Raw genomic sequence first — 61,544 nt, 5'->3', positions numbered from 1 at the left:
ACCTTAAAAAGTGAGTTCTGGTGGCAAGCCAGACCTGGACTGCCGTCCTCACCCCGAGAGCAGCCCCGCAGCTCAGAGACCACAGCAGATCAGCCCAGGGTGTGCAAAGCCCCAGAGTGCCTCTGTTGTGTTGGCATTAACAATGGCACCTTCTGTTCCCATACTCCTGCCTTCTGTCTTTTGCAGCCAGAAGCACTTTTTTTTTTTTTTTTTTTACTAGGAAGTTCTTCTAAATAGTGTTGGAAGCATCAGAAAAGGAATATTGCTATAAATGGGGAGAATGTGACCTTCTGAAATCTGGTACCAACTCACCTAGAGGGGATTTAGGACTGTAAATGCTGCTTTACATGCTGCCAATTAGCCTGGGTCACCATGGTTTTCAAATATTTCTGTGTGCTCTTGCACAGCAAAACGAAATCACTGGAACAGAAGAGCCATCAGTATTGTCACACAATCCACACATGGGAGGTCACATCCCGCTCTCTGAAGTAGAAGGAACCAAGCAGACGAAGCTACGAGCAGAATTTGGCCGTTTTGTCTGAATATTTGAGAGAAGGAGAATGGCAGTTGGGAGCTAATTCTTACCTCTGCTTAAAAAGCAGAGACCAGCCTGGAAGTTTGCACACAGTGATCTCTTCTGCTGCACTCAGCTTCCTGCACAAATGATGAACATAAATTCTTCTGACCCTTACAAGTAGGCATTAGACAAATTCAAGGATGAGGAAACTGTTCAGAACATTTACAGAAAATTAGGACAGAAAGTCTATTTGTGCTCCATTCTTCCTCTCCACCCCCCCGCCCTCCCCCCATGGTGTGGGAGCTCGCTGAAAATAATCCAGGAGCAAAAGACAAACGCGTCCAAACTATATATATAAAAATAATAATAATAATAATCATAATAATAATAATAGAGATACACCAGTAATACAGGCCTGCCTAAATTGTACCAGTTAAGAAAGGAACCCCCAACATGATTGATACGATTATAAACACCTTGTATGACATAATGGCCTGTACAACAGACCTATAAAATGATAATTAAAAAAGAAAGATATTTAGACCAATAAAACCAAGAAATCCCCTTCCTATGTTTGAACTGATAACCCACCTTAACTTGTCATTGTGACTGCTGGAAATGATAAGTAGTCCTTTCACTTTTTTTGTGTTTTTGTGGTTTTTAGTTTTTTTGTGGATTTTTTTTTTTTTTTTTACATTTTTGGTTAGAAAGTTCTCCGATCCATGAAGCGATCCTGAAAAGACAGTGTTTATTATAAAATTAGGCAAATGTCTGTCCCAGCTTTAAATCCTTCCTGTTTTGCTTTCGTTTTTTTTTTTTTTCTCCTTTTTTTTTTGGGTTTTTTTGGTTTTTTGTTTTTTTAAATATTTTTCCTTCTCTTTCTCTCTCTCTCTCTCTCTCTCTTGTCCCCAGCAACACGGTGAGAGGATGCCCATGGCATTTTCAGTTCATCAACCGGGCTGGCAGCCGATCCCAGCGCACAGTGACCCAGGCTGCTGGAGCAGCCCAGCCCGGCTCACTGTGCCTTGGAGGCAGTAGTGGTGGTGGACGAGGCCCCGCTGGCAGAGGCCACGGTGAGGAGAGAGTTCTGGATGGACTCGGCTGAGGTGGAGGTGGCGTGAAGGCTGGCGACTGGTCCAGAGGCCCCTGCGGAGGCTGCAGCTGCAGAGACCAAGCTAACTGGGTTGCTGGTGAGCAGAGAAAGGTTCTGAGGGTTCAGGAACAGAGGGGCAGTGACGATGTTAGGGGTACCTCCAGCATTGGCAAACACCAAGTTTCCAGTTGCATCCAGTGATGTTATTGGAAGAGAGCCACCAGATGCAAGAGCTAAAAAAAGGGAAAGTCGAGCAGGGAGGAGATAACATTAGCAGCAAGCAACAATGCAAAATGTGTCTAAAAGCAGGGGGTCTCTGCATTTGCCCTTCTCTGATACGTGTGCTCTCTAAATCACTGAGGGCAATTGTCTCATCATAGGCTGTTTTGGTATTTTTTTTTTTTCAAAATAACCATCAGACAAGATCTTGCAGATACTAAAAAGCGTCTTTCATTCGCTGCTAAACTAATTCCACTGTGCCTTTCTTCAGCTCTTTTAGCACAACACTGGTCTGTGTTTCCTGCCACAGAGAGCCTGCACATCCAGGCAACTTGCACTGGGAAGGGTTGAGATGAGGGTTCATGTGAAATGACAGCTATCACAAGATGGAGAAGGTCATGTAACCTTGAGCGTAACATTTTAAATGTTGACATATAACCAACCACTGTTACAACTTACTCTCACGGGTCTACAGCGTTCAGTGTTCAGTCTGCCTTAGATTATGATCTCCTAAATTTATCTGTGACACTTTATGAAATGGTTCTTTCTTGCAACCTAGAAACAAGATTTGTTCAGCTAGTTTAAAGGATATTTGAACACACAGGTTACCTAGCTCTTTAGACACTTGTACCACCCAGTTTCTACAGGTGGCAAACTACGAACTCAGAACAACTCTTGCTTGAAGCCAGTGGTAACTTCTGGCTTTGTGCTATTTCCAAAACAAATAAATATTTTCTCTTCTGAATGTGGATTTATGTATTACAAGTTCTACATAAGGATTTTAGGAGGCAGGATGTTTGCTGTAGGTTCTTTTCAAATACACGTGAAGACAAGAATTCAAGATCAAGACTTGCTCAGAACTGCCCTCCCAAGAGACCTCAGAATGGTGCAAGTCTGCTCAAGCAGACTATAGAAAAGCTATAAAAAGCAAATCTCTAACCTGCTAGAGATACAGGCCAATGAGGCAAGGACAATAAATTCCAGATTATATTCAGTATCTTAAATGCCTCCTTTAAATCACTGTAAGATCATACACAGTTCTGATTCCCTATCTGTAGTTGTACCTGCTCGTATCTCTGTGATCCACAAAACATATTTGCACATTTAATTTTTGTAAAACCTTTACTCCTACACAATTTATGCCCAGTGCAGAGGAGTCAGTGTTCTCTGGTAGACAAAATCAGAGGGCATAAAGTGAAGCTGTGTGACAGAGATGCATTAGAAGGAACACTACTGACCTTGAATAGTTGCCAGTGTACTGTTGCTCATCAGGGCCGGGCTGAGAGCACCACCTAATGTCCCTGGATTGAGACTGAGTAAGGCACCTCTGCAGCAAACAAGGTCATGGAGGAAGTGGAAAAGAGAAAGAGTGTTACTTTTAAGAAAAGGTTGTTGCTGTTCAAAAGTACACCATCATATTTTTTAAAAAGGGGGAAGGGGGGAGGGAGGGCAAGGAAGGAGGAAAGACCAAAGATTAAGGGCTATTTTTTGATTATTTTACTTTTAACTCCATGAGGGGTTCGTAACATGCCTGAAGTACAAGCACTGTAAATACATGACTTGCACTGATCATTGGTGTAAAATATTCTTGTGAAGTATTTTGGGAAAACTGTTAATTGTTAGAGAACTATCATCCTCTCCCAAATGCAGATAAGAAATATGCAAATCAAGAGGAATTAAAGAAACATCTGTCCGGGCAACATTTCTAAAGCTACAACTTGAAAAATACATCATCTTGCATCTTTAAGAACTTGCTCATGATGGAGAAATGAATACAGAGGAGTGAAGTGTGTCTAGACTATCTCTCCATTTTACAATTAATAGGACAGTTTCTATGATTCAGTGGTAAGCTGCAGTCCTTAAGTTGAGCTCTGCAGTGGAGTGAACGATTTATCAAACAACAACATCACTGTAACACAGCTTTTTCACCTTTAAAATGAACACAGCATTTGTGTACTGTGATGGGAATGGTCAATTGCCATCTCTGAGTAAACCTTCAGAATCTGAGATAAATGACAGTGATGCATAAAAGCAATTTATCCCAAGAATTCTCCTTCACTCTTCTGTCACCTCACCTAAAAGGGAGCGCAAAATTGATCCTTACCCAGCTGCAAACTGTGAGGATGCCATCAAGCCTGGGTTTAGTCCTGCTGCAGCAGCCATGGCAGCAAGACTTGCATTTGCAGGCAACTGTGCAGCTCCTTGTAACGCGGCCGCTGCCGCCGTTTGCAACCCTGATGCCGTTACCATCACCTGGCTGGTCCCGAGAGGGGAGGACAAGGGAGTGGAGGTTGTCTGTGTTGTGCTGGTCTCACTGGCACTGGATGCCTCTGAAGTGGAGGCTGAGGCAGAAGGGGAAGGACTCAGGGAGGGTGATGTCACTGCTGAAGAAGCTGGAGGTGCTGTTGAAATCACTGTTGCCGTGTTGTTGGAGGTGGTTTCTGTTGTGCCTGGAAGATTGGTTCTGGTCAGATCAGTACAAAACACAGACACCAGAAACCCCTGCCCACCCAAACTCAACTGCATGTCCAGCTGAAAGGGGCACAACACACACATTTCTGTAGTACCAAGAAGCACAAATAGTTCAAATGAAAAAATGAAATTACACTTCCCAATGGGAGGCTGAGGAGCTCTAGAAGCCAGCAATGAAAAACAGTATCTTTTGTTTCAGCACCACCTGTGATTTTATTCCTGGAAAAGCCAACTCAGTGGTGACAAAAACTGAAGCTTCCTAGTGCAGCAACAAGGAACAACGACAATAATGTCCTGGGATAAGCAGTGACCAACAGTGAATGACTCTTTTAAGAATTCAGAAGGGAAAAGCGGTAGGGGTTGATGTGGTGGCAGCAGAGATCAGCCCTTACCTGTGACTGACAGACTGGTGACAGCAGGACTGGCCAGAGGGAGCACGGGGTTGACAGTCAGGGTTGTAGCTGCACTGCTAGTCACAAGGCTTGGCGTGGTTGCCACCTGGAGGTCAAAAACGAATAAAACTGCTCAGCTGCTCAAAGACAGAGTCACACTCTACACCTGGGTTTCTTTCTTTCCACCCTCAGCTGAGGAAGTTATCAGGGAGAACACTGCATATAAACTAATCTTTTTTGTAACTTGGTTACTTTATCATCCAATGAAACAACCATAGCACCATCTCTAATTACCAGCAATATCTTTATTCCTAATAATTCAGTATTTGAAAGGAGATACACGTCTCAAGACTGCAAGCTAGCCCTCTCTCTGCCACCCCACTAAGACAGCATCTTGTCTTAACAGAGACACTCTTACAGAAAGAGTTACAAAATATATTATTTCTACTTCTTTCTTTTTTGTTTAAACATCTTTTCAGCTCCAAACCTCTTTCTCTGATAAAATTATGTAAATGCCCCAGCATTAACAAAGATATTTAGGGTAATGTGTTTCTATGGAGAAGCAGAATAACATTTCACTTTTATTCAACCAGACTATAAGCTTTACTTTGATAAGTTTCCTTGTGCCAGAGGAAGTACCTCTGAATTTCAAAACATACAAATGGGGTTTTCAATTGTAGATGGCTTATTACAAGAAAGCTAAAATAAACTGAAGACATTACAGATAAACACCAAAGATTTAAGGCTGGAGAAACTAGCTTATGAGGAAAAATGAAATACAAGGAAAGGACTTTTTATGGACAAGAAATGGTGTCCAACAGTAATATGTGAAGGCTGTTATACATCAATGAGAGAAATGAATCCTTTAGAATTGCCCAAGAGAACATAGCCAAGGATATAGGCTAAAAATTCCTCCTTTCCACTCTCTTACCTTAAGTCTATTATCAGAGAAATATCTCTCATGCTACACATCCTCTTAGAGGGAGTCAAATGCTTCACGCATTTTAAACAAGACTGGGGCAACTGGGACAGATCTGAAAGCTTTCTGCCCATCTCAAATAGCGTATGAAATTAAGAGGAGCTGGATACACAGTACACCTCCCACTAATGCAGCCCAGCCACCACATCTGTCATCTGCCCAGCAAGCAGTTAAGGCCAAGGTCACAATCCCTATTCCAGGGCAGAGAATGACCTGGAATTAATACAGCTCACCCCCGTGGTTACAGTGAGTGACTCCAGCCAATGCAAAAGGAGCCTTCCCCTCCAATCCTGCTGCAGAGCCCTCACCCTCGTGCAGCCAGGCTGCAAGTCACAATGGTTATCTAACCATACTGAAAATTCATCATTGTTCCTCACATGGCTAATCTGCAGTCCAACTGCTAAACTAAGCCCAAGCATCCTATGTGGCCACAATCTCCAGAGCTGACACAAGGAATCAACAAAGCACACGGTCAGTGAAGGCTGGGGGCAGCAGGGCTGGAACATCCATTTCAGTAGTAGCAGCACAGTTTTAAGAGAAGCTCAGAATGAGTGAAAACACTAGTGAAACTTCACTGATGAAAGGGAGACTGTGGTTAACACCTCAATTTCTTACATACAATGGTAGATTATAGCAACAGGAAAATTTCTGTAGGAAAGCTCCTTTAAGTTGCAGTCTGAGGGAACTTGCACAGTTACTAAAACACACTATCATAAATCTCACTATATTCTGCTTTGGTAGCAAGGCATGCAACCTTGCTTTGCAACTGGGCAAAAAAACCTCCCACCAAAACAACAACAATCATAAAAAAAGACTAAGTACACTTAACACGGCCCTTCCCCTGAAACAAAAGGTTGCATGCACACACCCTGAGACAAGGATGAGGGGAGAGAGTAACACGTCACCAAAATTAATGGTTTAATGAAGTACTGGAAGATATTAGCTACTACAGTGATGAGGGTGGAATAAATACTACAAAAGGACAGCTACAGGCTACATAAATTCCACCACATTCCTATTAGCATAGCTACTATGAATTCTAATAGCTACTGTTTCTATTTATGAAAACAGACCTCCATGGACATTGGTAGCAAAGGTGCTGAAGGAACCTTGATGCATGTGTTTTGTTACTCTTATTTTCATGAAGTTTGTGTTTACCTGAGGTAAATACAAGTGTGGGAAATTAATTACAAGAGTATTAGCTAAACTGTTCTTTTGTTCCATGTCTTTCTTTTATATAAATCATTTCTGACTAGAAGTAACAACAATGATATCGCTGGATTTGTGTGACTTAAGTCTCCAAGTGATACAGAATCAAAGGATGGGAAAGACTGGAAGGGACCACAGTGGGTCCTTTGGTTCAACTTCCCTGCAGGGTCAGTCCTAGAGCACATGGCACAGAATTGAGTCCAGATGGTTCGTGAGTATCTCCAGTAAGGGAGACTCCACAGCCTCTCTGGGCAACCTGCTCCAGTGCATGATACATTTTACTGCTGCTCATTTACTGACCAGAGATGCTAATATAAGAGGGGAGGGGGAGAGCTACTAAGGACTTTGCAAAAATTACTATTATTTTATTAAAAAAAAAAAAAAAAAAAGAAGGGGATAAAAGAAGGAAAGTCCAGATATAAACTGGTTATTATCTGAAGTAAGGTCAAAGCAACAACCTCAAGTGCAAATTTTGTAGTCAGAATATTTCATCATAAACTGGCTAAACAAAACACCCTCACTGAAGGCCTGACTAGTAAGCATTATCCCTCTTACACAGTTTCCAGGTGGAACACTCAAAATGCCAGTAAAATATAAATATGTGAGAACAAGTCTGCTGCACAAAGAAGGTGCAGCACGTGTAGCTTCCACAGTGAGCACAGCAGAACTACCTCTGCCAGTGATCTTTGTCAACACACTTCCTGACTCTTACCAGTGAGGTTGGACAAGGGAAAATTGCTTTGATGGGCGAGCTGCTGGTTCCACCACTGCTGGGTGGGTTGATCCTTTTCTCCTTCTGGCGCCGGTTACAGAACCAAACGCGGATCACCTCCTTCTCCATGTTTAGCTGGTCAGCTATCATGGCGATCTCATCCGAGGTAGGCTTTTGGTTCTGACAAAAGAAAATGGTATCTGAAAAGCTCTGAAATTACCTCCTGAAGTTTTGCATCATAGCCTCTTCTCCAGTAGGCAGAAATCTGAATTGGTGATTTAGATCCAGAATCTGGTCAGTGGTACAGTAGAGACAAACCACAGTAGATGTTTCTGCCCTCCAGCTAAAAACCTCAAATTATGTGTGCTTAGACTATTGCCCCATTTATCTATCCTCATGAGGGGTAGTGTTTAAACCTATGTCTGAGTATACTGGAATGCAGAATCACAGTCAGTGAACTGCAAGAACCAATGAGTATTTCTGAGGGGGTTTGTGTTTGTTTTTACAGTGAAGCAGATGTTGATGGATGTTTCTTGGCACGGCTTTTGTGTTCCCACTGTTCCCCCTTTCCTAAATAGCACCGTGATGGCTTTACTCTGACACATATAATTGTTAAGTGAAGCTCCTCCATTTGTTCATTGGCTGAGCACAGCACCAGGACCACTGACCTCCAGGAAACTCTTCTCTAAGGCCACACGTATGTTGGTCTCTATGCTGGTGCGTTTCTTCCTCCTACGGTTCAAGCCTTCGATCCCTTGCCCTGGAGAATTCAGGGCACTTGGGCTGGAGAGAGTTGAATCAGATGAGAGGTTTTCTGAAAAAGAAGAAAGTAATACAAATCAGGAGATTTCATCTGAATGCAATGCAGTCTAATGCAAATGTTCTTCATCTATGCAAAGTACGTTAAGACCTGCTCTGTATCTATGCCAAATACATAGAGGGTCATGAAGATCACATGCATTAATCACTATATTTACAAATGACATCATACACCTGAAACTAAAAAAGCTACAAGTAAGCCCAGAGGATTCCTTTTGCTCCTGTATGCTACCACAGTATCCTTTCTACAGTACCTATACAGAGCTTGTCGCCCATATCTCGTTCTACTCCCCACTCACTGCAAGCCCCAGTTTAAAGGAAAAAGGAGTGCTTGATATCCATGAGCCATAGCTAAAAGTCACATGCAGCTATGAAAAAATCTGAGCAGCCTGACATTTCTTTTACCCACTCTACAAAACACTCAAGGAAGAGACGTTCATAAATGGCTGCACAGTGTTCAGTCTCTTCTCTCAGGACATCTTAGCAGATACTCAGTGCTACCAACCACTCTACACAGCGAGCAGCTCCCTTCTACTTCACCAGGGCTCTTAACCCCTAAATCCTGTCTTTCTGGCCTCACAGAGGAGAAAAGAGAGAACATTTAACCCCACTGTGCAGCAGGAAGAGCAATCTAACCAAAAGGCAAGCTCCAGCAGGGAATTTAAACACAGTGATTAACGGTGGCTGGAGTTTGTGGGTGATAAGCAAGTGTCAAAGTTAACAATGCCCACCATTATTCTAATAGATAATATAGACAGATAATGGGCAAGTATTTTCTAGATTTTTTTAATAGTAATGGCACCTGTAAACATGTGGAAACCCTTCCTCAGCCTGAAAACTCCACTGAGAACCAGGTGATTTCCATGGCAATAAATTCTGGAATCACTGGTATGCTTCTCCCGCCTGCTTTTACCTAAAAGTAAAACATTAGTCTCTAAAGCTGCCTGAATCTTCCAAAGATTTTCATGAAACTGAGTCAGAGACAATGGTTTCCCACTTGCAGGATGTGAAGAACCCTGACACTGCTCATAGTCCTTAACTTTACAGACACAAGTATTTCTTCAGGCTAGCAGGAAAAAGTCCCCTATGACACTCCTTGCAGCACTGGATCCATCCAATGCTGCTGAAAGGCTTGGGGCCTGCTGTCCTGTGGACTTAAGCACTCAGTGTGGAGGTATTTATGTTTTCTATCACAGACCTACAACACCTAATGATAACCCCTGCCAGCATGACAGAATGACACTTCCTTTTCTCAACAAAGGACAAATTTTCAACACCGCATGAAATTACTTTCAAAATTTCAGAGACTGCTGCAGGCACCAGCATAAAGCTCTCTCCATTTTGGTAAAAATAGGAAGGCACACACCATCCCTGCCATCTGTTTAACATATCCATCAGTTTTATACTATGTACAGTTGCACACTTGGAAGAAAAAACTGGCTGACAGAACTCTCAAAACACTTCCTATCCTAACACCTAGCACCACCACACAAGCTCCTTTTGCTGGTGGGAGATAAAAAAAAAGAGAACACTACCAGCACTGGCATAGTGAATAACTTGTAACCCAGGAAAAAAATTCATATGGGAGGGAAAAAGCAAAACCTAACCCACGATAAACTTCCTACAGGGAAAAAGATTATTTATCTGAACCCTTGGAGAGAGATAAAAGGAATGCACACAGGGGTATGGAAGGAGATGGATGCAATAAGCTCTGCCTACTGAAACAACAAATCATGCAACCCTCTACTACACATCTGAAAAAGAAAGCTAGAAGAGGATTAGAAGTTATATGCATTAACATACACGAAGGAAGAAAACCATGACACATATTGTACCTCATCCCATGCAATTGTTCAGCTATCTAGAGAACACATTTCTGAAAGTTCATACTGCAACTATTTTGGATGCATATAGGCACATGGAAAGGGAACTACAGACCCTTATTTCTACACCCTCATTTGTCCCATGGGCAGCTACAAAGGCTGATAGCTTCATAAAACCATAAGGGCACAAACGAAGCAGCTTTTCAGAATGCTACTGATTTTGGTGGGCTGGTGAAGAAATACACAGACTCATTCACCTGCATCATTGAGCCACTTTTCCAGAAGTGGCTTTAACTTGCACATGTTCTTAAAGCTGAGGTTCAAGGCTTCAAAGCGAGAGATGGTAGTTTGGCTGAAGTCATTTCCATAGAGTTTGCCCATAGCGAGCCCAACATCACCCTGGACAAAGAAAGAGAAAAAAGGGATTCACTGACACAGGCACTTCCAAAGCAAGGAATCCTGCCACATTCTGGTGTTCTCTTAGAGACTCCACTGCTGTGTGGGATTTCAGTTTCACAGAGGCTTTCTTAGCACTACCAAGATTCATGCTAAAGCAATAATCATAAAGAAATGTCAAACCTCAGTCAGTTTAACCGTGTAACTCTTTCCAGGAAATCCCTGATGCTTTGTCTTCTTAGCATTATCACTGAGCGGCACATTCCACTGAATATTAACTCGTAATTTTTTCTTAGTTCTTTAAAATAAGTAAAGGCCAAGCTCTCCTTAGGAGCAGATTTAAGTTTTTCTGCATATTTCACACCAAAGAAGGAAAGTTCAAATAAGCAGAAATGCAATGAATTCACATTCTCCAATTTGCAGAAAATACTCTAGAAAAGATGTCTGCAAAGATACATCATATTTAAATAGATGCAGAAATATCCTTATCTGAACTGTTAGTATCTTCTGAGGTTCAAATCAAATTTCTCCCCAGCAGATACAAATTTCAGAGCAGACAAGAACTTGAACCATTTCAAATAATGATTAACTGCAGTCTTGACTATCATTACCCATCTGCCACAAACCTGTCCAGGAGATTTACAGGCAGATGATCATCTCCTTACATCTGTTATTGCTTTTTAAACTCACTTTCAGCTAGCTATTCTGCTAGCAGACATTCTGCTTATTCTAATATTTATGTATATATTACATAGCTATGTAGTATACACTTGGAAAGTGGTGTTTAAAAAAAAAATCAATCCATTCTTAACTGTGACCATTAAAAACACCATAACATGTACATGCTTTGTTTTAAAGCTGGAAGGTCCTACCCTTTGAAAAAAATAAAAAAGCACTTATATTTCAAGTATACTATTTGGTCTAAAGTAGCTTTATTTAGATTTTTAAGCACAAAACAAAGCATGAGAAGTCTGGAAGAAGAGGCTGAAAAGCTGGAGCACAGTTAGTGGAGTTTAATTGCAAATGGGTTAGTTGGTTTGGGCATAAAGCTCATTTTTCTCTGAGGTCAGCTCCACAACCACAGCTGGGTATGAGTACACTGACAGCATGCAGAGTGGCCACACACAAGCCAGGAAGAAAACAACCTTCAGGAAGCTTAGTAAATTGTGCAGGTTGAGCAAAGAAAACAATTTCTTTCCTAGAAGAGGACCAGAACAATTGGTTTGTGTGCCCTTCAATCAGAGGAAACACGTGGGAACTCACATTTATGCCTCTACTCATATGCCAGGATTCTGTGCATTTTAAAACTCATAAATCATTCCAAGAGGAGTAACGTGGATGCTCTTCTGGGTTTATGAAGAAGAAAACCTGGCTATGTAAACCATTTTAGAGATAAGTTGATTTATGTCTTGGCAGGAAAGAGTTATGAAATTTGCTCCAGTCCCCCAACTAAATTTAATTCTGGATTTATGTTGTTCTTACAAACATTTGCCATCTGATTTAAAATGAATAGTTAACCATTTCTTTGTCAATGCCAAAAGGTGGCAGCATTTCAGCTGCAGGCGAAGGAATTTACATACTGGGATAAGAATTTTATATATTGGGATGAGAATTTTATATATTGGGATGGCCCACACATAAGATGGAACAGAGTATAAAGGCACTGTATACACATCTGATCTACTCTGTAGGTTGACTGAAGCTCTGGTAATGAACTGAAACTGATTATAAGGTACATCATTGTTGTGTGTACTGGTCTGTTAAGAAGCTCAGATGGTCTAACAGAGGCAATACTTTTCACAGAATAAAAATAACATTGTCTAAAATGTTCACTCACGTCTCTTGAATCTGTACTGAGCAATTAGTCCCAGGCCTGCAATGATGCTAAGGTGCAGTTTGCTCATTGTGTCCCTGTATGTCAAACATGGAGGTATTTTTAAGGAAAATAAACAAAAGGATTTAAATGCATCACCCACATTTCAGGGTGGGAGAAGAGGCAGAACTGCTGAAATTCAAAACCTGCTTTATTGTTCACACGACAGAATGCAGTAAGTGATTAGTTTGCAATGCAAACTAAATCTCACAATTATTTTTGAAAGGCAGGAGTGGCATGAGTCTGAAAAAGCTTACAGTACTGCTGGAAATAAATTTCTTTTATCCTCTGAAAGGCACTCTATTTATCCAACTATAGGAAACCAAAGTAATCAGGGTCTCTAATTATCATCCAATTATGCAATTAGGCTGAAGTTATTAGAACAGCCTAATTACACACATACAAACTCAGAGTAGGATAGGAATGACCAGATGTAATTTTATCACATTCTCAAGATTCCCCTTTTTTAATCTGAAAAGCAAATACTGAAATGTAAGCCTGAGCAGTTGTGTTCATTTTTCCTCACCATGAAAATTCATAACAGGGTCAATAAAGAAAGGTTAACACAGAACTTAAAAAGTCTAGTTGAGCCTTTATAATCATCTCACAGCAGGGCAGATTAAACATAATAATGAGAGATCTACACGAACCTCCTCTGTCAAGCTATAGGGAACCTATTGTATTTTAGCCTATTCTGTGCTGCTCTATTCGAGCTTTTGTGTGTGTCCATCACTTGTATTTCTGTGCCTCCCTCTAGTGGAAAGAAGGGAGGGAAGGAGGCACAAATGCCAGCAAAATGCACTTCATTTGACTAAGAACATTCTGTTCTTGACTTATAATTAAGATGCTGCCAGGAACTTTCATTATGAACTTTGATTTTTCAATTTAGGACTTTGCCAGAAAAATAAATCTGACTTCAGCAGATACTTTCAGCTAGAGTAGATTTACGTATTCTGCTCCATCACATATGTTGGACTGACTGCTCTGAGCTCAGACTTTGAAATACTTTGATTTTTGCATGCTCTTTCTTCTAGTAAAAACATGCTTATGTTAACCACAGACTCCTGCCAAAACTAATTGTTTACCTGGGGAGATATTTTAATTTTGCAGAGGAAAAAAATAATTTTGATATTAATAAGAAAGGACTCTTGGAACCAAGTTCCTTTCAACAGAATAATGGAACATATGAATGCACTTTGTACTTTTAATTGTGGTCTTCATTCAACCACCCTCACTATGTTCAAGATTACTTTTCTCTTCTGCTCTACAGGTATTTCTGAGCTTTTAAACAAACCAAAACAAACCACAACTCCAGTTCACCCTTGTAAGGAGAAAACTTCAAAGGTGACAGTCCTTTCAGGTTTTGTTTAGGAACCTTAGCAAAAGCATTAAATACAGAAATCATTGATGTTTAATAGGAAAATACGCTTGAGAGATAAAAACCTTTTGACATCCAAAGCAACTGCACAGATGTGATACACTTTTTAAACACACGGAGCAGTTAATTGTACTGTATGATTTTTGGAACTTTGTACTTCTGAAGGCAGCTTTAAAGTGCTTTGTCCCATTCATGTCACATCCCATAGAATGAATAGTGCACATGCAATGACATCTGGAGCTGGTAAATGCACGTTTTCCCCTGCTGGGAAAATGGCTATGCTTTAAAACCAACAGGGAAGTAAAAGTAAGATGGATGTATGGCTTTTTCTGTTATGTCTTAGAAATCCCCCACATAAAGGCCAGAGCATAACCCTATTTAAGCAGGTTCTCCTAGGAAATGATGGAATTGTAGTCTCCCCCCAGACTTGAAAGATGAGACCTCAGGTTCCACACTGGCAGGCACTAAGGTACGCAGTCTCACCTGAGTGAATCCAAGTTTGATCCGTCTTTGTTTGAAAGTCTTGGCAAACTGCTCAAGCTCCTCAAGGTCACTGGGCTCCTCCAAGCTGGGAGTGTCGATTCGCTTTGGTGTTGACTGGCTCTGTGGAAGTGGCTGAATGGGGGTCGCTGCTATTGTGCGTGTTGGGGTTGCTGGCTATTGAGACAGCAAGGAAAAGATGAAAATCAGACTTAAGAGGATAATCAACAGAAATTAAATTCCTAAAAGGTATGTGATGGTTTTGTGAGAGAGGTCAGTGAATTGGACATTTCCTTCAATCTGCAAGTTCCTCCAATTTATGAACATTCCTCTCCAGAACAAGCAAATGCAATCCAGAAAACTACAATAGTATGACTGGCTTTTAAAGGTTCTGTCATAACCAGTTAAAGAAAAGTAAGAGATGTTCAATGGTAACCAACAACTTTCACTTGCTGCAGAAGCTGCTCAAAGAAAGGCTGAACACACTCTACATGATATACTTCTATCACTCATAGACTACTTGGCATTCATCCCTTTTAAAAAAATTAAAATTGAATTGGTCTTGTGAGGTGGCAGATTTTCATCAGCCCAAAAGATTCAAATCTCCCATTTAATCCTGGAAGAGTGAGCACATACAGATGCAGAAAACATGACAAGTTTCCTCCAATGCCATCTCTTGTGACTGACTCAAATCTTCAGGAAGAAAAAAGATTTACCTAGAAAACTAGATTTACCTCTAACCCTTCTGCTGATAGTTGTAACAATAAAATGAACATACTGGTGATACAACAAATTAAACAAAGGCAATCTGCAGAACAGGATTCCTTTTAGGTCACACTTTTTTCCTATATGAAGGGTAACTTTCTAGGAAGTCCATGGAAGGTTCACTATTCCTGAACACTGGCATACTATGGCATTTTGCGATGCAACTACAATAAATATCTGAAAAAAATTAGCAACTTGGAAAATCTTCACAGTATTGCACAATTCAGGCTTTATGTGCAATAAGAACACTGGAAACATGTTTTGATTGCATAGCTCTACCTCCTTGCATGCCATGATCAGCTGAGATGCAGAGACAAATCATTTACTCCAGTTAAATTCTAGTCAGCTTAGCTATGGCTCTTCCTTAAAGGAGATTTCTTGGCCCTGTGTCCTACACCCAGTTCTGAAACTCTGGACTCCTTCAGGGGAAATATGAACAGTCTCAAGTCCAGACAGCACCAGAGTATTATGCAAAGTCTATGCAAAGGTTCAGAAAAGGCTCTTCTAAAAGGAATGGCCTACATATAGCTCAGTCTTTACATAACTCCTTATGTTGCTTTCCTCCTGGGTTAGTGCAGTGTTTTGCAGTGCACAGCAGATGGTAGAGGGAGGTCAAGATCTATAATTCCATTACTTGATAAATAATATAATCATATATGATCTTTCTAGGACTGCAGATACATGTGTCACACTTACAGGTTTTTAATATTTTTTAATTTACATTAATCATAGCAGGTAATTACTGCAATATGTCTTCGCTTATTTCACCCACTTTACATAATTTATTCTTTCTTAGTAGTTTTATTTTTTTATTTTTTTTTTTTAATCCAAGAATAATCTTTAGTGGAGAATCATGCTGCTAGCTGAGGTATGAACTAGAGGTGAGACAAATTCCATTTTCCACATGGTGCATGAAAAATACTAGAGGTGGTATAATAGAAAATGTAGTTTTCTAAGACTGATAGACTCAGGCACCTTACTGCAGACTAGAAAATTCTTATATGTAACCGAGGTGGCAGGAAGATACTGTGTGATATTACATGGTATTTGAGAAACAGCATGCAGCCATGAAACTAAACTGCACAGTAAAACCCAGAGCCAAGCACAACTAAATTTACAGGCACATGCAACCTTAGAATTGCTTTTCTTATAGTCTGAAAACTTAATCACAGAGCTCTAATATTTTAATATACATCTATCAGAATATTCAAATATTTCATTTCTAACAACCTCTTCAGCTTCACAGATGGGAACTGGTAAGACTGGCAATGACTTAGCAGTGATTGCAAAGTAAGTACACTAAAATAAAAATAGATTACCACTGCAATCTTCAGAAAGAGACTTGTCAGTAATCCCCTTTTGGAGCTTTTGAAGGAGCTCACACCTTGCTCCTTTGAATTTCCAAGAGAACCTTGCAGGAAATCAAATGATGCTCTAGTGCCATTAACTCAAGATATCAATCATGAAAATTTCCAGCTAAAAACCCACTTTAGAATGTTAAAGCTGGAAAGAGACACATTGGGGTGGGAGCTACAAACCTGAACAATCTAGAAAGACAAATTTCCTATTATAGCTACAGCACCTATTCAGGTAACTAATACAAAGGGTCCATTCACTTGCCATGGTTTAAATCCCCTCAAAGCAAGTCATGAAGTGTAGGAAAAAGCCTGACCTGCGAGGCAAGGGTGATGCTTGGCTGAGACTGCAGGAGGTTGGCTTGGCTTTGCTGAGGTAGTTGCGTTAAGAGATTCTGCGCTTGCAGGAGACCTGGAGAGAGAAAAGTGTGTGTTTGGTTTATCATTCAAAAACACTAAAACATGAAATGAGGGAAAACAAAGCTCTTGCCAAATGATGGACAGTTAAAAACAAAAAAATTGAGACGTGAGCTTGCGTTTCATCCTTGCACAGAAATCTTCAGACCGGATTTTTCAGCCCCTTGCATTTCCCTAAAGTGTAAGTGGTGACAGAAGAGTAAGAGGGAGAAGTGTGTGTAAGTCTCCTCTCCAGAAAGAGTTGGTAATGATCTAGGTCATCCCAGTTCTGTGTGCAGGAACCATTTACTGCCCCTTTCAGCATGCAGAGTTTGGATACACCTCTCCTGGTAACCAAGAGCTGACCAAGAATTGCAGAACCCTGTAAAAATACTGAGCACTAATGAGATCAAATTCAACAGCTGAATACTAATCAAACCCACAAATTTGGCTTCTTGATCACCCTCCCTCCTCTCCAAACCACCCTATGCCAGCTGCCTAACAAGAAGGAAGCTTTCTGGCAGACTTAAAGACCACAGCACAAGACAGAATAAGCCTAAATAACTCCCTCCTGGGTCAAATAAAGTAGCAGTCTTTTGGAAAAGTAATTTGAATTAAAGTTTAGGTAAGATACTGAACACTGCTCAATTTTAACAAATAGAATAAACACTACACTGAATATAGAAAAACTCTGCTACTATGAAAAGGTGACAACATCAAAGAACAGTTGCAACTGATAGAACCAATATGTATAATATGCTGTCAATCTACAAATAAATTCCCTTACAGTCCACTATTTATACAGTTTATTAAGTCTCTGAGGAACTTGAGATACATGCCTGCATCTAAATATTTTAACTAGAAGCTAACAATTTTTTTTTATTTTTTTTTTATTTTTTTTTTGCATTTCTAATACAAAAATGCATCTATTGTCTATTTTTAAGGGACATAATCTTGACAAAAATAAACCTACAAATAGTCAAATGCCTTGATTTTACTGTGAAAAACGTTAATTGTTACTTTTTAGGTACCTCCTGGCTAAATCAATTTCCACTATAACAATTTAAGAACCTGACTAATTAAACTTACACTTCAATATACCTAGTCCCTAAAACCAGGGGGGAACAACAAATGGATGGAGTGCTATGCCACCATCAACTATGTACCACTTAAATTCAACATCATCAGCTGCCTGATCTACTACCTCTTAGCAGAATTAAGGCAGGGAAAACAGAATTTAGGACTTGATAAATACTGAGTGCAGAAATGGATGTTTTATGTGAGGTTAAGGCCATAAAAGATATGGAAAGAAGGATTACCATGGTTAAAAAGGAGAAAACACTCCTCAGTAAGGGATACACAAGCACAGAAGAACTATCATCTGACAGTGATACTTGATTTTTGTTTAACAAAGAGCTGAATATGTATTTCAAACAGAATGTGTTTCTATCAAGATGCTCAGGACCTACAGAATACAGCCAGCTGCTTATGTAACATAATAGCACAGCACAGACAACGATGTAAATTTACTTTGCACCACATAATCAACATGTTCCAGCTGTGTTTTTGAAAAGCCAGTGATGGAAGAGAGCTGCTCAAGGAACTTCCAAGACAGCCACCTACTAGAGCTACACATTGCTTTTCACAATGCAAGTATTTGTTCACTTGAAAGAGGATTTTAGCTGCCGAAATCTAAATACTAATTAGTGAACAGTCACCTCTAAGTGCAGAGTTTTTGACCTTAATTCAGTAATAGTGAATTTTAAACTGACAGCTTGAAAGAGGAAGGGACAAACCCATCATACTGTCACTACAGAGTGGCTGACCAACAATGAAACAAAAACCAGGCAGCTGACAGTGATGACATTTGAGTTCTAGTCTATTGGTAACACCATCGATTACAAGTTACTGACTTGTCTTATGACTGCAATCAGAGTAATTAGGACTGGCCTTTGTGACTTTTTGTCCCCAGAGACATCCCAGAGGATGTTTTTCTGGCATTAACAATTTTGCTGAAGAGCACAAGATGACTACACTCTTCCTAATTTTATTCTCACTCACACGGTCTGAAGAAATTATCATGGAATTATCAGTATAAAACAATCTGCAGATGCTTTATCTACTCTGTTTTCACATAATTTTATCCTGTGTAAGAGGTGCTGACACAAGGTGTCACAGGCAGAAACTGGAGACAGAACAAGTCAGTTCAACCTGCAGCTGACTGAAGCAATGATCAGGGGATGGGGAAAGCAGCTAGACTGTTTTGGCAACGTGTCTCTCCCCCTAAACACAGCTTTTTCAGGCAGTTGCCATGAACACACTTTGGGCACTCCTTGGCTCTCACAGGTGAGCAGCTGCAGTTGTGTTCTTTTAAGACATGACTTGAACCAGTGTAAGCTTCTCCTTCATTCCTTTTCTGACAAGAAATCGCTGAGGTCCAATATAACTTCAGTGACTTAACTTACAGAGCACATAGCACTGCCTTTTCTAAGTAAACCCACATCTTTTAGGCACCCACTGAGATCCTGGCATTTTAAACACTGCTGTTTCCTTAGATACTCACGCTGGCACCACTATTGCTTAACGTCTTTATTACCAAGAAAGCTGATGGGACAAAATATATCTTCAGCAGGCCTGTGGACAATACCAAAGACAGGGAAGTGGTCAACAGGCCAGAAGCCAGGGTCTAGACTAGCTGGACAAATTAAACCTCATGAAGATTGATGCAGGAAAATACAATGTTCTGTGTGGGAGCTGGAATAACCCTGTGCAGCCATACAGGGTAGGAACTGGCTGGCTGGAATGCGGTTCCACAGGAAAAAGTCCTGGGGGTCTTGGAAGACAGTCTGATGAACATGAACTGGCAGTGTGCCCTTTCAAGACAGCCAAACACATCCTGGGCTGTACTCACAGAAGTGCAGCCAGCAGGTCAAGGGTTGTGCTTCTCCCCCTTCATTTGGCACCTGTGGCACCACAGCTGGAGTCCTGCTGCCAGCCTTGGGTTTCCTGCTGCAAGGCACATGGCCATCCTGGATTTTGTACATCCAAGGTTCACCAGGGTGGCTAACAGGCTGCAACAGGTAAGTGAGCTGGTTTTTTCAGCCTGATGAGAAGACTAAGGTGCTATCCCCTACTGCTTTCTTCTAAGACAGAAAAGGACTCTGCTCAAGGGTACACTGTAATGAGATGCAATGGATGTCAGAACATGGAAAACTCCAGCTAGATACAGAAAAAATTTATTTTTTTTAACATGATAGCAGTCATGGGGCAGGTACTTGAAAATGTTGCAGAAACTCCATCCTTGGACAGGTTCAATTCAACTGGCTGAGGTGCTGAATAGCTGCTGTAATTGGACCTGCTTTGAACAATTTTACCTGGTCTCTAGAGGTCCCTTCCAACCCACATGATTTTTCTGAACCTGTAAAAGCTGCTATTGTACTTGTATACTTTACAGATGTTGTATTCCCAACCCCCTGCCCTGGTTTTAAGAGCCCAGTGGTATTATTGCATTAAATATGGCACACAAATCACCTATGTGGCACTCTAAAAGAATGACTGCAAGGAGGCAGATAAGCATCTATGCAGAAGTTTAGATAGTTTAGAGGTTTTTAATATTTTTTTTTTTAATAGATATAATAAACATATCTATCATCATTCAGGATTTTTCCTGTAATGTCTAAGAGTAGCATAAATAATGCTCCAAGCCAAAAAACTCTTTCTGCAAGCCAAGAGTCCCCTAGGACTGATCTGGGGTTCAGTTCTATCTAAAATTAAACAAAAGATAAAACAAACATTCAAGCACAGACTTTTTCAGCATAATTTTAAAAAAGTTGGCCCAGAAGCATAATACATAATTCATCCCAAACTGATCTCCCAAAAGAGTGAATTTTTTCATGTAAGAACTTGACTGCTTTATCTCTGCCAAAGCTGCTCACTGGAAGTCAGCTTGCAAGACAAAGCCAACGACTGCCACATGAGTGAGGTCTCAAAGTCTGCATAACATGTATGAAAGAAGAAAATAGGACTGGATTTGGCCCAGGCAACTTTACAATAAAATAAAAAAAAATCATAAAGGCAGTCTTTAATTATAAATAACAATAGCTTGAGATAGGTAGACCCAGTTTCAATGTTTATAGCTAATAAGTAGCTTGTCTTCCACATTTGCCTTTCTGGATATTTTCTTTGTAAGTACTATTTCTAAATCTCATTGTGATACAGTCTTTGCTTAGATCTTAACAACTCCTGTTTGCAAGATTTATTTATATTAAATGCAGCACGATTTCCCCCTCCATTCAGATTTTTACTGATACGATTTGTATTAGCAATATCTCACGAGTAAAAAGGTGAACAGTCACCTGATGAGGGTAATATTTTTAAGAAGCAGCTCTAATTGTTGTAAGGGATGTTAAATTGATTATTTTAGAGACAGCTCTATTAGATACAAGAACAGATACAAGAGGTATAAAGACATTACAAGGTGCTACATTCCTGCTAGTGACTTCAACAATAATATGAACAACAGTTGTGCTGAATAAGAAAACATTCCAAATTTCTATTTCTATTCCATCTCCTGCATATCTACTGAAGCTTGAAACAATTCTTTCAGTTATGATGCTATCAATTACCAGCCATGAAAAATGGGAACTTTAAAATTTGTTTCATATAAGCCCCTAAATAGCCAGAAATTGTGTGGAAAAGAAAGGTGACTACATTAGACATACGGCAGTGGATTTATGGGGAAAATTTCCTATCTGATGCTAGGAGCTATAATGTGTGTGTTGAAGAAAGATAGTAGAATAATATCCTGATTATTGATTAATATTTTAGGTATTGAATTTCCTATATTTTTTTCAGCAGTTGGATCTCAGCTCACAATGTTCAACCCCTTAAAGAATCTAAATAGAATTGCTGATAACTGCATTTCTCTGTACCCCTTCACCTCTTCAAGCAAAACATTTTTCTTGAAATGTAAAAATTATAAATAAAAGAATTTAAATAAAAATTGTAAATAAATGTAAAAAAAAATGCTTACATCTTCTACAATCTTGTTTAGGTACACTATTCTTCACTTATTTCCCTCAAAACTCTTCTCATTTAAAAACAGTGTTTCTCATTTACATGACTACATGGCATACACAAAATATGTAGCATAGTCTGCAAAGCAAGAAATTTCTTCCAGAATACATAATCTATACACAAATCTGAATTTTTATGTTCGTTATTAAATGTGTACATATAAAAAGCTCTGTACAGTACCAATGAAGCATCAAAGAAAAATATGAATGTCATTGGTTTTGAAGAAAATTCTATGCCAGTTTCTTCAGAATATTTACTATTTTATGAAGTTGACTAATGGAGCAATAGGACAAGAACAACATGGAAAAGTCAGCTGCAACAGCAAATAACAAAATAAAAATACACACTTTCTCAATATTTCTCATAAATAATAATGTGCTGTTTGAGATCTTCTAACAATAACCATGAAATACTGCAAAAAAAACATATCAAAAAGTGATATAAGGGGTATTATGACATACATGTTCCTTTATCATTGAGTGCTCATGAAGAAAATGACATCTATTCAAGCATTTCAGTTTGGAAGGTTGTCACACACTAATGGCCTATGGTCAGAATTCAGCATATACATCTTCCTACATTTTTGAGCTATTCAGTTGTCCAGGCTGCACATTACAGTAAAACATGATGTCTCTACCTACACTGAGTCACTGGTGACAGCAGTATGCAGGTCTTAAATTGTAGTGAAGAAATAATTTTGCAGAGATGGCCTTTGGAAAAGGTACTATGAAAATCTCATCTAGTACTTATTCTACTTCAGATTTTAAACAAACAAGAAAGCCTTGCTTCCCCTTCTATAATGCAAACTCATTTTGGAGGATGAATATAATTTGCTTCTCTTAGTTTTCCCTCTTGTAAAGCATCTTCAGGGGTATTTTAGAAAACCAGCAGAATTTAGCTGAAAAAATGTAGGCAGACATCAATACCAATGAGTTTTTTCAAAACAATGCTTTTGTGCTTGCTCTTTTCTTAAAAGAATTTATTAAAAAATAAAACAAGCACCTACAAGAAGAATTCCTGAACTAAATTTTAGTGGTTTGATTTTTTCTGGTACAGTATTTTAAGTTTACAAGTTCTGCTTAATTTTAAGAAAGCAGTACATCACTAAATGCTTCCATGAATAGCCTTTCAGCCATTTTCTACCGGTGCTAGTATAAAATCTCTCCTAAATCAAGTCCTATTAAAAGGAAGGTAATTTTGACTAACCCTTTATTCAAATGTGAGAGCATTCAGACAGTAAGAGCCCTTCAGTGTAATGGAAAGCCAGTTCTATCCAAGTCATAGTATGTAAGAAGGAATGATGCATGAAAAAATTGAAAGGAGCAGAAGAAAATGAGGTGCAAAGAGCTGCTTTATAGGACAGCCAGGCTCTGCAGGACTCTTCAAGCATAACAGGATTTGCCTTCTGAGCAAGAATCTTTGGATTACCAGACCTGAACAACTGAGTAGAGTTCATGTAGAAGAGAAAAGGGGGAAAAAAGGCCACTGGAGTATATCAGCATAAGAAGCCATGGCTAAATGCAGTTTTCCGTGGGCATCAACAAATGGGGTGCAATCAGCACCGTGATGCATTGCAGCCTGAACACATCAGTCCTCAGAACAAAGCTGCTGTACAACTTCACTGCTCTCACACAGCACCACCTACCACTGCCTTGTCTGTCTTTGGCATATAAGTCATACCCAGTGCATTGCCAAAATATTATTATAAGAGCTGTTACACAAATCCAGCATTCTAGTTCTTTTCCCAAGGTATTAAGAATTATTTCAGTTTATGACAAAATTCACTGTACCCTCTTTAGGCTTAAGTACTTCTCCAGACTCCCACAAGGACTTTTGATTTTGCAATCTATTTCCAGTCTGTCCTGCTTTTGACTGAGATAGAGTTAAATCTTCTTCTTAATAGCTGGTACAGTGTTGTGATTTGGATTTTGGATGAGAACAGTGCTGATAACACACTGATGTCTTAGTTATAGTTATTGCCAAGCAGTATTTAGAGTCAAGGAGTTTTCAGCTTCTCACACATCCAACCAACAAGCAGGCTGGGAGGCACAAGAAGCTGGGGTGGGACAGAGCCATGACAGCTGACCCAAACTGGCCACAGGGATATTCCACACCACGTCTTCTCATGCTCAGGATATAAACCTAGAAGGGAAAAGCTGGCTGGGAGAAGGCTGGGCACTGCTATGAACCACCTGAGTTTCACTTTCTCCCCTAAAAAACGCTATGTATGGTTGGCTTTTGTGGCAAGGAGCACTTACCCTGCTGCCCCTGCGGCGTTTGTGAGATGATGAACTGTGCTGGCTGCAAGTTGGTTGTTGGATGCACCAACACAAACTGTTGCAGGTTGAGATTCTGCTGCTGAAGCTGCTGCAAGTGCTGCAAATCCTTAAGGAAACGGGAAGGGGGGGAAAAAAAAAACAACAAAGAAGACAAAAAATGAAAAAAAAAAATTAAAAATGAAAAAAAAAAGAGGAAACAAAATAAAAAGAAAAAGAAAAAAGAAGAAAAGAAAGAGCTGTGTGTTAGACATTTAAGTCAGCAATGATTCCCAATATAAGATTTCCTATCAGCCAGCTACACTCTAACATTTAGAGATAAAAATGGATGTCAAACACAGCAGAAGTCTTGCTACTGAATATCCTTTAGAACAGCAATTTGAATTTCATTCTCATTCATAAAGCCAAACTTACTTACTAAATAACCCAGCAAAGCATATCCAGAACTATTTTGCTTTAAAATCAAATCAAAACAAAACAAACAAACAAATCAATCTCCCTTACCCCAAATTCAGGAGTTTTTAAATACTTTAGACTTATCAGAACAAAGATCTCTCAAACTTATTTTTGAGGATGGAACTCTGCTACAGATCAAGCATATTAGCTGGGAGCTTTTTTTTTGTAACAGTCCCAATTACCATTTGAATCAAGAACAGGAAAGCAAAATATTCCTTGTTTGTACTCTGGTTGTTCAGTTTAAATTTCAGAAAGTAGCTAACTCAATTAGTAAATATATTTGATTTGTTCTGAAATAAATTGCAATAAGCTTAATAGATATGACTATAATGAAAGATTAAAAGGAATAATCCAAAACACTGCATTATTGTAGAACCCTACTTTTATGTATTTAAACCATTTAGGACTATTAATATTCCATAATTAAATGACAGGTCTCAATGTAAAATGTTAATCTCTGAGAAACTGAGTTTTCAAGAAAAAATGCTTCAAGTTGACATTCAGCTTGAGAGTGAAAACAGAGAACTGTTTTAAAATACTGTTCCCCCTAACTAGCCTTTTTCTTTTCATCTCCAAAAGAGGACAATAACAAGAGCAACTGAAATTTCAAAAACACGCTGTGAAGTCAGCCAATATAACAGTGGTAATCCATGAAAACTATCTAAACACACTTATCGGATTTTTCCATCTTTCCAGGAAGAATCTGTTTCAAAATACTCACCAAACAGGTGGGGAAAAGCCTGAATGAAAGAAATACTTCCCACACTTGCAACCTCTCATTACACAAACCAAACCAAGCAGACAAGAAGATTCCCCCAAAGCTCTGTTTGCAGATAAACCATGTTCAGGTGCAGTGGTGCCAGAAACAGTGCCTGCTGTGCTGCTGGGAGCTGCTCATCACACAGCCCCAAACACACCCGAGTTGAAGTGAACCAGACAAACAAAGAGCTGCTTCTTAAGCTGCTCCTTGCACTGATGCAGGTTACTGAGCACTCCCACCATGTGCTCAGCCAGAGGATGGGACAGGCCACTAACTGTCAGCAGTGGATTTGGAGATGAGAAGTCGAGACAGACTGACAAGGAGAACTTCTTTCTTACACAATGCTGATATCTGTGACCTTATACTGTTTTAAATCTGTTAAAACTGTAACCTGGAAGTTGCAGCAATCTCCTTCTGGAGATGAGGGGTGAGGAATGTCAGAAAGGAAGACGAGGCAGGGGAAAAAATAGGGAGTCCACTGATTTATGAGACCACAGACAGGCATTATAAGAAAACCACTACTTAACCTGCATTACACAGACACTGGCCATCAATCACTTGGGCTACTTAGCCCTGTTAAGTCAAAAGCATGCAGTGTAATAATATGGTAGACGGACACCAGCTGGATTGACCAAACAATGCTCTTTAAGAAACCGAAACTTTCATGTTATAAAAGAATGGTAAAATTTTAAAAAGTGCCCGTGAGCAAAAAAGTCAATAGTATTGTTTGCTTTCAGAAAATCAGAAAATTGCAGAAATAATGCAATCATTCCTATGAAAACAAGGCACATTTCCTTCTTGAGAGAGAGAAATAACTGCTCCAGTTCTATCATGGAAATCCATGTTTCTTATGACTTCATATCCTAATATCACATTGGTCAGAACTGCTACCAAAACCTCTTACTCAACATGACATGGATCTCCACTCATTTATTCACTGATTTTCAATGCTCAGCTGGTTACCTCTGCAGATTGTGCTGACCCTCCAGCTCAGAGGGGGCTCATGCTGGAATGGATGGGAGGACTGGATGCAGTTGAAAACAGAAATGGAAAGAGATGGGCAAGCTGACTCAGGCTGTGAACACTGGGAAGAGGAAATGGAAATAAAGAGAGGCTTCAGGATGAAAATAGAGGTAGATAAGAGAAAAAAACAAAAACACAAAAAGAAGATTTGGGAAGACACTGTAGAAGAAAAAAGTACCAATGGAAAAACAGATAGGTTAAGGACCTCTCCCAATCAAAAGCAAACAAATGAAATCACCCCAAATGACCAAGTAGATCTCAGATGATTTGAAGCACCCCCACAGGAGATGGACTTACATGCAAGAAAGAATACAAAGAAATGGTGGAAGTGTATCTGTAATATCAAAGGAGGAGAGCTTTTTGTTTAAGACTATAGTATTCATAACACTGGCTACCCAGCTAAGACATGACAGCTCTTATCATCAGGCTCTTACACTTTAATATGAGAAAACTGTTTTTAAATTGAGGCCTCAGGGATAACTGATATAAGCAATCTTATTCTGTGCATCTGCCTTGGTAAATGGTATGTTGGCTAAGTCTTGTTTAAATACAGAAATATAATTCTGCAACACAAAATGAAAATGATACCTCCAAGGCTAATCACTCCTAAATAGACCTACCAGCCCCTCAAATGCATTTGAAATCCAACTTTATTTCCACCTTGGGAAAGTTTTATTATTTAGTTAATTATACCATTACAATAAATCTCCCAATAGCAACCACATGAACAAAGCTGACACTGTTTTCTTATACTGATCTTTTTTCCCTCAGTGTTAAAAAATCTGTATGCTAGCACAAGCACATAGAAAGAGATGGAAAGACTTTCAGGGAGACATGCATGTCTTCTGGTGCTGCCTAGTAATTTAGAAAGATCAAAACAATCCAAGTCCTATCCCAGCAAAATAATCTGTCAAGTGCTATGTCTTGCTGTGAGGAAGATTTTTTTGTTTAAGAAAAAAATAATTTAAATAAATTTCTAAATTCAATGCCATTATTTCCAATTACAGCTTCAGCATAAACTTAAGCATCTGTGTCATTCTGAGATTTACATCATGTAAGTACAGAGCATAGATCCTGAAAACAAGGAAGTTTATGAAGAACCCCAAAAGCTGATACACACCTATTTAGTGTCGATTCAGGAGCAGCACAAGCTCCTCACCAGGCTGCTGCAGCAGATACCTTATGTGAACTGCAGTGCATATTAAAGAAGTCATGCTTTTGCAATTAGTTAATTAAAATAAATATGGTAATCCCCCTGCTGCAGAGACCTGTCAGTTAATCAATTATTCAAAAATCATCAATTAAAACAAACATTCAGCTATTTGTATAATCAGCTATATGTTTACAATAGCAACACAAACAAAGCTGAGCACTGCTTACAAATCCTTGCCAAGAGGGATCAAAAAGCATGGTGCTATCTACCTATGAACCTAGATGGTAGATGTTTTCCATAAGTACCTCAAGCTATATCCAACACCTGCACAATTTATGCCCTGCACTTTCATCATAAGGAGCAGTTAACAAGCTCCTTTATGAATCAAAATAACCTATCCTAATAAAGACATTAATTGTAAAGTCAAACATTTAAGTAATTTGAAACATTAGAAAGTACAACTTTAATTTATTTTGCATGTGGCCACTACATGATCACATGCTATTTTTCAGAGAGCCTTTAGCTCACTCATGTGCACAAATCAGACAATGCTGCCTTCAGAAACTCTTATTTGACAGCACATGCCTGATCTTTTCAACTCCTCTCAAACACTTCTCTGAAGATTTCCTAAGTTCTGGAGAAAAAGCCGGTACAAACTAATAATTGCAAATGCTTCACACATTTTCACAGCTTTGCACTGAGGTGGGAGAGCAGGATTAGAAACATCTCACACACACATCACATTGGTATCCACTGCTTTGGTGGCCTATTGGACAAACCTAAGGCCAGAAAGTTCAAGGTACAGATTGTGTTATAATCAACAACTTCCTTGACAAGGACATTCCCCATTCTCTTCTTGAAATCTGTCTGTATTATTGCCTACAGACAGTCTTAACAAAATTAAGGCATGATCTTGAGAATTACAAGTTTCCTTGAATGCCACATCCTTCAGTCATGGCCACACCACACCAGTGAAGTGGAATCCTCTGCTAAAAAAGGTGTTATTTGGTGATATGACTTCTCACAGTGCAACAAGAGCTTCAGAGTAGGAATCTCATCAGCAACATCAGCACTGGGCTTTTAAAAACAGGATGGCACCACTCTGGCCTCTCTAAGGGCAGCCAGAGAGGTCAGAACTTCTAGACCAACACCACAAAAGTTTGTCACTTCAGCTAATGAAAACCTGATAGCACAGCTAGGCTGCTATTCAGCTAGTGTAAGAGCACAGCAAAGGATTGAACATTTCACCACTGGACTTCACAGACAATTGCAACATTTCCATTCTTGTCCTTAGTCAGACCTCATGTTCACTTTTTAGACGCTTCATCCCGATGGAATGCAAGAGAAAACAGCCTGAACAGAAAACATCAGACAGTCTTGAAGAACTTGCTCACTCTATGAAGCAGCAACTTTGAAGATTATATACCCCACACACTTTGCACAGCTAGAATAATAAAACTGGTATTATGTACCAAGAACTTTAATCTCTGGAAAGATGGACCTCAGCATGAACAAGACAATCACCTACTCGTAGTACTCAAGATATCTAAGCTGCACAATTGATTATCCTTGTCCACAAGTCTAAGGATTTTCCACACTACATATACTAAGCACAGAGTTAGTGCCACTGCAATCTCCACACTAAATTATGCCAGTCCTGGAAGACACAGGAGGTTCCTTACTGCTTCTAGTAAGTGGAACATCCACAGCAAGCAGTTCTTCAGAACTGATTAGTCTTTAGTACCAGATTATGAGACTGGACAGATTCCAGCACCAAACTCATTCTCCAAGTTTTTCTCCAGACACACAGAAGTGCCCATTGTTTGCCAATGAACTTGCAGCACTAAACACCAATCCAAAAAAGCACACAAATGAGTCGAGTCAAACTGCCATTCCTCAGCTCTACCATTTAGCTTCTAACAAGTGCCATTTGGGTCTGAAAGAAGCATCCTTTTTGACACACAGGCATCACTTCCCATCCATACAGGTATGCAATTGCACAGAAGTGCAATTTCTGTGGGCATCTTTCCATAAAGTATTTTGTCCTTTCTCACACTAACTACAAGGAGGAAAATTCAGAAAACAAAGCATCTACTCAGATGCTGGTACAAGCTCAGAAGCCCAGTGGAACAGCTGGCACACATTCCTTGCTAAGGCTATCAAACTTCAACCTCATCATCCAAAGATGCAGGAGGAAAGACTAACAATACTCAAGGACTCTACAAACTCACTGAGCGAGGAACGACAAATTTTATTCGAATGGTGCAATCAGTCAAAAAACCTCTTTTGTTTTCCACCCTCTCAAGCCTCAAGGCTCACCTGTGCAATCTGTATTGGCTGAGATAGAGGGATCTGCGTCATCGGCGTCGCAGCAGAGGCCGAGATGGTGGCACCAGCAGCGCTGTGCTGCTGACTGGCCGAGTGCTGCACTGCAGCCGCCAGCAACTGGGCCTGCGCCTGTTGGAGCAATAACTGTTGCTGGGCTGGCGTCAACGTGAGCTATAAACAATTAGAAAACACAGCCATTAATAATGGGAAGAGCCACTTCAGCTACAAAGTCATTAGACAGCTCAGTACTAGTTATGTTAACCAGGCAATCCTAGGGCTATTCCACTAACTGGCCACGGGCTCTGGCCTTAAGGAAGGACAGCTGGCTACTCAACACAGTGTGGGAACCAACCTAGCACAGGCCTGACACAAACAAAACTGCACCACCACCGACATTTGCACTTACTGGAACCTGACAGAACCTAACTCTGCTCCTAAGTTTTCCTCACAACTCCACCAGGAGTTTCAGGGAAAAAGCAATTAAGTAGCAAGCAAAAGAAAAGAATCGGTATTGCCAGGATTTGAAAGGAAATTTACACCCAGCAGAACAGCAAGTGATTAGCCAGATGAATGTGAAGCAGGAATGCTGGCTATGGCTACTGAACAAACTGATAACGCCCCAGCTGCTTCACATTAGCATGAATCCCTGCCATATTCCATCATTTCCATTATGCCCTAAGATATAAGTAAAGAACATGAGCTCCATTTGTTTCTCTCCAAGTCTCCCCATCTGCCTTTTTTTTTTCTTTTTTTTTTTTTTTAAATAGAATAGAGTTGGCAACTTTACATCCCTTCCCTTTCCCAAACACACATTATCTCTGTGGAACAGGTGGCAGCAGTCTCTCCTTTACATGTAAATGAATCCTGATGCCCATATTTACTACAACCCCTATCTGCACAGGCCTGGAGTTTTGAATGTTTCACTACAACAGACAATAATGAATTAAAACAAACCAGTATTTTCTGAGAATATAAAAAATAATAAAATATGCCAGGTTTTAACAACGTATCGAAACAGTCTCGCTTTTAAAACTTTCAATGCTTAACTGAAAACTATATAGGATGTTTATTTACATACTAACATAGGAGAAGATTTAACAATTGAACCTGAGATTAAGAAGTCACTTCATGTAAGTGTAGGGATGATCTAACCTAACACTTCAAATCATAAATATATTGTTGGAGCAACTGCCCTAAGCTTATTAACACACAAACTCTTATACTGCAAAGCTGATTATGTGGAAGCAAATTCTTTAACCAGCCCATTCACAAAACTTGCTCTTGTTTGAAATGACTGAAAGCCTTTACAACGATTCAGAAACACAAGAAAGTCTAACAACAAATAACAACAATTATCCCTTATTTACTCCCAAAGCTTTGCAATTAAAAACCCCGCAAAATCAGGAGGTTAAAACAAAAAGGTTCAGTAGGGCTTAAGGAAAGTACTAATAGAGTTACTTAAAAAGAAATGTTTTTCAGAAGACGAAAAATTAACAATTCCCATAATTTTTGTTTTTCACCCAGCTATAAGATTCAGTCTTGTTCTCCCATGACTCATTTTAATCTTGAAAAAAAATAAAAATTCTCTTTTTGATTGTCTCATTTGTAACTGTTGCAAAACAACAGGTTTTAATTTCATTGCAGAGTCAAAAGGGATACTGAGAACACAGAGGAAGAAATCTTTGCTGTTGTTGTTCAGAAGCAAATCCTTAGCGACCAACCCCAAATATTGCAGTCTGCTTATTTTTCTAAGAGAGTGTTTTCTGTTGCCACTTCCACTCAAGCTCCTGCCTAGGTGAAAGGAAGTTGCAGTGCCCCTGAGTGAGAGCTGCGTGGGACTGCAGCATCCCTGGGTAACTCTTACCCCGGTGATCTGTCCTCCGGCCAGCATGAGCTGGGTCTGGGGTATGGCCGCCTGCACTGAAGGCTGCTGGGAAGGCTGGCTTGGCTGCTGAGAGTCCCCAGATTCTTCATTAGATTTAGACTAGTCAAAAAAAAATACAACTCTTTATAGTGTAAAACAGATGTAAATGTATTAACACTGCTATCTCAACACTGCACAATAAAAATCTTTCATCTGCATACAAAAAGCCCTTGGGTTTATTTTAAGAGTGTGTTTAAGCAATGGCTCTGTGTGCCCACCATCTCAGCTATGATTGCTCAAACACGTCTGTAGGTAATGCAGTTTAAACAAAACAAAGAGACTCTCTGGTTGCCTGTAACTCTCTGACATTATTTCCAGGTCTCACTTCATTCTACACCATGCAACTGAAGCTGATGCTACCTTTCACCATGAAGAAAGAGAAGGTTGTTAAAATTATTCATTGCCTAAAATCCTTAACAATGGAATGAGGGAGAGGAGATTGTGTTCCCATTTTCTCTATCTCCATCCTGTACCCTAAGTCATCATACTGTTGGCTTATACAGAACCTTTCTGAAAAATCCTCACAAGTTTCTCTACCTACAGCAAAATATGTAATATGTACGATGCTTTTAAATACTCAAAGCATTTATTTAATTGAATACTGTTTTATTTTAAAAGATTCAAGCTTATTTTGATTTATTTTTGTGGTTTGATTGTTTGTTTTTTTAAACAGAAGAAATTGTGAAGACATGAGGGAGGAAATGCAAGTGCATGAAGTGGGGGAGAGAGTTTTATGATAATTAAAACTGGTTATGCAGAACACTACAATTCTGCATAGATTTGCATATTTTCCACCACCTGTTTTGGGGACTGCAGAGCGGGCTAATTAACATAAAGGCTCTGATTAATTCTGCCAGTCATTGAGCGATAATTACAGCGCAGGACTGTAAACATTCTGCACTGGAGATACAGCCTGTTTGCCAACATCTCTCTCAGGGATGGAAGTTTACCATGGCAACCAAGGCAATTTTCTGCCTCCTTCCTCTTAGAAAGGAAAGGAAGGTCACTATACCTCCTCTTCTTTCCAAATTGTTATTATGTATAAGTGGGTCCACATTCTATTGCATTTCATGTAATGCACTACCTACATTCTTTAATAACAAGCAATACTGAAACCAGTTTTCAATAAAACTGCATCCCTTGCCCCTTAATATAGTACAGAGAGGAAGCAGAATGTTAACAGATAAACTGAAGTGTTCAGCATCACAGGAAAGTTTGAAAGCTTTGTTGTCTCACGTACATTATTAAACAACAATTACTCTGACTTTGAAATCACTGTGTGTTATTTACACAAGCAGTCTAAACTAGCCACATTACACAACTAATGCTACATTATATTCCTATATTCAGTTACCAGAAGTAAGGACAAATTGCAAAGTAATACCCACTACGTGATTAAAGCAAGTTAAAAAACAGAAGAACATGAAATATTCCTGGAGTTTTCATGATACCACACCAGACTAAAATTCAGCATTAAGTACGGTTTTAAACTCCATGGTTTAAACAACTCCAAAGCCTGAATGCTTACAAATCCTGTACCTGATTTACACTTGTAAAAGTGTTACTCCTTCATACCTGTCACTTGCAAAACTAGTCAGACTGACAAAACTGAGTAATGTATCATAGGTTAAGGACTATCTCTACTGATGCTGTTTGGGATGAGAGAAGGATGAGCAGCAGAAGGTAACTGTCTTTACCTGTACATTTAAGGACTGAGCAGCAGCCTGTAAACTTGTTCCAGCGAGCTGGACCTACAACAGTGCAAAAATGGAAATGAAATAATGTAGAATCCACAGAAAACTAATAATGTAAAAAGAACAATCTCCCCACCCACAGCCCAACAAAAATTCCCCCAAGAACAGTGCATGCCCCTCTAACACCTGAATCAGTGGAATGGGGGCTGTACTCCAGGCTGAAACAGATCTCTAAGACTCTTTCACGATGTTTATCTACCGCTGACTGATGGTATCCCTGCCTAAGGATGTAGATACTGCCATGGATGGAGTTGAAACGGAGCATATTGGGGTCCTATTCCTGTTGGAAAAATCCAGGCCACAGGGCAGGGCATTAAGCTCTACTCATCATCATCCTACCCCCATTTCACAATGGGTCTTACCCCAACACTGCACTCACCAGCCTTCTGCTATGACTAAGCACATGCATAGCACAGAACCCAGAACATAATCACTCTCCCCCAAATTAACCCATTCAAGTATTTGCAGCCTTCAACCACTGAAAAGAAGATCTCAACACAGATGACCAGAGACACTTCACAAAGCCTGTATTGATTTAGGTATGCTTAAAACTTGAATTCAATGTTTGTAATTAGCAGGCCCAAAGAAGGTCTTGTGGGTGAGCAGCAATGAAAACACAGATGCTTCAGAAAGTGAGATTTTCAGAGTGCTTTTTTATCTCTAATAAGGATTTCCATTTATATTTTCATTTACTGAAACACATTTGAATCAGTCTCGCCTTGTTCCTACCGGCACCCCCAGTTATAAAGAATGAATGCTCTGTAATTAATTACCAGCACTTTCAAAGGTCAGAGTAACAGCCTGTAGAGAATTCCATCTCTGGCCATGTTTGAAAAACACTGCTCTTTTGAAAACCAGGTGATATGTAAGGATACGATAAAGCAAAGCAAAATGTAGCACTCTTGCCTCTAGATGGAGGACCTCTATATGGTCCCCACATAAAAAGTCCACATATTTTCAAGCACAGGAAAAACTGCAGTACATGAAATTAGTAAGTGAATATTTTGAACAGGCCAACCTTAGAAGAGTCACCTTGGAAATATTTCCTACTGCTTTAGATGAAGGTACAGACATACTAAACATCATCTACATGTAAGCAAACACGCCCAGAAAAGCCCCTCCTCATCAGAAGCAAAATACACTTTGACACAGTTGATGTAATCAACTGTGTAATGTAGGATTAACAGCAGAGAATAGCCTAAATAACACCACCCTACCATCCAAAAGATACACTCAAAACAATACTTTAAAATTATACAAGCACCACGTAAAAGACTGCAAATGTATTTTGCTCAGGTACAGCCAGCATATTCCTGAAAATCTCTGTGAATGCAATTTGGACATCCCTTTCACCGCACAGCCAACCTCTCCAAATTAGAAATTAAACTGTACCTGAATGCTGCCTACAGCCCAGTATTTTGCATTAGTCTAGAGCAAAGCACTGTGTTAAGGTTGAATAATAATACCCCACTAAAAGCCGCCTCACTAGCAGAGGACAGTTCGACAATAGATTCCCACACACCTGCAGGTGAATAAAAGAATACCCGAGATTTTCCTTTGAACCAGTTTCAAGAAACGAATCACACTTTATCAAACATGAAGTTATAAAGATCCTGACAACTGTTTAAATAAATACATTTCCAAAGCAGGATAAAGCACTGCGCAAAACCCAATTACTGTCCTGGGTCAATCTATATAACAAAACGAAGACTAAAACAAACACACAGGATTCTGCAGAACAGCTGTATCTGTCTCCATGTTAAACACACACTGGCAAGCCATAAAAACTAGTCAGCTTCTCTCCACATAAAGGCAGCCTACAACAGCCTATTGGTTCAGCAAATTCAAACAGTGGCACTCCCTAGGCCCTATATAAACCAATCTGCTAGGAAAATTGCAATTATGTGACAAGACGTGTGGAATGTTCCATACAATAAAACTGCAGTTCAGAGCTCTTAAAAGAGGGCATAAAAGCTTCAGTACTTCAATTATACCACAATAACTGTGCAACCTCAGACCTCAAACATTCAAGGTCATCCAATTAGGTACAGTATTTTAAAGTTTAACTTGGTGCAGAGGAAGGGAAAGAAATTAGGACATTTGTTTTCATACATCAAGTGTGAACAGATAAAAAAACTACAAAAAAATGCCCCTTATACTTCTCTTCACCTAGGGATGCCCCATTTTGCTTCAGCCTGCATCTGAAGTTCAGCTTTGATTCCCTAAACACAGCAGCAGCAGAACAGAGGGATAGTATTAGAAGTCTGAATATCATCTGACAAACAGGTCACTGAAATAACTTTTTTTGTAAAAAAAGAAAACCTCACAAGCTATATATGCTTAGTAAGTACAATCAACTTTCCTTCTAGTTAATCTGTAAGAGTGAAGTATTTTTAAGTAGAGAGTGACAGTTTTGGAACCTTGGCAGCCATTGTGCCAACACAATCCTTTCCTAAAAGATTTAAATTTTGTCTTGCTTTTCAACATGGTATCTCTATTAAGGTTATAACAACAACAACACAAACAAAAAAAAACCACCCTACTCAAAATCACACCACAATATTGAGGCATTCTCAAGTGCCCAAAAATGTGATCTGTAGTTCTCCCAAAGAGGTCTCACCCAATCTTGACATGTTCTGCAGCCTAATGCAATAAAGCGAGTGCCACAATTAGGACTTTTTCCCGTCCACGCTCTTTAACCAGGTGGTTTACCCATATTCATGTTCTAAAAAATGACTCCTCATCATTCACAGAAAGAGAGAACATGGAACACACCAGGCTGCGTTCACAGCTGCCTGAGTCTCCTGTTTGAAACGTCTCTTCTCTTACCTGATGAAGGTGCCCAAGGAAGGCCTGGGCCTGGGCTGTAGAGATTGCTCCTCCGACAGGCACAGGCTGCTTCTGAAAGTCCAGGCCATTTGTTTGCGTGCCTGGAGAAAGAGGTAATTGAAAACTATTAATTACTACGTTTAGTAAGTGGAATAGAATTAACACTCCAACTTTCCTGCTATTCTCTCAACATTATATAGTAAAAAAACACACTCTGAGTGTAACAAGAATTGCATTTTTTTAGTGAAAGTGGGATGGGAAGCAGAGTTGAGGCTTTGGTAACAAAGCATTTGTCAGCTGAACAAAATCAACATCGTATTTATTCTCTTTAGCTTCCATCATCTATTCTCTGTACCCTGAAGATATTTAAAAGATGTGCAGATGTGGCACTTAGGGACATGGTTTAATGGGGTTTAACTCGGCAGTACTAACAGTTGCACTTGATGATCTTAAAGGTCTTCTCCAACCTAAATAATTCCATGACCTGTGTTTCTTTGTACACTATTATCCCAGCTCTCTCTACACAGTTTGAGAACCAAATGGCTGCTTGTTGCTATGGTTAAACTGTGTTTCCACTCTCCATGCACTCTCTTTCCAGTAACTGAAGACTAACTTCCAGTTCAGAAGGAAAACCAACAGCAAGGTTTATATAAAAGCCACCTTTCCTTAAAGATGGGTAAAATAACACTTGATGAAAACTTGATGAAGTCCCATATATACACAGCAGTTATGGGCCACAGTTTTCCAGAAATGACTCCTCTACATTTCTGTTAAAGTTTGTTCAGAGGTCTCTAGATAACTGCCTGGGCTTGCTTCTGCTTTCACTTACTCTCATATAACTAAAACCTAGTTATTTTCCTACATTTTTGCAGCCCTTTCCTAAACTGCTCAGAAAACATGAAAACCCTCCTGTTATCCCAAAATAATCTGGGTGTGAGAAGAAAAAGGAGAAGGAAAAAAACCCATTTTTTTTTCCTTTTCTTTTTTTGGTTTACAGTGGCTAATAACAAGAAGGGAGACTCCGAGTGTGTTGGGCTGCAGGGAATTTCTAGAACAGATGATGCAATCTTTAAAACTGCGTGACTGAAATGAAGCAAAACCAAGCTGTAGACTTGCATGTTTACTCATCATGACAATCAGATTTTGTTCAGTGCCTATGGGCAGGTGTGCATAGTAACTCCTACTTCAAAATTCCTTCCATCACCTACATTCTTTGTCACAAAAACCTAGGCTATCTACTGAGCAAAAGAGTCACAGTTGTTGGAACAACAACAGGTGGTTGCTATTCCTTGGAAACATTTGCAGAAGCAAGCAGGCATAAAATGTGAGTAGTAAAATAGACTGTCCAGTATCTTACACTGCTATTTTGACCTACAAACAGCTTACACAGGTAACATTTCCAAAGTCTGAGCCATTGCTCAATTAAATACAGACATAATATCAAGCTTTCTACCATTTATGTAAAGTATACCTAAGGTGGCCCTTTGATGCATCTTTGGTGGGGATTCTGTGTGGGAAGATTTGGTTGACTCCCAAGGTTTCAAATCTATGCTTTGGGGCCAAGGTTTACAAATTAAAGAGATGTACATGCAACCAAAGATCCACAGATGCATTAAAAATATTCAAATTTTAAACTGCATCAGATTTTTTCGCTTAATTTGACTAAAATTCTAATTAAAAGTGAATGTAGGGACTCTCACTGGTCTGAATTGCTCTTGAAGGAATGCAACTCAGTTGCCTTTCTCCAAAGAATGGTATGTAAGATAGACTGTTGGAAAGAACCAGAAGAATCTCATCTACCTTCATTCTTTCCAGTAAACTTCAGAATTCTCTCCATGCAAAAATACAAAGGGAATGAAAAAGTGGTTGGGTAAATATATAAAAGTAATTCCTGACAAACAGCTACTGCAAGTCAAAGGAAACAATCTCCCACCTCCTCATTTAAGCAAAGGTTTTGAATGAGTTTTCAGTGGTCAGGGAGTGAAAAAAATACAGATAAGAAAACCTACTGGAGGGCAAATACTCCTCATTCCAATAGGAAACTTGTGGGGGATTAAAAAAAATATCTATTTCTGAGACAACCAGCTGCAGGCCTCACCTTAGGTAAATAGGTGAAGCTGTTCTAGTTAACTATCTTCTAAAAAGAGCCTCAAAAAATCATACCATATTAAAAGAGCACTACTGTGGAGGTGTGCAGAGGAAATGCTCCAGTTAGCACTTCTGCTGACTCTTAATATGGAAATCTGAAACAAACCTCTTTGGTGATAGTTTAGAACAAAGCAAGCCCCAAGACTGATCTTAAAAATCTTCACGGCTCCCAGTAAACTTAGGCACTGTGAGAAAACATTTTCTTTAAATACAGTCTTGAAAGACATCAACTCCCTCTCCCCAGCCCTCACAGAACCAAACTCAGGGTGAAAAAATCCACATCACCCCTGTTTACTCTCTGTTCTACTACCTGCACCTTAAACTTTGATGTTTGGAAACACAATGTCTCTCCCGCTCTGGATGCAGCCTTAACTTTGGAAGGAATGCTACCCTGGCTGTTTGCATTTATCACAGGATGCCTATGACTTTTGAAGAAGAGCAAGAAAAATGAAGTGAGTTCAGCATATGAGAGGCCTGGCTTTTAAGGTGCTCAGAAGGATGACTCCCATGGAATCCAAGAAATCTGGTAAGGAGTTGGAAAATGGAGCTGTCAGAGGTAGAAGGCTGGCCCATTGTAAGGACACGAAAGAACTAGGATGCCAGCCTTGCTCAAGGTGAGAGTTAAATACAAAAACAATGATTGATTGGTGATTAACAGACATGGAAGATACAATCACATGTATCCTGATTTTAACAGTCCAGGGTATTCATGTATTTTCCATCTTCACCCCAACTTTCCTAATTGCTAGAGCTTGCCAATACCCAAAACAGCCCAAAAAGAGTGGGAACTCTCCATGTCCCATCTCTCCTTTCTTCTTGGTTTCATCTCCATCCTCCCTGTCCTGCCCTTGCTGGTAGCTCACCAGTAGTTTGTTTTGGTTTGGGTGCTCCACCCCCAGCAAGCTACGGGATGAAATTTCACTGTTACAGCCGAGGTTCAATGTAACCCAAGTGTGTTTAAATTTTGGCATAAAGTCAGCCATGTGCTCAGCTACTTCACAGAGTTGGTTTGGATGAAAAATAATACAGTGCTACTCTAAGGAAAGGAACAGAACAGTAGATACTGAACATGGATTATTTTATGGCATTTTGGAATTGCACCTGCGGGGGTAGAGGCATGACAAGGCAGAGCAGGCAAGGTAACATTGCACCTGCAGTCAGGAAAACAACTTACTCTCAAAATTCCAGATTACAATCATCAGACTTCAGCCTGAGTTTGCAAACTGCATTAGAAAAGGAGTGAGGAACTCCAGATCAGGGGAGATGTGGAATAAGGTACAGTAAAGAACTCAGGAAGGGAAGGCAGTCAAGGAGAAGGAAGATTTCAAAACCAGCTAGGGTGGATATCTGCACTGTGCTCTGGGAGACATCTCACAGCACCACCACCATATTTTCCCAGGTCACTGTCTCCCTCCCCTTCTGCTGAAAGACAGAGAGATACCCCTAATACTCAGAAATTGTTGTTTCCCTATCCACACTTGCTAATAACAAGTTCAGCACTGATAATTGCCCAATTTTAGCAGTTGAAGAATAGCTCATGGTCTCTCTCCTACAGACTTCCTTCTTATGGAAAGTGGAAAATCAATCTTTGGAAATGAAGTAATGCAAACAAGTATCCTTAGAATCCTTCCAAATACTACACTTAGAATTCTAACTATTATTTTGCTGCTATGTCAACAAATGCCATAATAGTACAGTTTCCATAGTCATTATAACCTTGGTTTTCACAGCTCTGCATTCACACAGCTCTTACAAGAGAAGATGCATTAAACAAACAAAAAGGTTGAGATGTTTTTGAAAATTTTACGCTGCCTATAAAAAGGAGATGAAACAGGCTATCCATTTACTGTAAGATATTTTTCTTACTTCACCTTTCTCCAGCAGATACTATGTAGACTGGCTGCTCACAACTGAAGCCTAGAAAAGATTTCTCTAATTCTCCCATACTGGTGACCAGCTGCTTAATACATGTTCTTAAAAGAACAGCCATCCAACAGCTCCTGTACTCATATGTTTTGGATGTTGTTTTTAATTGGTCTGAAATATGGGTTAGCTTTTCAGATGCTTAAATGGGAAGTCCAGTTAGCACAAAAAAAATTAAAGTCAAAACTATTTCAGGCACTGTATTGTGACCAATATATTTAGGGGACTTTATGATGTTTCCTAAATAGTCAGAGTCAAAATAAAAAGCCCAAGTTTGTTAACATCCACGAAACTTAGCTGATAGCTCTGAGAACTACTGATGTCATCTTTAACCAGTGTTATTGTTTGTTTCCTGAGAACACCATCTCTGCCAAATGTAAATTCATGCTCCACACTCTGTAATTTCTCTTAACATTTTCAAATTGCATTATCTCACCACAGTTTAAAAAACAGGAATGACCCAAACAAGCATCCACTGAAGTTTAAACGATAGACTATTAGTGTTTACACAGCAGACTCAAGTGATTTACAAATGTCACTGGAAAGCAGACAGTTAGAGAAAGTTACAAAAATAAGAACTCTGAGTGTTTATAAAAATCATCATCACGCATTATCTGGGGAGCACAGGCACTGACAGAAAATCAATGGCACTTCCAGTTCCTCAGCATCCGAGCTGAAAGCTGACTTCTTTTCACTCAAGTATGCACTGAGCCCAGAACCATAATCTAAGTACCCCGATCACAAGCTTAAAATTACATTCTGTGAGTATTCCTTTCAGAGCCTAACATCTGCCAAGTTGACTAATACAACTGATGCTTGAGCTCCCAAAGAACATCACAAATGCCATCAATCACTATCTCCTGTGGTTTGGGAGCACTACATTTTAAAACAAAGCAATGACTGCAGAACAGAGAGTCCTCAAAAATTCTAGATTACTTTAGTTCATGTAATTTAAAAATCAGGATACAAAACTGGAAGGAAAGATGAGAAACATTTAAACTAAAGAAGAAATACTCCAAAAGTTTTAAACACCAGAGTCAAACTTTTGTAATAACAAGCTTTTATGTTAGAGTATTAAAAAAAACCCAGTATTAATTGTATCTCCTTTTAACATGAAAGAACCTACATGCAGCTTTACAATCCATCCGTTTTATGTCATGACCCCCACCTTCACAATGATGGTATATTGGCCTAAGAGAGCTGAGCTCTGCTGAAATCCTCCTCCTTACCAGCTCAGCTGAGGTGAAACTGCTAAAGTTGCACTGAGAGAAGTGTGTTGGGAATGTGCTCTGGAGAAAGCACATGCAGGGAACTGTGGTCACACAGGGGAGGAAATCTGAATTTTCTCAGAAGTTGCATACATTCTCCAGCTACAAGGAGTCCAGAGGGATATCTAAAGCCATTGTTCCCTTGATGCTGTTTATGATCATGAAGTATTTACAGGCCATATGTTTTTGAAATAATGTTTTGTATAATCTTAAACCATTAAATACATAATAAAACACTTCTGTGCATAAAAATAATTGATACCTCTCCCATTAAAAATACAATGACAATTTTAAAACCTGAGATGCCAGCAGCACACTTCAATAAAAGGCAGAATTAATAAGCAGGCAGAATTCCTTTTGACTGAATCCATATATTGGCAGAAAAAATCCAGTCTCTCAGATAAAGAAAATTAAATAGTGTTAATTTCATCACAACTCCAGAGTATAAAATAAAACTCTTATTATCGAATCATGAAGAAGAAAACTTGATTTCCTCATACAAGGTAACCAGGCTTCTCTCAAAGCAACAAGTTCCCTCTCATCAGAATTTTCTCTTCCCAAATGCTATTCTGAGCTGAGAAAAGATTCTGAGCTAGGTTAAACTACTCAATTTCCATTCAGAACTGTCATATCTCTTGCTTTCAGAATGAGCATTATATTACCTCCAGAAAGGAATTAAAGCATGAGATAACATGATTAAGTTATAGTGGCTCAACAAGCTTCTTCAATGGCTTAGAATTTGGTCACATCTTAAGAGTGTGCCAAAAGGCAAACTGGCCCTGACACAAAATCTGTTCTCCCCCACCAAATTTCAGGGTTCTGTTCTAACACACTAAGAAATTACACAAAAGCTGGCTAACATTTTTTTTTTTAATTTTGATTTTGATATATTATGCTTTCCATTTGACTTTTTCTTGAGAACTGTTGTGACAGCTTGAATGAAATGTAAAACGGAAACAAGATCAGGCAGTGGCCCACATCTGCCAGGGAAGATTTCAACCCAAAAATAAACTATGAAGTTAGAAGTGCCAAAGGTATGCTCTGCCAGGAAAAAAATGAGACTATTTATGGAGAGCTAGTGCCACCAGAGCTTCAGTAGTATCAGAAACATTACAGATAAGAAAAGTGGGGAAGGGAAATCTTATATAAAAAAGTGCAGATGGTGCTCCAATAAAGTAGGTATGAATAATGCCCTGTATGCAGTAGGGTTAATGACAGAAGTATTCCCAGGTCTCTAAAATCAAAGGGTGTAGGTTTTGATTTGTTTGGTTTTGTGGGTTTTTAAAATCCCACTAAATGGGTAAATAAATTTTGCTTTTAATATCCATTCAATTCCACCAGAAAATATCTGTGCACCAATCGATCATTTCTTACCTGTGTTCCCGTCCCCACTCTCCATCGATGGTTTACTGGTTTCTGACGGATTGTTCATTCTTGAGTCTGCAATAAAACAGAAAGAAAGATAAAACAAAACAGAAAAAAAATCCCCAAATCTGTTCATACCTTTTTGTTCAAGGGAAGTACAGAACAGCAGAAATTTGCTATGTACTTTACCCTAATTCAGATTATAACACACAAAAAAAGAACAACCAAAACCAGAACACAATACTGAATCTTCCAGATAAATATTTCAAAATTTTCTATGACATTATTCCCATATGTGATAACGTGGTATTAAGGGAATAAAAGACAGCATGCTGGAGGGCAATGATAGGTAGGAACTTAATTTTCAATACAATGAGAGTCATAGAAGAAAAAAAAGGAGGGGGGAAGAAGGAACAATGATTACACCAAGATTCAAAAACATTAAGTCTGACCATCATGGCCTACATTATTCTTGTGTTTGTTCCCCCTGCCCCACCCCAACAAAAGGAAGGAAATTCAGTCATTACAATTAAATGGATGCCATTTTCCTAATACTGCATTTCTATTTTACTGGAATGTCACTGACATTAAGTTATTTTATATTTCCTATATATTCATGCAAAACTATACAAATATAAAACAATTCCTCTTTTTTCTGCCTCTGGATGAATTGAAAAGTCGGTTCCTGGTTTCAAAGCCTGTCAGCTGAATACAGTGCAATGCAGAGGGCCTCTCCAGATGGCAGACAGAGAATATAGTTTCCTTTTATAGGAATCTATACAGATGTTCTGTGTACAGCATCAGCTTTCCAGCTTATTACCTCCTCATTCCTTGCCACCGACCCCAGTGTGCCACATTATCACAGACCAAAATTACAAAAAGAATCTCAAGACAGAACAGCTCATAAAATGAAGTGTAAGCAAATCCTTGAGCACACTCTTCCATTCCCATAATGAGCTAAAAGCAAGTTCAATGAGCCTAAAATGAACCCTTTACTCCAGGATATTCTCTTCCTAGGTGCTTAAAAGGTTACCTCTGTCATGTACTTTTCATCAAAGCAGTGATTTCCAAGACACCAAGAGGCTGAAGAAGAATACAGGAGCAGCATTAACTGTGCTGCATCTTTCCCCCAGACAGTTCCAAGACTGCCCAGACACCTCAGTGCTTGGCAGACCATGAAAGCTGGAAATGAGAAGATGGACTATTGCCATGTACCATCACCTGCTACCACAGGAATGCAGGAAAGTGCACAGGAAAGACTGGGACCTGCTGGAGTGAGTTCAGAGGCCACCAAGATGATCAGAAGGCTGCAGTGCCTCAGCCATGGGGAAAGGCTGGGAGAGTTGGGGTTGTAGAGCCTGGAGAAGGCTCCATGAAGGCTTTACAGCAGCCTCCCAGTCCCTAAAGAAGCCTGCAAGAGAGCTGGAGAGGAAATTTTTAAGAAGGGCATATAGTGACATGGGAGAATGGCTTTAAACAGAAAAGAGGGCAAGTTTGGACTTAGATATTAAGACTTAGATATTTGGACTTTGGATATTAGAAAGAAATTCTTACTGTGAGGGTGGTGAGACGCTGGAACAGGTTGCCCAGTGATGTGGTGGATGCCCTATCCTGGAAGTTTTTAAGGCCAGTTTGGATGGGGTTCTGAGCAACCTGATCTAGAGCAAGGCATCCCTGCCCAGGGCAGCGGGGTTGCAGGGCTGAGACTGGATAATCTTTAAGGCCCCTTCCAAACTAAGTAATTCTGTGATCAATATTTTTTAAATTAATATAATTTTCCACACAAACAACTGTGGTAGTTGAACCCAATAAAGCCTTGAAAATCCAGAGGACTGTAACAACCACAAAACTTCCCCTGACAAGTTAACACAACCTCTCCAGAGCCTCAACTCTTCTCAGAAAGTTCCTATGCCTATTCTTAAATCTTTCAAATGTTCAGCCACGTGTAAAAGAGATCTGGACTATCAATGTTACCCTTGGTATAAAGGCAAACATGTTAAACTGCTTTCTGAAAGGGGGAGGGAATGAGGAGAAACTTTGCAGCTGAGTGCTGTTGGCCCACACTTCAGCAAGTTTTGCCCTGTTTTTCGCAACCTCTGCTTAGCACATTCAAGCTACAAATTCAGTCTTGAAAAACAGATCTCTGCTAAGGTTGGAGGTACAGAACCTATTGCTTCTATGCTCCTTATTTTGTCATTTTCCACATTTGGATAGCATGAATCACACTCTAGAAACAGAACATGGGTTCCAAGGACTATGATCTTGACTTGGCCCTCTCTGCTGAGAGGTCTGTGTTTCTATCTAGACATTGCATATATCTTAAATTGAGTTTACTGTTGTGGCAATGGCACACTTATTTAGAGTGCATTTGTTAAGCAGCATTAGTTCATTCCTTTACACACAGATGGCTACTGCAATTTCACTTTAGAGAACAGCAAATGGGAGTCCTTTGCTTTGGACACAAACATGAAAAGTCCTCATCCAACAGGAAAATGAGCAAAGTGTGCTTACAAACAAATGCATTTGGTTGTGGAAACCAGGCTAACTCATGGGGCTATTGGACACAGGATGCAATTCTGAAGCCCAGAGCAGAAGAATAGCTTGAGTTCAAGATACAACTGATGGCAAAAGGGAAGAGCACAGGTTGAGAAGGCTGTATCTCAGAAACATGGAATCCATTTGATGAACCACTTCAGGAAATTCATACTACAAAAACAAGAGAGGGCCTCCTGTTGGTAGTTTGTTGCAGGAATTGAAGTATTAGAGCCAAGGGGCAGGATACTAATGACAGAATAAGCAAAGCAAACTAAACTCAGAGTGGGGACACAGCTGTCCTGTGCACAGAACTCAAGCAGGGTAGTCACTGCTCCATCCTATGAGGAAGCTCACACAAGAAGCCTCCCTACATGATGAGCAAGTTTTCTCAGTCACACAAAGTTATAACTGTACAGACCTCTTTCCAAAAAGGAAGCCAGGACATAAATTTCTGTCCAGCTATGCTGCAAAATAAATCCTTCTATAACAGGTTTTTAATACTAGACATACACAAAGTTTACTTAACTACCAGAAGCTTGTCTAAATGAAGAATATTTTATTGCAAAGATTCATCCTTACAAAGACCTCAAACATTGCTATTGAAAAAAGCAGGAAGTTGGAAGAAGAAACATCTTCCTGGTAGTGCTCAGGTTCAAGTGAAGGATAGCATCCATTATTTCACCAGCTGACTATTTCTTGTTCAATCTCTGGGCCTTCTGCATGTAAAGCATCAAGAACAATGCCGCTATTTCCATTGCAAATGGTATGACATCCATCTGAAGCACAAAACTGCTACCAGCAAAACAGGCTCATATCCGCGGGATACCCAACCTACCGATTCATTCTATGTCAAATAAAAAGGCTGCTTGGTTTATATGTGCTCAGACAGTTTCTGCTTCAAACTTAAAAGAATAAACAAATGAAGTGGGCTGAAAAACCCCAAACCTTAATGCCTTCACCTTTTTTTCTTCCTTTAGATCTTCCTTGGGTTTTAAATAAAGGCCCTGGGCTACAACTTCTGCCAACATTATCTAAAAACAAACTCCCCAGAAGGAAGGATCGAAAGCAGCAGGTGCATGATTGAAATCAAACTCTCAGGAGTGAATACATTCCATGCTGCTACTCTGCTAGCAGGGCTGAGGTGTCGCCAGGCAGCGCTGTGCCAGCCTTTCACACACCCTCAGGAACATTTCCAAAGGCATTCAGTGGACACCAGACCAACCTGAAGCGTTATAAGGATTGTACACAGCTGGCAAAGCAAAGAAAATCTTAACATGGTATATATACCATTAACTGTTTCCTTTCACCCAATAAAGTGGAACTGCCTTATACTTTATTTGCACCAGCAAAAATTATTTATTTGTGTGCATGGAATAAACAAAGTTTAATGAGAGTGAAAACATGACAAGAATTATTTAGGAATTAATTTTCAAAACCCACATCATATTTAGAAACAAACATACTCAAACATCTGCTTTAAAATTTACCATCCAAAAATACATTCTTTTACTTAGAGATGTAAGTTCTTACATCAACATACATGACAGAATGAAAAGAATAATAAAAAAAAACCAAGAAAATTATATATATATATATATATATATATGCATTGAGCTACAGGGGAAAAGCCTTGAAAATAAATAAAAGCTATTGTAAAATTGAGATGATCCATTACTATAAATAACTTTAAAAGACACGAAGAAGGAATTATGGCATGTCTGTTCTGCAGTCCTGATGGAATCTCAGCGCAGGAAATATATTATCCCAGTAACCTTAAGCACAGCTTGCAACGGTATCAATGGCAACCACTGTGCACTCCCCCTTATTTTCTATTACACACGAAGAACCTTGCTATATTAAAAATACACAGACATAACATACATTCTGTTGTGGAATGGTTCAATACAGCTACTAAATTCCTTCAACACTTAGGCTCCCTCTCATTCATTTTAATGCTTTAAAATTCATAACACACAGATATGCAAGTCAAGTCCAGTGTTTGTTAGAAGGCAAATACTTCTCAGACTGAAATCCTAAAAGCAAAAGGTCTGTATTAATATCACCCAAGTCTGTGCAGAGGAAACAAATTCTCCTGGAACGAGGGAAAAGAGGAAAACAAACAAACAAACAAACCAGAGCATGTATTTCCCTGGTACAGATCGAGCTATCCATCTAGCAGGCAGCTACTTGCTGCCGATTCACTGGTGAGCTTCAGCCCCACAAATACCTTCTGCATATGTGATTAAGCCACTATGCATAGTCAATCTCCCAGCCTCGGTGTCCGCAAGAAAGAGCTGAGCTGGTACCCACCTAGAACGTAGTCGCTGCAGTCCAGCATTGCTGTGGTATCCTCTACAGGCTCAGATAGTCCAAGGAACGGGAGAATGGCAATTTCTATCAAATCTACACTACTGCTCTGACTGAACGTGAAAGGGAGTGGGGAGGTGGGGGGAGAAATACAACTTCAGTTACACCATAGCAATCTTCAACTGAACAGGGAAACTTCAGTTGCTGTGTGGAGTTTTAGTCTCTCCTACTAGCTGTGTCTGACATTGTCAAGGCGACTGAAGCGTGAAAAGTTCCCCTTTTTGTAATAAAATAGAAACAAAGATTGCAGCTGGCAGTTTCCATAATGAAGCTTAATCAGTATGCGCCTGATTAGGGCCTTATGCAAATCTCCTCTCGTTAGCACAGCAGCCAGCACTTTGAAGTCCATGAACAATTCATTTGCAGAGTACACTGAAAGCGCTCCCTGCATAATTTAAATCACGGTATAAATATTTATCAGCTCATTTGCATATTAATTGGCAGTGCATGAAGGGAAAAATTATCTCCCGAGTGCCAGCATAATAATTAGGGAACAAAATGAATTTTCTTCCAATAGCTTGGCTTCTCAGCCCTAACTCAAGCACAGTACCACAGGGGATCAGGGAGGGGAAGAGACAGAGTTCTGTTCAAATGCCACTGAAATGACACGTACAAATTAGAAACAACTCTACAGACTTAAGCACCTTTAATCTTATTCCTGCTGGCAACAATAACATCAGTAATAAAGGGGATTTGGAAAAAGCTTTCCACACAATCCAAATAATCCCACGAAAACAATTAGCAAGGTAGAAGCTGAACACAAAGCTGTCAAACCGGTGCTTGCACATCTGCGTGGAGTTTTCCACATCCCAACACGCACTGTCTCAGGAAGGTCCCAGGCAGGGAAGAGTGTCCTACCAGGGCAAGGAAGTGGCACGATTCCCTTTAAACGGCTAAAGAGCTTGGTGATTCATTATCGGGTAATCCCTTTGCCACGGCCAACTTAACAGCAGTGGATATGTCAAGTATTGTGTAACATTTGACACCCATTAATCTATCCCGAGTGAAATCAAAATAGATTTAGTCTTTTGCTTTCCAATGACTTCCAAGAAAAAAACCAAAAATCTATTACTAATCCCTTCAAACATGTACACAATATGGCTAAAGAAAGCTTATTGTAGAGCTATGGTTTTTGAAAGGGGCACGTCACACCCACATTGCATCTTTGAACCACTCACATAACCAGAACACGCTTGCTGCTATGACCACAAAGTACGCTGGAGCACTGGAGAACTGAGAAGATGCTTTGATCTATGGAGAAATCAATCTTATCCAGAAGTGGTCCAGAGAAGTAAGTGGACTAACTAGGAGGCTCTATTAAACTACTTCAAATTGTTTGTTTGCCACTCAAATAACTCGTGTCCTAAACAACAAGAACATTTATATAAAAATTCAAGCATGATGTGGACATCACAAAATTTATTACTCCATATTCTGATCAGGAAAAGGTAATGTGATGATGCACATGATTACAGGGTTGAGCCACCCACTTCCAGGTGCTAATGTGAATTTAAAGAATGAGTTGTTTTTCTCTTTTTTTTTGCTTTAAAAATACCCTAGCTGTACTTTTCTTCTCCTCATTTCTGAAGTGAATTCAAGCACCACCTCTCCAAACAAGAGGGAGTGAGAGAAAAGGGACTTCTCAATCATCCAGTACTGACTGGAATTTATTTCCACGCTTGACCTCTTCTTCTGTTCAGGTTCATATCTCTACTTAACACAAGATGTTCCCAGCTATATATTTAACATGAGTGATCTACACTTGAAAAAGATTGCAAGAAGAGAGGGAGAAGGTGATCCCTACTACAGGGAAACAACTGCATGTGCTGAATAAGTTTTCCTAATACCTTGTAAAACTTGGTTTTCTACTCATTCACATGTCCCACCGAGACCTCTGAGGCTCACCTTCATGGTTCACAGACCTTCAGTAAACTTCATTCCCGCACACACGCTTTTGCAGTGCACTGGGAGATAACCTGTTTGCTTTATTGGAAAAGCCTGGACACCAATGGTGTAACACACCAAGCACTTTGCAAAGGGAGTGGAAGAGCTGAGGCAGCAGCAGGGCAGGACAGCAGTGCTCTCCTCAAACCAGAGTGTGTTGGGCTGGTGGAACACAGGTGCAGCCCTGAGAGCGCAGGAAGTGACCGTTGGAATCGGGCACGCGTGCGGCCATGGCTGATCTGCCTCACAAACATCAACCCCCACACAAATCTTCACTGGAGCTACAACATCCACTACCAGCCTAATTGAAATAAAAAATTACGTGCTGCCCTGTCAAACTAACAACTGGCCAAAAAAAGAGAAGACAAACAAAAACCTACCCAAAACCAACCAGTCAACCAAAACCAAACACCACAAAAAACCCAAACCAAATGGGTCTTTCTGTGACTATTTCATTCTTCAACTACTATTATTTCATTCTTTAACCATTTTGGTATCTTACCTTTTCTCTAAGCTCATACAATCATAGAACAGTTTGGGTTGGAAGGGGTCTCAAGGATCACGCAGCTCCAACTCCCTGCCTTGGGCAGGGACACCTTTCCTTACACCAGGTTGCTCAAAGCCCCATCCAGCCTGGCCATGAACACTTCCAGGAATGAGGCATCCACTTTTTTTTTTGTTTTGCTCTGGGTTTTTTTGGTATTTGTTTGTTTAAATTTAGCATTGACAGTCTTTTAATCTCTGCTGTAGTAGAGAAAGAAAATGTCTGGGCAGGAACGATGCCTACCACTCTGCTCCAAAAACCATTGGTGGAATACATTAGTTTAATGTTCTCTTTAGGTTCTGCTACAACACTGCCCATTCTTTTCTTTAAAAGTTACTTAACACCCTGAAACAAGGACATACTTCTGGTACTCATGTTTAAGTAAAACAGTGCTCTGGGCTTTGCTCACAGTTTCATTTTTTCCTCCAAAGGCACCTCTCAGAAGAGAAAATGCTGCACCTTGTGATAAGTAAGAAGCTCTCCACATCCCATGAAACTTCAGAAATCTCAAAAAATATGTCTCTCCTCTTTAGCCAATTCTACAGTTTTTTATATTAATGATTTCCCCCCATAATCCTATTCAAACTCTTCCTTAAAACCAGAGGAACTAACACAGAGCCAGGTATGACACAGGCGGATTTTCTTCAGCAAAACACTTTGGAACCTGCAGATAACATTTCAGGAGACTCTTTCTACCCCATTCACTTCTTTCTGTCACTTTCTATGTATTTTCCACACCATACCACTTCAAATGAATGTCTTGCTTTTGCAGTCTGTCCCACAAATATGTCATTTTCTTTATTCAGTTATAATGGCAGTGCCTGATTCCTTAATAACTCTGTTTTTGGAAAGGGAACATCATTTTTACCTGTAGACTATGCAGCTCTTGATTTCTTTTATATGGGTGTGTTTCCATACATTATTAAAATGTCACTTACTCCATGCCCTCCATGACAGGTAAGAAATTTCTGCCCCTACCCAGCTCATGAACCTTTGACCTTTGCAAACTTCAGGGCTGCACTTTCTGATGAGATTACCCAATCTGCAAACTCATTATTTCCCTTTTAAACAGTGTACTTAGAGTGAAGTGCAAAGGAATACATACAAATGGAATACAAAATACAAGGAAAGGAAATACAGTATTAACTGCAACATTAGCATTCTGCCTTCATTAGTGTAACAATGCCCAGGACATTTTACCTTGAAGGTACCACATTTTAACTCAAGACATTCCCAAGTCTCCATCCCACAAGCCAAATGAAACGTAACAAAAATTTCAACAAATGGAACTCCAATGTGCTATTAAAAATAATTGTAAAAAATCACATACTTCAACAAAATAAACTGTTACCAAAGTTGGCACAATCCTCTCAGAGTAATTACAGACAGACAGCAGCCTGTTCATAGCTAGGCTTGCAAGCTTACTCTAATTTTAGCCACCACCTTTGACTGCGGCTAACAGAATTGATTTTATCTGAAAATTGGTAAGTTTGCTCTGAAAGCCAAAAAGAGCAGTTGTATGGAAAAGTCAAATAAAATTGGCCTGGTTTAGAATTACCAGTCATTAGGCAATTGCTATGAATTGGAATTTTAGTCTACATCTAATTCTACTTCTCACAAACTCAAATCAGAACTATCCTTTAAAACTTTCAACCACACAAAATGCCTTTCAAAATCCCTTTGTGTACATTTTTATAGAAATTAAGCATGTGGAGAGCTAAGCAGGAATGTTAATTTATCTTATCAATGCAGGACAGTGGATACTTGTAGGCACATTAATACAAAAGGGTTTGTTTGTGGGTTTGGTTTTTTATGCCTCAACTTATTTTTGTCCACAGAAGGTAGCAACTACCATGGATTAACTCCTTTTTTTTTTTTTTTTTTTATAGAAAGAAAACAGTGTTCATGACAAATTCACAATACCACTACACAAGGAGGGAAGAAAAAAGGGGGGCAGTGGTAAGATGAGAGAAAATAAAATAAATACTTACCCAAAAATACAGAATTATAACTTCCACAAGCAAACAGCCTTATTTGAAACTCACAGCTAATTCTGTCATTCAGGTGAATCATCTGAACACTTTTGCCCTACCCTTGCTGTCTACAAGCCATGGCATGTAAGGAAGCATCCAAATTATATTTACAGAAAAGATTTTTTTTCATCCTGTTGAATGTTTTCATTTCAGTAGCAAAGGATACAAATTCAGTGCATTCAACCCTTGTCTAAGTAAATGTTGTTGTCATAACATTTACTTAGAAATGATGGAATATTTTGAAGAGCAGCAAGCATTAGGTCTTTACATCTCCTGAATTAAGCTCTCATGTTCCACTCATTATGTTTTCACGGTTTTGATGACTATTTCATAATGGCTTGAGACTTTTTCTCTTTTGTGTTGTTTTGAGTGTTTTTTGTTTATTTATATGCATCATAAGCACTGACTCCAGGAACTTAATTCAAAAACCAACCTGAAGTGTCACACCTTTGAAAACCAATTTGTGTTGTTTAACTACCATGTTCCACCTGCCACAGAGCTATTGCACATTAGCACATTTTACTGTCTTCAGGGCATTCATTTCCTTCCAATTTAATTTGATGTTAGCATAGAAAATGAACAAATCATGCTGATTCCACCACACTTCAGGTATGGTTTAATACCATTACATATTCATTGTTCTAGTAAACTTGTATATGAAAAGTAATATACAAACTTTAGCAGGATTTTTTTTAAAAAACACACACAAGAATTTCTTAAAATGTGACTATTGTATGGGAAACACCTGTTTTGAATTTTTGTCACTTCTGTGGGTCTCATTCTTTAAAATTATTGTTTTGTCCAATCTAAAATACTTCACACCGACATGTACTGAACACCTTGGGTAGGTGTATATTGCCTATTAGTTAACACCTCCTGTATTTTATTACTTTTACAGGATTTGCATACCTCACCTTGCTTTTCAAAAAAGAGCTGCAGGACAAAATTAAGTCTGAAAAGAAGACTGATGTGAAGTTACACGAACAAAACACAAGGGAGGGCTGGAGAACAAGATCAGTAAAACTTCAACATTTATCAGACTTAGGAAAAAAGAGACAATTTAAGAATGCAGGTCTATGATATAGTAGTACTGAGGGGGAAAAAAAAAAAAGGCCATGTTACTTCCCCCTCCTCTCCACCTGATCCAAACAAACAAACAAAGCCCAAAACAATCTCATGAAAAGCTTGCAAGTTTTTATGGATGCTGCATCTTGAGGTAGCTGGAGAACCTGGAGCACCATGAAGGACCAGCCCCATGAGGAATGGGGTGACCTCAAATTTCCCCTGGCAGGGAACACCAGACAATTCTCATGTACCTCCTGGACCTAAAGTGGGGTTATTTGTTCCCACAAATGACATTTATTGGAATGTGCTTTCCCCCATGCTACTGAAATTCTTCACTCACTTGAATGGGAAAGGTAAATGCAATTCAGACTACCAAAACACCAAGCAATGAAGGTGGCATAAATACTGGTAGTTTCAAATTAATACTGCAATACACACTAAAAATATCAAATATTTCAGAAAAATAAATATTATCTAATATGCAAATCACAACACAATTGACTTGCATTGACATATGAAGAGCACTTATGCCAAGCTCAAATACTGAACAGAAATATTTGTTTTAGGAGCTGTATGAACTATTACATTCTGGAAGCATCACTGTTTGTGCATTCCAAAAGCATTAATTTTGCCACCCTGTGCCCAGTCACATAACAGGGACAGGCCCTCAAAGCTTAAAAACGTTATTTTCAAACTCACCTGTAAATCAAAACATAATGCCTTATGCCAACACGCTGTTTTCCCTGTTCTCCACTTTGCCAAAGGAGCAATTACTAGTCTAGTTTGATGAACAGGGGCTTTATAAAGAAGAGACTAATTCAGTGTATGACTTAACAATACAGCACTGCTCAAATCCCGGAGTCCCTATACCCCTTGTCATTAACTACACTACAGGTCACTCTAAAAAAACATAAATCAAAGTCATGGGTTTAAGCTTACAATGAGTCCTGCTGGAACCAACTTGATTCATCAATATCAGCAGCCCTGATCGTATTTAGCTCTGGTTAGTTAATTAGAGTGTTTGACAAACAAATTAATAGCAAAAAGCACATGTAAAATCTCTGCAGTTCAACCTATGAATTCAAGTTGCATGGCTGTTGTGCCCACGCTTTGCAGGAACTGCTTTTGCTCTCCCTTCCTTAATAACTATCTCAAATCCAAGGAAGGATATTGCTTTAATGCCCTCAGCACACTGATCCAGACACTATTAACACCTGTAGGAACCACAAGACATGTCATGAGAATGCTTCTTTCCGAAGCTTAAATTATTTGATCTCAAAAGAGGAAAAGGCCAAATTCCAGACAAGCTGCTTTGTATGTTACAAATTGAACAAAAAATTGCCAGATGCAAGATCTGAAGAAAGAAACAGAGTTATTCACACTGCAGACACTGATTCCATCCATCAGTATAGGTATCCAAGTACCTATCATTTTAGCTGCTCAGAGCTAACATAAGACTATATTTGCTATCAGCCAGAAAAAAAAAATGCAGTTCTTGAGCACCTGGGTCTTTAATTTATAATAATTTAAGAATTTAAACAGAACTTTCAACAGAAAGTGAAAACCACAGCATAACTACACATATGAAGTATGAGCAACGTGAGCTTTTCCAGGAAATGTTCACAAGCCCAGTTTTGTCCATTTTAGCACCTATGCCGTGCTAAAGCAGAAAAAGCATTGATCAGCTTTTCCAGGAAATAACCACAAGAAGGGCTTTACTAGAAGCAGTGTTGAGGGGCAGGCAGCATGACTGACACCTGTGGCTGTGTTTGCAGAGGATTTGCTGGGAAGACATGCACACTTTCTTTGCAGGCCCATGGACACACCACTGAAGATGGGAATGTCTTGTTTATTTCTCTGGCAAATCAGAGAGGAGGTAAACTTTTCCTCACTGCCTCACTTTTTATAAGTTATTTTGGTTAGAACTGTTAGCTTGACAGGTGCAGAATGCTCTCCAAAAAAACCTACCTCATGATCTACTTAAAAATTAGAATAAAAGAAGGCAATTCAAAAAATAAGCTCAAAAGGCCTAACTAAAAATTTTGAAAAGTGATGACCAGAATACTTCAATTCTTAGTTGCCCATTCCTCAAAAACATAAGCCTCATATATACATATTCCTTTTTTTTTTTTTCCACAGAGAAATCAAAAATTAAAACCAGGACATTTAATTTGGGGCCCTGTCAGTACCACAACTATAAGCCATGAATGCTGAGGCAGCAAAAAGCAGCACTGCTGCCCTGCTGCCTCTCACAAAACTACACAAGAGAATTGGTCTGTCTTAAAACTACTCCAGCTACAAGGAGAAATACTAACCCAAATCTGGTTTTTAATCCCAAGAAGAGAAATGTTCATGCAGGTGAAACACAAAGGCAGCAAGGACACAGAAACAAACAAACGGGAAAGATGGTTTCAGCAGGAATATTGCCTTAAAACTTTCGCTGTCTACAGCTTCAGGGCACTCCTGTGTTACACATCCATCTTATGAATTCTGTCAAGTAAATTGTGTGGCAAACAGAAGAAATTAAAATCTCACAACAACTTTCTATTTCCTCTTTGGGACACTGACTCTCAGGCCTAATGCTGACAACTTGTATCAATTAAGTACACTTCTGGAGAATACTCTGATTTCTGGTCTCACACGGGCCATTGTCATGGTCAGAAATGGAAATGTGAATCCTGCACCATAAAACTTTGCTATAGAATCACTTATTTTCATCACATGCATTGAAGAAGGCATTAGAATTGCAAGGTTTTGAAAGTAAAACACGAGGAGTTGTTGACTGACAGAAGCAGCAGCAGAGTAACAGCTACAATTGTGCCAAGTAAGTAGTTTAGCACAGACCCAGCTTACAGCACTAAACCCCAAATTCAAGGAACTGTTCACATAAGAATTTAAAAATAACTACTAATAACCCTAAGATGTCATAGTAGACCAATCTACAGAAATTAAACAAGTCCACCTCATAAATGTCTGAGACCTCTATATAAAAGCACTGTAGGCTGATTCAGAGCATCAAGCCAGGCTGAAAACTGGAATTCTCAAGGGACACCATAGTTCTGGTGACATTAACAACAGATCATAACTGAAGCTGTTTACAAGCAACCACACATTAACCCTCAGAATTCTTCATATTGATATATAAACATACAGTTTTTATTTATACATATTTTGTGCCTTATATAGCACATACATACTGTATTATATACAGTACATATAACATGTTTATATTAACTTTTTTTAATAAGGTAGTGGATCTCAGATTACTCAAAGTTTCTAAGCCTACTGTTCTGAAAGTAGTTTACATGTTCTGTTTTCCTGCAGAAAGGTACAACAGTGCCAACCTAGTGGAAGAAACAGCATAAAGAGCAAGTGAGTATACAGTGCTGTTTCCATCACTTTTGTCCAGTCTTTGTCTAAAGGCAAGCTGCTGTAGTGAGAAAGAACAAGCAAGAAAAAGAGTAAAGCCCTTTAGTGGCTGGATACCATCATCCCCAAAAATCCAGCCAGAAACAGCTCAAGAGCTACCAACTGACCACCACTGCTGACTTGAATGAAAATCATTCCCCAGCCTTCTTAGGAAGTCAGTCACCACTGAAAGAAGAGCAATTCAGTATTCAGGAAAAAAACCCCCAAGCTAAGCTCTCCAGCAACACTCAATATTGCACTGACATTTTAATACTGCACTGAGTTGATCTAACATGCCATTTCAAAAGAAGGACCTGTATTCCACATTGCTTTCACAATCCCTCACCATCACAGAGAGATTACTCATTAAAAATGCAGAGAAAGTTAGCAAATTCTATGGGATTTAACTAAGTCAGAGGGAATAAAAAAAAAAAATCCTCTGTGACATTCCATTTCCAACAAGCCTTATAACACTGGTGAAATGCATGTAAAAAGGCTACAAAATTCAGAACCCCACATGAGCCTGCAAGAAGCATGAATACAAGCATCTTTTCCATCCAATCTGACAGTCTCAAAATGACAAGCCCTTTTTTGCCTGCCTACCAGCGACTCTACACTCCTCTTTTCTTCTTTTGAATTTTCCCCAACTTAAATTGAATGCAAATAAGCCAGGTGTGGTCCCTAGAGCAGTAATCTGCAGATAGTCCCCACCGAGTTCCCATAGCAACTTGCACAGCTGGCCACGAGAAAGAGGTTGTATCTGCTTCATATTGGCTACAGAGTTTAAACACTCAGCAAGTGAAACACCAATTACCACATCTTGTAAAGGAAACATCTACTAAAAAGCACATCCATTTTTCCTTGATTAACACAGGAAAATAAACCTCTGGATATGCTCCTAGTCCAGCAATTGCTCAGCATGTAAAGTGAATATCTGTTATTTATAAGAGACGATGCCTGCAAAGGAAATGGCTTCTCTTTTCTGCTGCAAGGAACCGAAGTTTAAGAATCACTACAGCATTTGGAAAATGCCTGTCATTCTGTACCTTACCATCAAGAAAAAACACAGCTGGAAGAGAAAAGTCAGAAACTCAAATCCTTCTGGACAAGTTATAAGACTTCCACAAGACAATACCTCTCTGACAAGCACTTTGTAATATTTCAAATATTCTGTACTCTTTCTGGATCAGCCTTCTAAGTCTCAGTGTAAAAGTCTAAAGTTACTCTGACTGACAAACAGCTGTTCATTCCATGCAAAACCTGCCCTTTATTCCTTACCTATAAACACGGATCCCTCCCCTCCTTCTCTTAATTCCACACCTTTCTGCATCCTGCACACACAGCTCACTGCTTTTGCCTGCAGCTCTTCACACCAGCCTTCTCACAGTGTCCATTCCGTATCAGCTGGCTAAACAACCCTGGAGAAGGCACCGGGGCTGATTTTGGAACCTGGGGAGGACTGACTGGCCACAGATATGTACTGGATGGTCAGCCCACCAGAAAAGCCATACAGATAAGGACCAGGCTTTCTCTGCTTTTCCTCTGGCACAGCCACAAGCAAGAAATCCCTCTTCTCCTCAGACTGCAGTTTCAGGTAAGAACAGCCCCTACAGGCTATGGGGAAAGGATGGGCCCAAGTATCCCTGCTAGTATCCTATAGCTCTTGGGAACCACGGAGCACAAATGGTATCTAAGACACTGCCCACCCTCTCCCACCACCAATTATAAATCAAAGAGTTTTTGGGGCAGAGGGTGTTGCTAAACATGAAGTAACCTCCACAGATTTTTCTCTGTCATGAATCTGCACTAACATCCCATTGAAGTCCTGCAAACTTTGAGGAACCAGCCTGCAGCAAGGAGTCCTACAGTCTAAGCACACAATTAAGAACATTTTTTTCTATTTTGCTTTGAATCTATCTTCTTCTGTAGCACTACTTTAATGTCCCCTACTTCTTGCACAAAAAGAATCCATTAACTGTAAATTTCTATTCCCCCTCCACAACATTTCATTGACTTCTGCCATATCCCCCCCAGCTCTATCTTCTAGGATGATCATCTCACATCTACATAGTTGTCCATTAAAAGTGTGAATAGGTTCCGTAAAATAATTCCTAATGCTGCTTTTCTACATATTTTTTTTAATGTCTGAGGAGAAGAACTGCACAGTCTAGTGCCAAAGAGAAAGAAGCACTAATGGATTGTGACCCAATGCTATTTTTTCTTATATTGCTTTGCACTCTGATCTTTTCTCGGTAAGTCCTAGCATTTGATTGGCTTTTTGACTACTTGTTGAGCATGAAAATACAGCAGTTATTTCCATGAAAAAATGTAACATGAAAGATCTCATAACCTGAAGCATTAGGAATCCCTATATTAACAGCACATAAACTCAGGATCTTATCTCTTATTCACCAGGAACTTAATATCATTAAAACATCAGAATCCGTTTGATTTGGTTAAAATTGGACAACTGTTTTTGAGGGAGAGTGGAAAGGAAAAGACAGAAAGTCATAACACAAGATTATCTTTCCTTTGGAAACCTGGTTAAGTAAAAATAACAACATGATGCTGATCGGTCCCCAAGAGCAGGAGGTTGATAAGAAACAGACTCAGTATCATTCACTCCTGTTTGTGCTGACTTTACAAAATGTCTGTCCTTGTACCTGGCATAACCATCTCTCAGTGATCCCTATTCTTCATGGAGGGCATGAGAAGCTTACCCAGGAAACATTCAGCCTGTAACTTTACAAGAGGCCACCATTATGCCAGTTGTCTCATATGAGAATGTACATCTGTCTAGTAAAGGGGAAATGTAAACAAACAGGAGCAGTTCAATGTGCATACTGGACCTTGGCTATAAATTTTATTCCTCCATAACATATATAAGACACTGTACACCTGTGAGCTCTTCCCATTATCCCACCTGTGGGAACTAGCCTTAATCCATCACTAACTTGAAAGCTGCTCATTTGCTTAAGTACTTTTGGTTTTCTTCTCTTTCTGCCTTCCAGATTTCTTTTCTTTTTTCTAATCAGCAGCACTTCAAAGAAACAGCTGAGCTGGTGGCATTAAAATGACCAGGGAAACACACAAAGCTTTAGCAGGGCACAACCACTGAGCAAGAGAAACATGTCATTTAGTGTTAAAAATGATGACTGTAAGCCCACTCAATTGGGGGAAAAAAAAAAATCACAATTCATTAGAAGGAAATAAAAAATAGTATTCCTCTGTACACCTGGCATAATTTGCACTTTAAGAAGCACACCATATTAACATTGACTGTCCACTGCATATTAATAAAAGCCAAAGACCTAAAAACTGAAGGCACTCAATCTGTATTGCAAGCCAGTAAAAAAGTTTGCACATTTTACAGGAAGAAACAAAAGGGGCATATAACTGGCAAAGTCTGGAACCTGAGAGGCTCAAAAATGAAGAGATTTTACAGTGGAAGTGAACATGCAATTTTGAAAGAATTAGCAGTAATACCAGCTAATACTGGTATAACAAATAAATATTTAATGTCAGGTGTTAAGGAGGAGACACTCTAAATGCAAATTTACTCATGCACACACACACATGCTCTCTGCTCTCACTCATATGTATTCCTTACACCAACAAAAAGGCAAGTTTTGTACATCTCAAAAATATAGAAGATTTAAATATATATTGATTCTGTCCTCTACAGCTGTTATCTCTGCCGTGGTTCCTTTCATGATATTTGCTGCATGCTGAGGACAAACTTGCACAGAAATTGCCCATGTGCAATTCAAATGTCATTAGACCAACTCTAACCTTACACAGGGCACTTGCTTATGAACAGCTTAAATAGGGGATGGAGGGGAAGGGAGAAGGTAACAGGGAAGAGCGAAGGTTTTGCCTTATGATGAGACCTGGAGACAAACACAACATTTTTGTAATAAAAAGAGGCCACTGAGCACCTCCTGTGTAACTTCAGCCTCAACTTCCAGCTGATGGATTAGATTAAGAACAGTCTCATTAATACACTGTACTAGACAGAGCTGTAAACCATTTTCTTAGCTTCAGCTGTTAACTGGCAGTTCACTTTTTATAATGCATGCCCTAAGACTAAAATCACCAGCATCAGTTTCCAGCAATTGGATCTTACTGTGCACCTTGGGCTGGTTAAAGAGGCTCCCTTAACCATAAGACCCCTTGTACCCACTGAGCAAGTCACTATGCACTAAGGTCAAACTTGGTGTAATCAAAGATTCTGAATTTTAAATTCAGTTTGACAGGCTTTTCACATTCTGAATCCACCACATCTCTGGCTTTGTTAGCAACTTTACTGATGTTACAAATTTCCTAGCAGCACCATAAGGTTAGACTCAACCATTTTTGTAACTCGAGTATTGTGTTATCATAGGTATTGCCTCATTCCAAAAGCCATTTCCTGACTGTAATTCATCACAATTCAACTCATTTTTAGAGTGTACGTGTTCCAGAGCACAAGCTCCTCTATCAGAAGT

At 39.4% G+C, this 61,544-nt stretch overlaps 1 protein-coding gene across 6 annotated transcripts; it reads right to left on the bottom strand.

Moving 5' to 3' along the window:
* Positions 1–1,193: 1,193 nt before the first annotated feature.
* On the bottom strand, positions 1,194–48,218 carry POU2F1 (POU class 2 homeobox 1). Of its 6 annotated transcripts, XM_033518712.1 has the most exons (17): positions 48,007–48,218; positions 43,171–43,236; positions 36,458–36,558; positions 33,572–33,625; positions 31,815–31,934; positions 29,942–30,121; positions 24,213–24,339; positions 16,800–16,894; positions 14,366–14,539; positions 10,493–10,634; positions 8,262–8,407; positions 7,594–7,773; positions 4,694–4,799; positions 3,934–4,279; positions 3,068–3,156; positions 2,289–2,384; positions 1,742–1,843 (listed from the first exon to the last, which is right to left on the bottom strand). In XM_033518712.1, exons 1-16 carry the CDS (start codon positions 48,032–48,034, stop codon positions 2,308–2,310), a joined length of 2,031 nt encoding a protein of 676 aa, XP_033374603.1. In that variant the 5' UTR covers positions 48,035–48,218; the 3' UTR covers positions 1,742–1,843; positions 2,289–2,307. The 6 variants fall into 6 exon arrangements, with proteins under 6 accessions (XP_033374600.1, XP_015492345.1, XP_033374610.1 ...); XM_033518709.1 differs by lacking the exon at positions 2,289–2,384 and having other exon boundaries at positions 1,194–1,843; positions 24,213–24,330; positions 48,007–48,204; XM_015636859.3 differs by lacking the exon at positions 2,289–2,384 and having other exon boundaries at positions 1,194–1,843; positions 48,007–48,203.
* Positions 48,219–61,544: the final 13,326 nt, after the last annotated feature.

This window comes from Parus major, chromosome 1 (genome assembly GCF_001522545.3).
Source record: "Parus major isolate Abel chromosome 1, Parus_major1.1, whole genome shotgun sequence".
In the NCBI taxonomy this organism is placed as follows: domain Eukaryota; kingdom Metazoa; phylum Chordata; class Aves; order Passeriformes; family Paridae; genus Parus; species Parus major.
This window is presented reverse-complemented; position numbering and strand designations above follow the sequence as displayed.

Bases quoted from the DNA above. Each gene is read 5' to 3' on its own strand.
- POU2F1 (XM_015636859.3), bottom strand. From the start codon at position 48,034: ATGCTGGACTGCAGCGACTACGTTCTAG. The intron at 33,626-36,457 runs GTAAGAGAAGAG...GCACTGTTGTAG, and splicing joins TCCTTGGGCACCTTCATCAG to GTCCAGCTCGCTGGAACAAG. The intron at 3,157-3,933 runs GTAAGGATCAAT...TGTTTGCTGCAG, and splicing joins TCCTCACAGTTTGCAGCTGG to AGGTGCCTTACTCAGTCTCA.